Source organism: Sesamum indicum, linkage group LG10 (genome assembly GCF_026168435.1).
Source record: "Sesamum indicum cultivar Baizhima isolate 11 linkage group LG10, ASM2616843v1, whole genome shotgun sequence".
NCBI lineage: Eukaryota > Viridiplantae > Streptophyta > Magnoliopsida > Lamiales > Pedaliaceae > Sesamum > Sesamum indicum.
In genome coordinates this window covers 37,348-108,691 of record NC_142666.1, presented here as the reverse complement: position 1 = coordinate 108,691, position 71,344 = coordinate 37,348, and the positions used below count along the sequence as shown (strand labels likewise).

At 37.4% G+C, this 71,344-nt stretch overlaps 4 protein-coding genes and 2 long non-coding RNA genes across 10 annotated transcripts in view; 4 read left to right on the top strand and 2 right to left on the bottom strand.

Moving 5' to 3' along the window:
- Positions 1-18,846: 18,846 nt before the first annotated feature.
- Positions 18,847-32,406, bottom strand: LOC105172988 (brefeldin A-inhibited guanine nucleotide-exchange protein 1). Its single transcript, XM_088885759.1, has 11 exons — positions 31,024-32,406; positions 30,116-30,433; positions 28,105-28,435; positions 27,471-27,893; positions 26,477-26,766; positions 26,046-26,319; positions 25,299-25,801; positions 24,877-25,198; positions 23,207-23,567; positions 22,214-22,887; positions 18,847-19,606 (listed from the first exon to the last, which is right to left on the bottom strand). Exons 1-11 carry the CDS (start codon positions 32,043-32,045, stop codon positions 18,998-19,000), a joined length of 5,127 nt encoding a protein of 1,708 aa, XP_088741885.1. The 5' UTR covers positions 32,046-32,406; the 3' UTR covers positions 18,847-18,997.
- LOC148785156 (uncharacterized) lies at positions 20,687-21,771 on the top strand. Its single transcript, XR_016067799.1, has 2 exons — positions 20,687-20,956; positions 21,614-21,771. It is a non-coding gene; the product is annotated as an uncharacterized LOC148785156 (long non-coding RNA).
- Positions 32,407-35,986: 3,580 nt separating the features above from the next.
- On the bottom strand, positions 35,987-38,674 carry LOC105173044 (uncharacterized). Its single transcript, XM_088885887.1, has one exon. The coding sequence runs from the start codon at positions 38,672-38,674 to the stop codon at positions 35,987-35,989; it is 2,688 nt and encodes an 895-aa protein (XP_088742013.1).
- An 11,051-nt stretch (positions 38,675-49,725) lies between these two features.
- On the top strand, positions 49,726-54,256 carry AQI (Peptidase M20/M25/M40 family protein). 2 transcript variants are annotated; one of them, XM_088886081.1, is made up of 4 exons: positions 49,726-50,737; positions 52,157-52,294; positions 53,116-53,364; positions 53,796-54,256. In XM_088886081.1, exons 1-4 carry the CDS (start codon positions 49,862-49,864, stop codon positions 53,907-53,909), a joined length of 1,377 nt encoding a protein of 458 aa, XP_088742207.1. In that variant the 5' UTR covers positions 49,726-49,861; the 3' UTR covers positions 53,910-54,256. The 2 variants fall into 2 exon arrangements, with proteins under 2 accessions (XP_088742207.1, XP_011092917.1); XM_011094615.3 differs by having other exon boundaries at positions 49,727-50,737; positions 53,125-53,364.
- A 1,243-nt stretch (positions 54,257-55,499) lies between these two features.
- On the top strand, positions 55,500-67,979 carry LOC110012734 (protein MOR1-like). Of its 3 annotated transcripts, none has more exons than XM_088886071.1 (18): positions 55,500-55,803; positions 57,022-57,092; positions 57,277-57,400; positions 58,746-58,854; positions 58,941-59,088; positions 59,201-59,280; positions 59,366-59,451; positions 59,556-59,658; positions 59,760-59,860; positions 63,095-63,165; positions 63,350-63,474; positions 63,559-63,667; positions 63,754-63,901; positions 64,014-64,093; positions 64,179-64,264; positions 64,369-64,471; positions 64,573-64,673; positions 67,911-67,979. In XM_088886071.1, the coding sequence occupies exons 3-5, from the start codon at positions 57,330-57,332 to the stop codon at positions 58,986-58,988; spliced, it is 228 nt and encodes a 75-aa protein (XP_088742197.1). In that variant the 5' UTR covers positions 55,500-55,803; positions 57,022-57,092; positions 57,277-57,329; the 3' UTR covers positions 58,989-59,088; positions 59,201-59,280; positions 59,366-59,451; positions 59,556-59,658; positions 59,760-59,860; positions 63,095-63,165; positions 63,350-63,474; positions 63,559-63,667; positions 63,754-63,901; positions 64,014-64,093; positions 64,179-64,264; positions 64,369-64,471; positions 64,573-64,673; positions 67,911-67,979. The 3 variants fall into 3 exon arrangements, 2 of the variants coding, with proteins under 2 accessions (XP_088742197.1, XP_088742198.1); XM_088886072.1 differs by having other exon boundaries at positions 59,760-59,890; XR_002287935.2 differs by lacking the exon at positions 57,277-57,400 and having other exon boundaries at positions 55,503-55,803.
- An 837-nt stretch (positions 67,980-68,816) lies between these two features.
- The window catches only part of LOC110012686 (uncharacterized), a 5,369-nt gene continuing 2,841 nt past the window's right edge, over positions 68,817-71,344 (top strand). Inside the window, exons 1-4 of one of the 2 annotated variants that reach the window (XR_016067937.1) lie at positions 68,817-68,897; positions 68,983-69,068; positions 69,173-69,275; positions 69,377-69,507. This is a non-coding gene — a long non-coding RNA (uncharacterized LOC110012686). The remainder of the gene's footprint in view (positions 68,898-68,982; positions 69,069-69,172; positions 69,276-69,376; positions 69,508-71,344) is intronic. The other variant, XR_002287897.2, reaches the window with a different exon arrangement.

Below are 71,344 nucleotides of genomic sequence, written 5' to 3'. Positions count from 1 at the left end.
CAATGAGGATAAATATTGTGGGACTTTTCCCTCTAGCCCCCAGTCAAAGAAAATTTCTTCTAGTAGCTATTGATTACTTCACCAAATGGGTGGAAACTAAACTATTGGCTCGTATTACGGAAACAGAAGTCATGAAATTATTGTGGAAAAACATCATATGTCGTTTTGGACTCCCTCGAGAAATAATCTCTGAAAATGGCCGGCAATTTCAAAGACACTGGATACGAGATTGGTGCAAAGGTTTGCGTATCAAGTAGAGATTAACATCGGTAACGCACCCCTAGTCTTACGGACAAGTAGAAGTTACTAACTGAATCCTAGTCCAAGGAATCAAGAGAATACTTGAACGAGTTGGTGGGGACTGAAGCCATCATCCCGACAGAATTGAATACCCTCCAATAGAGTCCTGCACTTCTCTAAGTAGAATAATACATAATTGCTAAAAGAGAACTTGGATCTTATTGAAGAATTATGAGAAAAGGTTTTCATTCGCATACTGAGATACAAAAATACCATTATAGATGCCCACAATAGAAGGGTGAAAACACAAAGCTTTCAGGGTCAGAGATTTGGTACTAAGAAAGGTGAATACCTTAAAATCGGTTGGAAAACTAGACCCCACTTGGGAAGGATCCTATAAAATCACGGCAGTAATAGGATGAGGTGCGTATGAAATTGAGAACCTTGAAGGGCGTGCCCTTTTGCGACCCTGGAATGTACACAACTTTGAGAAATATTATGTGTAAGAAAACCTCCTTCGGAGGCAGTAAAACCCCTTAATGGGCATCATTCAAATAAGTCTTCTCGAGGGACTTCCTCTAAGTACGTCCTTTCAAAGGATTCTTTCTGAATCAGTCCTCTTAAGGGACTCCTTTTTTATTCTCTTGAAGGACTCCCTCTAAATATGTCCTCATGAAAAAGATCCTCCTACAGAACATCCTCTAAAACCCCCGCTAAAAAGATTAAAATCTTTTAGAATGGCATCTTCATTAACATGTATTGGGAGTCAATTGTCACTCTTACGGAAATTGGGGATATCCCCCTAACTAGAGGTATAATTTTCTATTTTATGCATATGATAAGGTGAGGCACTGAACAATACCTAGGAGTAAGGCCTGACAACGAACAAGCAGGCATCCGACAACAAGAACAAACCATCGTATGCCTCTTACTTTTCATGCATTTTTTTACCTATTTATCCTGTAATCCGAGATTTTAATCTTGGTTTCAAGAAAATGCAGGAAAAACCCTAGAAGAGCATTATAAATTCCTGGCCATTCTCAGGCAAGGACGTATCTCGATAGAATGAAAAAAAAAAAAAACAGCCTCACATATAGGGAATCAAGAGGTCCATTCTATTTAAGCATGTCAAAAATAGCTCGGCCTAAAAGCATGGCCGAGCTCGAGAAAAAATTATCCATGAAATTGTTTCATCCCCTATCTCAGGGGGGGAAAAGGCAGCACAGAAAAACTAAAAAGTGTCTTCTAAAAATTGGGGGGGGGGGGGGGGGGCAATTACATTTTTTCTTTTTCTATCCCACAAGCAGGGGCCTTCTTCTTTCTCATCTTCAGTTAGATGGGCAATAACAGTGGAGGCTTCAAGTGGACTGGTACTAGCATCCTTGGGGGTGTCCTTTCCTTTGGTTTCTGGGTTACATCTCCCAAGAGGTCTCCCACTACAGAGTCAAGTGTTGCTTCGAAGGGGGGACCCCTCACCTCAGCTTCAACCTCGTCCAATATATTCTCCAAGTCTTCCTATACAAAAAAACACCTCCTCAGGTTAAATTGATATAGAGGAATAACACTAGATAATGCGAAGGAAGACTAGGAAGTCAAAACCTGATTCGGGGGAGAGATCTCTACCTATGGGAGTAAGAGTGTCGGAGAAGGGATCTGGAGCATTTTCCATGGCATCTGCTAGGTCCAAGAATGTAGGCTCTTCACCTGCTGGTAGATACCCATGTGCTTTGAATTGCTCCCTACATACCACATGTTCGAAATAATGTCCAGTTATGATAGGCTTCAGATTTCTTAAATTGCTCAAGGCGGCTTACCCAATATCCCTCCAGTTTCTCCCTGGCTTGCTTGAGGGCCTCCTCATGGCCTTGGTCATCTTTTTGTAGCCTTCACAGGTCCTTCTCCAACTGCTGATAACGAGTCACTGCTTCCTTTTTGTCCTTCCTGAGCTTGGTGTTCTGTGCCCATTCCACCTTCTCCTCTAATTTCCTCCTTTGTGCATCATTCTGAGAGGTGGGGGGACGAGAGAAGAGCTCTTCGCAAACAAAAATGGCCTAACAATAAGAAAGGAGCGTCATAGACATATTTTTTGGAAAGAAAGTTAAAAAGATAGAAATATCTTAAGCATGTAGGAGGAGGCTATCCCTTCCAGTTCCTCTTTCAACAGAGGGGATAACAGATGCTTATCCCCTATAGACAGCACCCCTCTTATGAGCTCAGACACCAGCGGTGCATTGCTCCCCCTTTCTTGGTCCAAAGATTGGCGGGTATGCAGACAAGTGGAGTAGGATCGAGAATACGTAAGAGAGACGCCCCTCTCATTACTAAGAGTAGGCGGGGAGGATGCCTTGAAGGCAGCTTTGTGGAACTGGGAGGAGAATCCCCAATGGAATTCAGCTTCGCCCTTTTCGGAAGATCCCCTTGGAGTCGCACCTGGAGTAGGAGAGGTTGTATGCTTTCCCTTGGACTCACGTGAAAAAGGAGTCCCCCTAGGAGACCGAGAAGGAGTCCCTCCAGCTCGAGCCCCCGAAGCATGATCTAGCATCAGCTTGCTAAACATGATGTTATCTGATTCAAGAAAAAATAAACCAATTCATAATCCGAGACATACACAACAAAATCAAGGACAGGAGGAAAAATAAAAATACCCAGGGAATCCCCCAAGGACTACACAACTGTCTTTCATCGATGAGGGACCGACAGTCATAAGGGCTTTCGTTTAGAATATCCAGCCGAGAGGTCAAAGCAATAGTTCTCCCCCCAACCTGAAGCAGAGGGGGAGCCTCTTGAATCCAACCGTCAGGAAAGGACCAAGGACGGGAGGGTAAAACAAAGAAAAAACTTCTCTTCCAATTTTTTGAGGGATTTGGAGAGGGCAAGAAGGATACACTAGGATGAGTAATAAACAAAAAAAAACTTGTCTCTACCCTTTTCAAACGATAGCATTGTGCAAAGATACTAACGGAAACTGGAAATTGATGAAAGCGAAAGATGATAAAAAAACTAGCTAGAATCTTGAAGGAATTGGGAACCAACTGATTCAAAGGGACACCAAAAAGACCAGCAACATCAGAGTAGAAGGAGGGAACGACAAAACGTAAACCTGACTTTAACTGTGTTAAGAAGAAACATCAACAGTTTGGGGGAGGAAGGTGAGGACGACTCCTAGGGTACGGGGTATAGATGATGAAAGCGGGAGGGACATGATACTCCTGTACCAGTTGGTCTATCCCCGAGATTTTGAGAATAGAAGATGCCCACTCCAGAGGCGAATGGGAGATCTCCCTTTCTTCCTCCCAGGGGAAGAACCTTATCCTTTTTTTCCGCCACGCCCTCCTCGTCTATGAGACGATGGGCTAGTGCAGCCGCTTGGTGGAGACACTCATCCTTCGACCACGAGGAAAACTGGGCGGAAGACCGCCTATCTCCATCGAAATGGCCTATAAGGGATCATCGTCTGCAAAAGTCTCACCCACAAAACAAACCGACTCATCTAAGGAATACATGGTTTTGAATGGAAAATACATAGAAAATTTCAAAGAAAGAGGGAGCAAGATACTTACAGAGTCTATGGAGGTGAAACCCTTGATGCTTCAAGAAAAAGAAAAGAAGAAGAAGCAAGGCAACAATACCTGCTTAAAGACGTCGTGGAGAAGTTAAGAACACGCCCTTGTAACCGTCTGTGATTGGGCGATTCCATAACTCCCTTGCGCATGGTAAGGGCAGTTATCAATGCTCGTCAACCAAGGAGGCTAGGCATAAGCCTACTCATCACTCCCTTTTTTGGCATTGGTAGGGCATGGCACTCTAGCGCAAACATCAAAAAAGACTCTCATAGGCGGGAAAGAGAAAATATAAAAAAATGGAGTCATCTCAAGTTATCCCTTCTCAGTTAATAGAAAGATCCCCCCTTCTGATCAAAGAGGACAAGGACCCCTACTCTGAGAAGGAGTTGAAGGTGCCCCTTTTCCTTAGAGTGGGGGCGACTAGATGATGGGTGTGGCCCAAATAATTGCGGCCCAAGAACGAGCGAGGGGGCCTAAAGACCTCCTTCCATAAATACGGTCGCACAGGTGGAGGAAGCTTGCTTAACGTAGCCTAATATTGTGGCCCAAATATTGACAGTTGGCCTAGCCTCCATGCACGCATACCTCTCTGAAGCCCACGTGGCATACAGTTGGACCCTCCACGTATGCCCTTCCCCCATCATGGAGTACACGTGGTGTGGGAGGTTCCCTCAAGAACTTGGACTCTTGAGTCAATTAGACTGCCTGCGGACCAGGAGTCCTCCTTGGATATAGATTCCCTTCCTCACTTAAATAGCGACCCTAACGGCAAAATCACAGAAAGATAAAGCCTGATCATATCTTATCTCAACTAATTTTGCCGTCCACCTCAGGAATAGGAGGCACGATCAGTTCCCTGTCGAAAGAGGACACTCCTCTATAGATTCAGATTCTATCCCCAGGCGGGGATACCTTCAACCGGTGGAGATCTAGTTATTATTCTGCTGCACTTATATTGCACTGTCAAACACGATTTTACTTCTCTTTTTCCGTCATCACGCTTTATTCTCTTAACACGCTTTATTATTTCGAGTTATTATTCTTCAAATCCAGTACTAACTTGGGCGTCAGAATGCTAACATTTTATTTTGAAGGTCATTTTCTCTCAAATTCTTTCTTCGTTAGTCCAGGCCCATCGCTCAAGTTCAAGTTCATTGGACTTGTGTTAAAATTGCACGCATCACTATTGATATAGTTTAAACTTGCTTCTGATTTAGATCTATATATCATGTACATCTTTTAAACGCATTATATACAATCAAGTCAAGTAATTTCATATGCTAAAATTTGATATATATATATATATATGAAATTTCTTTTAACTATTCATAAGTAACATATTTATTAATTTAAGTATTATTTATAGTCAATTAGATAAATAATAAACACTAAATAAAATAAAATTATATTTAAGTAAACTAGAAAATTTTCTTGTTCTAGGCTACTTGCACAACATTAAAATATCATAGTACTGTTACAGAAAAAATGTATGAATAAAAGAACTCTATTAATCACGGGTCGACAAATTTAATCATAATATCAAAATTTACAAGCATACTTTACAATAACTTTTGGCAATAAGTTTGGAATCTTACTTTTGTATATCAGATCAATAATTTTTATAATTGTTATTTTACTTAGGCATATCTAGCAACTAAATTCCATTTTTAATTTCTACTTTGATGTTTTATGAGTTGTGAGATATAATTCAAAACATAGTTATAAAACTATATTAAATTTCTTTAACGAACATGAGAATAAGTAAATAATTATTAATTAATTAATTCAAACGAAATAATCTTTATCTTCTTAATTCTCTAACAATAAAGAAATATGATATAATCAAATTATAAATATACCAGGAGAAGAAAAGTATATTAGAAAGAATCAATAACAATTTATTAATTATTTTGTTTTTCTTTTTCTTTTATCAATTTGGTTAGCCGCGCCTAGACAGAGTATGAAAAAAAAAAAAAAAAAAACAATTACCTCTCTCACTTTTATGTCTTTTTCTAACTCTGAATATTTAGAAACTTAAATTAAAAAGAAATAGTTTCAAAATTATTTACTCTATCAGGGCTCATTAATATCGATATTTACTTTTACAAATTTAAGTTATATTACAATAATTATAGAATTCTTCAAGGGAAATTAATAAATATATCATAAACAATTAATGGGGTGAATAAATCGTAAATGTGTATATCCAAATAATATTATAATTTATATTTATTTATTATTTAATTGTTAATTCTTTTCTTTCTTTTAGTAGCAAAATCCTCTAGATTTAATATTTTTTATTTTTTATTTATTCTTTTCTCTGAATTAATCTTAACTTTTACTTTGGATTTATAATAGGTGTACAATAATTAATTGATGTAAAAAATTAGTATATCATATATCCCAATATATGAAAAACTGTTAATTTTAAAGAGCTATGATTATCTCATCGGAAATACTGTATATCCCTGGCACCTATGCTCAAGAAGTGCCTGAGTTTTATTTAAAAATCTAATGTGATCAAAATGTTGCGGTAGAAGGAAAATCACAGCCAATTTTAATAGAAAAATTTAGAAGATAGAAAAGACACTTGGTATTATATTTTTACCCTCCTTTTCAATTATTTATTACATGATAATTATTATATTATTTGGTGTTAGAAAAAACTGCTTCAATTGTTTGTTTGTTTTTTTTTGGAATATTTCATTAGTCATGTGGTGTGTGTATTATATTAATAAAATTTGATTCATTACTACACCATCTATTACTTTCAACATCAAATACTAATTCAATATACTAATATTTGTAAATCAACAAATATATTCAAAGCAAATAATGAAATAAGACACTACTATGAAGACAGACTATATACTCACATCCATGGAACTAAAACTCACAACTTCTTAATTGTGAAGTCTTATGATACAGATAAAAACATAGTCTTACAGATAGAATAAATATCTTGTAGTTTAATTGTTTATGCTTATAAATAAAAGTGGTAAATGTATATGTGATGAAATGATTAATAAGAGTTTCCTTAAAATTTTAGAAAACGTGAGTTGATGATCATTAAAACTCAAATATTAATTCCATTTAAGAAGTTTCACTTAATTAATATCTCCCTTGAATCTTGTCCTGTGTTTCATTAGAATTATAATCTTCAATTTTGAATAAAAATGTAGGCATTTTTACGTTTTGGATTTTGCCTTCTTAATTATAAGTACTTTTAGATTTATGATTAATCCACTCCACGATTCTTATCTTTTCATTTCTATATTTATGATGAAAAATTCATCATCAGTTGGTGACAACATTGACAATTAACCTTTTTGTTCTTTTACCTTCTATTGAAATTCTAGATCTTATAACTAATTATCTCTATAACATTAATTTTGTATCCTCATATTTGTTTCACTTATAAAATACAATATTCATATTTCCATTTTTAATTTTTAATTCTTATGCAGACTACTTTTAGAATTATATAAAATTAGTTAATGTTTAACTTATTGTGGAAAAATATTTTAAATTGATTAATAGTGCTTTGTGAAATGAATTGAAATTATATTAAATCAATGAGGAATCGTCCCACATATTGCTTTCCTTTCTTTCAAAGAGATGTTTCTTCATTCTAAATCATATTTTCTCTTAATTATATAGCCTATATATATACATATATTTTTTTTTCTTAGGTAATATTAAGATTTTTAACTAAATTTATTTAATTAGTTATAACAAAACTCGTTATTATAATTTATTGTTAATAGAATTCTATCTCAATTCAACTATGTAATTCCTTAACAATTATTATTTATAAACATTAATTATAAAATTATTTATTTGCACACATAAATTTATAAATTATTATTATATGAAAAAGATATAATTGGCATGTATATATATATAGAAAGAAAGAAAGAAACATAAAATATGATAATTGTTTAAACTTTTATAATAAAATATTATAAACGTGGAAAGAAAGGTGTATTTATGAAATTGGAATCCAGCACCAACCCCTTGAAGTATTTATAATAAGCAAGACTTGACTAGTAAATGTAAAACATGTTGGTGAGGAGCGTTCCAGATGAAATTGAGTATAATTAAGAGGACTACTTCGTAATTCCCAAAATTGACCTTTTCCCATTAATCTGTGATGTTCTAACAAACACAGGAATTGATTGGTTTGTCCTTGAAAAAAATTCTAACTACTAGCAGTAGTTGTTAGCGGACCTCTCTTTTAATTTGCTGCTGCCATTTTCAACGTGGAAAAGAGCACGTACCTACGTTGTCTTTATTGGACTACGGAAATACGTTTAGTTATATTATTATGTTTGGTAGGTCTTGGTTGACGCAATACAGTGCATTGTGCACTATGCAGATATATATATATATATATATATATATTTGGTATCATCACTGGCAGGCTAGCATTCCAATAATCCCATTTGCGATGCGAGATGAAATTATTAATCCTCATGTGAACTATTCTTATTCATTTAAGTCAATATCTGCCAACAATGTGCAACTACTTGTTACTTCCTACCCACCTCCATTTATATTAAATTAGTGATGTGAGTGCGTGACTTTTTGTTTTTCAAATTTCTGGTCACAACTGGCTGGCCGCCGTTTTTCTTTTACTTGGACTGCACAAATAAATGCCAACGTGGCTTTTCTTTGTTATACTCCCTCCTGCCTCAGTCTACCATGTCAATGTGTGTGTGCTTGTGCTTCACTTCTCTTTTTTCTTTGTTTTTATTATTTTGACTTAATTCTGGTCATCTCAGGTTTTCTTCATAACAACTTAAAGAAAAATATAACAAAAATTAATACACAAATTACTGTCTGGATGTGAATGAGTGCCAAATTTTTATTTTTGGGAATCAAGACCTGCCATCCACCATCAAAATTCAAGCTTTTCTTCGTCACACCATGCTTGGAGTTCCTTTCTTTATAACACTTCTACATAGATTTTGAATACATGAAAGAGATACACTTTACCCCCTTTATATACTTGAGAAAAAGTGCAAAATGCATCCAGCCCTATTGTGTTATTTGAAAATAGTAACATATTTTGTTGTGAAAAAAACAATCTCAATTTCTTCCTTGTGTTGTTAAAAAAATGAACAAAATACCCCATTAACGTGAGAAGTGTAACACAAACCTCATATATATGATGCCTATAAAATTAGGCTAGCACAAAGAGACCCAAGCGATCTAAAAGAAGAAAGAAATGCAAGGCTCATGGTGCCCCCTTGGGAGGCCCAGTTCGAGAGAGGGTCCAAAATACCCCCTGAAAATCTAGTCCATGTAGAGTCCCCAATGAGTTCGACAAGCGGCCAAAAAAAATAAACTAGTCAAAAGAAGATAAATTGATTCAAATCTCAGAGAGCCATGATCCAAGAAGGCCTTACAGGACCACAAGGGAGCTTAGATACTTAAAAATCTCCCAGTCATAGTCAAAGTCTATCTCACATGACGTCAGAGAGTTGCTTAAGTGACATCAACATAGGATCTCTAGAGGCACACCTTATAGAATCGAATAAGAACCAACAACCCCTCAAAAATACGTAGCACCTCTAAAGAAAAATAATTTATAAATCCTAAGACCATGTCTACTAGCCACGACAAGGAGAGATATCCTTGATAGTCCCACACAGTGGTGTGTTTACTAGCAATTTAGCCAGCCCATTATTGCTTGGGATGGCCCGGTATTTGTCGACCAATTTTGGATTGTCTAATCATGCACAAAAGTTGTTAGTAGAACCCGAAAAGAGAAGCAATTTGGGATTGTTTTATGTGCCCTTTTATATCCTAAACTTTTTTGCATAATTTTCCCATTCTACCCTCACTTTTTAAGAAATTTACATCCTTTTGTATCAAGTGCAATTAGTGCACCTGACACACACAAGTAAATTATTGGACCAACTCTCGGTAGCAACAAGTTCTCTTCTCAGGTATGGTTTACCCTTGTTTGCCTTTTCATCTTCTTCGGGAGGATCTTCCTACCCTCTCAATTTCCCCCAACCATGTTATTTCATATAAGATTTTACCCTTGTAAGTGCAACACCAAAAATGGAAAAGGTGTACACGGGATAAAAAATATAAACACAACACTAATATAATAGAGGATCACCAGCACAACTTAACAAGAAATGCCTCCATTTCCTACGGGAAAAAATTCTATTGGTATTCTTGCCTCGAAAAAAAACAAAAAAACTTTTGCTCCAAGATAAATGTTACTTGCCTTAGAGAAAGGAAATGGTTAAAATATGTTTTTGCAAGGGAAGGGAAATTTCACCAAATAATTCATCCGTGGAAATGAAGGAATGGTACAGAAATCAAAAAATTGAGATGATATATCCTATATTCTGAATTACATCTCCTATTTATACTAATAAGTTTCCTAAAAAGGCTAGATACTAAAATGGTAGATTCCTACTAAAACTCTAAGTTCTACTTAGTTAAAACTTAAATCTTAATACCTATAAAAAAAATCCTAATAAAACTCCTATAAAACAAAAATTCTAAATCTTAAAAGTTATTATAATCCATGTGTGAACCAGTTTTTCTCTATAATATTCATCCAAATCTTCTCATTTGTTGGTTTGCTCTGTTGCACTAAGACGTGGGCACATCTAATGAAAAATTCAAACCTGTCATTTATTTGATCTTCCAAAATTTTGTCTTGTTATTTCTACTTGTTTTGGCTTCATTTCTTCAATTCGTACTCCATAAACTCCTTTTTAGCTGAAAATACACAGTACCACATAGTTTAGGAGCTATTCAGTGCTGAAAGATAACCAAATCTCTAATATTATGCAATTTAGACACCCATCAAACATCCAAACACTTTATCCTTTACTCGTCCTCTAGCAAAAATTAAGATCAAACAACTCACGAGTTTTTTTTCAATTTCATGATATCGAAAATAAAGATGCCCAAGCAAAGATCTATTGAATATTCAAAAAATGACACACCTCATGATAACATCAACTTAACATGCTTCAAAAAAGTTCTCACACAAAAACTCCTATAAAACGAAAATTCTAAATCTTAAAAATTATTATAATCCATGTGTGAACCAGTTTTTCTCTATAATATTCATTCTATAGAGAGAATTCCAATTTCAACATCAATTTTAGTCTTAGAGATTTTAAGGAATAGTCTTTTTAACAAGATGGATGTGGAATTAGGAGAATTATCCCCTTTCATATCAAGCACATAAAAATCAGTAGGAAAAAATAATTCATGAACTTGCACAAGTACATGCTCTAAAACTCCTAGGAGGTACACAATCGAATAATCCGCAAGTTGAATAACAACTCCGGTTTCTTTCAAGGGACCAACATGCATTTTGAATGCTTGCTCGAGTTTGAGACTCCAAATTCTGAATGCTTGCACGAGTCTCTTGTTGAAATTGTTAATGTTAACAACGAGTGTTTTCATCATATCTTTAAGAAGTGTACCTGACTTGGAGTTGGATTAAGGTGGTGACCAAGTTTGAGGTTGGAAACCTTAGCTAAGGTTGGGGTGACCCCTCCATCCCCAATTGTGCATGTTGGAATAGAGATCATATCTCTTTTGTGATGATCCAAAGAATCCTTATACGGCATTGGCATGCACGATAGATTCTTTTTGGAATGTAGGACAAACATCAATGGCGTGACATGAGGAAGTACATATACATCAAGGTTTAACTTGTTGAGAACTTTTTGCAATGAATAGCTCAAAAAGAGAGTTAAGTTTATCTACACATTCATCAATGGAGCTGTATTTTCCTCATTATCCTTATTTAGTGGGTTGTCATTTCTACAACCAAATTTCGCAAGTTGAATAACCACTTCGGTTTCTTCTAGGGGACCAACATTTAAAGATTCATAAATTGTAAGAGACATAACATTGATGGAAGCATCTAAATCACACATAACTTAGCTATTCCAACCTACCAATTTTGCAAGAGATGGAAAACACACTCGAACTTTTGCTTTTAGTAGGTAGTTTTTTTTTAAGAACAGCAGATATGTTTTCTCTCATACTTACCCTTTCATTACCTTTCAATTTTCATTTGTCGGTGCACAATTCCTTGAGAAACTTTGCATAGTGAGGTATTTGTTTAATTATGAAGAACAAGATAATATTTACCTCTACTTTGTGAAACGTTTCAAGGATTTTCTTCTCCTCTTCCCATTTTTTGGACTTGGCAAATCTCTCTGAGAAGGGAGGGTACGTCACAAACACCTTGGGATGCTCTATGTTGGTTAGGCCGGGTTTTCGAATCGCTTTTGGGACATCTCCAATTCCTACTCTATTTTGCCCTATTGTGCATGCTCACGCTTAGTGCTATTTTCGTCCTTGATGGCCTGCAGATATTTTCCACTGCGCAAGACAATAGCACTAATATTTTATTTGGGATTATCAATGGTTTGGGAACATAACTTACCTTAGGACTCCAACCAACTAAAGAATAACGCCAATTTACTCACTTGGGATGCCAGATTTTGAATGTTTGCTCGAGTTTGGGACTCCAAATTTTGCATACTTGCACGGGTCTCTTGTTGAAATTGTTGAGTGTTAACAATGAGAGTTTTTTAAGAGATGTACCTGATTTAGAGTTGGATTAAGGTGGTGACCAAGTTTGAGTTTGGGAACCGTAGCTAAGGATGGGGTGATCCCTCCATCCCCAATTATGCATGTCAGAATAGGGATTACATCTCCTTTGTGATGGTCCAAATAATCCTTCTACATTGGCATGCACGGTAGATTCTTTTTGGAACGTAGGACAAACATTAGTGGCATGAGCTAAGGAAGTACATATGCATCAAGCTTGACTTGTTGAGAATATTTTGCAATAAATCGCTCGAAAAAGGAGTTAAGTTTATCTACACATTCATTAATGGAAGCCGTATTTTCCTCATTGACCTTCTTTAGTAGGTTTTCATTTCTACAACCAAATTGTTGGATATTGGATGCCGTAGTTGCAATTAGGTTCCTTGCTTCGGTAGTGGTTTTGTCGAACAAAGCACCTCCACTTGTTATATCTATCAAATTTCTATCCACACCCGACAATCCTTCATAGGATTATCGGATCAATAGGTGATCCAGAATTTAGTGATGAGGACAACTCTCCACAAGTTGCTTGAACCTTCCCAATACTCAAAAAGATTTTCTCCAAAAACTTGACGTATCCTACGAATTTCGTTTCGTATAGTTGTGGTTCATAAGGCTGGAAAATAGTTTTGAAGGAATGGTTGTTTTAGCTCGTTCTCCAACTAGTTGTGGATCCCAAAGGTAAAATATAGAGCAAATCCTTTGCTTTGTCACCTAGGGAGAATGAAAAAGCTCGTAATGATTTGTTCTTCTATGATCCCTTGGGGTCTCATGCCGGAACATACTAAATAAAGTTCCTTGAGATGTTTGTGTAGATCTTTACCTACAAGACCACAAAAAGTAGAAAGTAAGTGAATAAGGCCACATTTAAGCTCAAAATGAATGTCTAGAGTTGGATATTCAATGCAAAGAGATTGTTGGTTCAAGTCAAGAGAGGTCATCTCTTTGATCGTCCGTTCTGGATTTCAAGCCATGACTTCATCTTTAGATTCGCTAGAAGAATCCACTAATTCCAGCACTAAATCCCTTTAAGTTTCGAAAAAGGTAGAGGTCTCTTTGGTTCGTTGCTTGGCTTCTTTTCGAAATCTTCGTGCAATCTTCTCGATCACGGGGTCAAATACAAGTTCACTTGCTTGAGAAGATCATGGCATTAAAACCAAGTGACGAGAATAAGTAACTAAAAAAAATATTTTAAAGGCACCAATCCCCGGCAATGGCGCCAAAATTTGATTAGTGACGAATCCACCAAATATATTTTCCTACTAAAAACTTGTGAAAGTAGTGAGTATGGTTGAATCCATAGGATTGAGTTTAAATTAATTTCTTCAAACAAAAAGGGGGGGGGGGGGAATTTTGTTTAAGTCTAAGTCTAACTAGAAGATAGATCCTAAGAGTAGATTTAATATGAGAGGGAAATTTTAGTTAAAAATAGGATCATGCTTGATTCCGTGATTGATTATTGATGCAAAGACGAAAATCATTCATAATAGATAAATTGGTTATGGTCATTAGGACCTAATGACCTCACATTTTCTTACCTTTTCGCTAGACAAAAAGCGTCCATTTACTAATTTTCTAATAAGAAAACAACCCTAAGAATATTCTTAAGATTTAATTTACCAACACCATTAAAAATTAGAGAGGCTCAAATCTAACTAATAAATTCCTATGATAATTTATTTAAATTAGATTGTGCGTTCCCTATAATATAATCGACCACTGTGACATGATAAATTATGTTGTGTTACCACTAGTTATTGAACTAAACAAACAATTACGAATTTGCAAGTTTAATTGGTTAGGCAATATTTTTTACAATGAACAGTGGACCCTCTCATTCATAGATCATATTATTTGTGATTAAAGCACATAAAATAACACAAATATCCATATGAATTAAAGTATAATGCATAAATTAGATCTCACAATATATGTATGTCAAGCATTTGTCGTGTATTTAACAAAAATAAAAGAACTAGCCTAACATGCTAATGAGAACAAATAAAAAAGAGAGAGAATTTTATAACGAAAACGCAGAGAATAAAAGATGAGATGATAGATCCCTATGTCTTGAATTACATCCCTATTATACTAATAACTCTTCTAAAATAGCTAGATACTAAAATGGTAGATTCCTACTAAACCTCTAAGTCCGATTTAATTAAAAATTAAAATCCTAATAGAACTCCTTAAGAAAGGAAGATTCTAAATTTCAAAAATCATTATAATCCATGTGTGAACTAGCTCTTCTCTAGAAAGTTCATCCAACTCTTCTCATTTGCTGGTTTGCTCTACTGCACTTAGACGTGGTCATGTTTAGTGAGAAATTCAAATACGTCATAGTATTTGCTTCTTCAAAATTTATCTTCTTATTTCCACTCGTTTTGTTTTTATTTCTTCAATTCATATTACATAAACCCCTTTTTAGCTGAAAAACAAAATATCACATGGTTTAGGAGCTATTCAAAATCGAAAGATAATAAAAAAAAACTCTAATACAATTATAGCAATTTAGACACTCTTAGCTACCAACATCAAGGTTAATACCTCCTCCTACTAGAGAACCTTCACGGGATGATTAATACCTCCGTTCAAGCCTCAACTTCATCGGCTCCACCATTATCCTTACCTAATGATAATGTCTCTACTACCCAGGTTTTAATGTGAAGAGAACCTAGCAACAGGATATCTCCTCTAGGGGAAGGCTGGAGCACCTACCCTTACAGAAAAGTGCCCCTAGGGGCTAGAGGACCCACATTGATAAGCTTAAACATGATCTCTTAGACCAGCAAATTCATGTATTTTAAGGTCCCATGGGGAAGCAGGAGGGTGCCTTCTTAGAGAAGAAATCCTGGCAGACGAACTCCCCCTCTACTGGAAGGAGTCTAATTTATTAAAGTACGATGGAACCACGGATCTCAATAGCACATGTCCTGCTTCAAAGTGTTGTCCTTCTCTTCCATTTTACCATTGGGGTTAAATGCCTTATGTTTGTAACCACCTTCATATGGTGGCTCAATAGTGGTTCAACCATTTGCCCACGGGATCAATTCGACCAAGAATTTCGCTTTGTCTTTCTGCACCAATTTACCAGCAGTAAACGACATTAAAAGAAAACTATGAGCATTTTTCCCTACAGCAAAAGAAAAAAGAAAAAGGAGAATCACTGAGGGAGTATCTTCAATGTTTCAAACCTAGTTGCCCTAGAGGTCCCTTCTGCTACATTTGATATACTAACTGGTACTTTTTTGCGGGAATTGCAAGATAGGGACTTCTTCAAGTCCTTAGCCAAAAAGCTCCCTCACAATTTCTACAATCTTCTAGCTCGAGCTGAAAAATACATTAACTATTTAACTTTGAGGAGACTAAGAAGTACAATCATAAATTTCTTGGTGAAAAGCACAAGGAACAGGAAGAAGAGGCCACAAACCTCTGGGAATAAGCCTTGCCTCAGAGCAGGCACTTAGGTCCTTCCCGGAGTAGGAGCATATGTTCTACTCTAAGCAGGCACAATAAAGCTCTATCTTCTACACAAGCACAAAAAGCCATGTCTTCCACGCAAACACATAGTCCCTGCTCCGAGTGAACACCTTATCCCCTCTCTAGAAAGGCTCTTAAGTCTTGCTCCAGGTACCTTATCAGAATAAGCTTTGCCCCCGAATAGGCACCATCACAAAATAAGTTATGTCCCCAAGCAAACACTTTCTCAGAATAAGCCTTACCTCTAGGCAGACACCCTATCAGAATAAGCCCTGCCCCAAGTAAACACTCTCTTATAATAAACCATGTTCCTAGACACGTCTCTGTTATTAATATTTTTTGCAGAAAAATAAAGCCCTATACCCTAGTAGGCAAAAAAGACACCCGTTAAACCCTCCTCCATGTAGGTACACAAGCCTAGCTCTATGAAGTAAACTCTTCTCTTTCTAAGCATGCTTATGCTACTTACATTTCCTTGCAAGAATTCGAAATTTAAAAAAAAAAAAAAATGACTCCTCTTTGGGCTAATCTCTTACCTCAAAGACGCCTACTCAATAATTGTCAAAATCTCTATTTGTTAGAGCAGGATGGGAGCTGAATGATGTCCATAAAATTAAGTTGGCCCAAAGAGGCTTAAACGGTTTAAAAAAAAAAAAGAAGAGGAAGGTAAAGCCTATGGTCCCCCCCCCCCCCCCCAGGCTCAGTTTAGACCTAAAATGCCCCCAAGAAGACCAGTTCAGGTAGAGCTCCAGGGAGTCCGATAGGAGATCGCCAGAAAATAAATTTATCAAAAGATGCCTAATCAGCCCAAATCATAGAAGACCCTGATCCAAGAAGGTCTTACAGGACCACAAGGAATTTTAAGGACTTGAAATTCCCCAGCAAAGTCAAAGTCTATTTGACATTGGCGTCCGCAGATGGCTTAAGTGCATCCACGTAGGATTTCTGGAGACACAACTTAGAGAATCAGATAAGGATCAACAGCCCCCTCAAAAACACATGACGCCTCCAGACAAAGTAATATATAAAACCTAAAAGCTTGAACTCCTATTGGGAGAAGGGACCTCCTCAACCCCCCTCCCTGAAAATTCCTAGAAGATGTCTTTATCCACAGCGAATTCCAACTGACTCCCCGAATCTGGGAGTATCCTCTAACTATTCCCTTGAATTCGGGGAAAAATCTTTCAACTGTTGGGGATTGTCTACCCAATCTCAGGGGGATTCAACATTATTAACAATCTTGAGATCATGCTCCTCTAAATTCCTGTTTTTCTCCAAAATCAACTTAGGGTTGCCTGTAAATAGAGAGCCCCTTCCCCTAGCAAGAAAGGACTTGTTTTGATGTTTTCTACACTTTGAGCCTACATACTATAATTTTTACCTTTATGCTACCACTTTAGGTGAGGGTAACATTATAATTTCGTATTGAGAGTTTTGTTTCAATATCAACTTCTCATTTATACACGCAAAACGAGCAATAATACTCCCTTCATCACTCATTTACACTATTTTATATCTTAGCATTTCACCTTATTATTTTGCACCATAATTGGATCAAGCACCAACATCTTTTGCTCGCATCAATATATATTATACGGACAATCTTGTACGAATATTTAGTTGTAGGGGGTAAATACGCATGTGACTTTGAGGGTGTTTGGCTAAGCTATTTTAAAGTATATTATAAGATATTTTAGGAGTTTATAAGATGTTGAATTTTATTTTAAAAATAAACTCTCAAAGTATTTGGATAAAATAAGATATTAAAGCTTACAAGAAGTTTTCACATCTTATAAGATGCTAGGAGTGTTTGGTATAATAAGGTCATTTTATTGATAAACTAATCAAAAAAGACATGATACCAATCAAATAAGTTGTTATTTCTTGACATATTTTGTATTTAAATATTTTTAATATAATTTTATAAATAGTACACATTAGTTTAACTCCAATAAAAATTTAGTAGATTATCTTTTTATACTAAGAAAAAATAACGAATTATTACCTAATTTTTGAATAAAAATAATTTATATGTCCACTTATGGTAGTCGAATATTAACATAGATATATAATTGATATTTTCTTTGCAATGCAATGACTATTTCTTATCGTATGTTTATATAAATTTTGAACATATATTTTTCGATAAATAGAATATCAATTGTAATTTTATTTTTGATCAACTATATTAATTTATTATAAATAAATGAATGCAAGAAAAATTAAACAGCAATAGAAAATCTTTAAAATTCCAGAAAGAGAGAGAGTATGTGTGTAAGAGAGGGAGAGAGAATGAAGATATTTTTGTGTTATGAAATATGAATCTTATAAAGCTTATAAGATATTATAAAAATGGTAGGAAAGTTGAAATTTTAAGGGGCTTATATCTAAATCATCTTATTTTGAAATCTTATATGTCAAACAAAATTTTAGAACTTATAAGCGCTAAAACATCTTATAAAATATTTTAAAAAGCTTATAAACTTAGTCAGACACCCTCTAAATTGAAAGGGGCTAATGTATTTTTAACTTATAAACAGAAGTTTCAATATTTTCTCAATTAAATATCACTTAAAAGAAATAATATTTAGAAAATACAAAGAAATTTATCAACATATATACTAATGTTTCTGTGTTACACATGTATATCTGTATAAAAGAATTGAGTTTGTATCCAGGCTGTTCACTTGCGTACCTGTCTCCCAACTCTACATCGCGGTTTTTTGGCATCATCTTTCGGGGGCGAAGGACATGTGACTACTCTCTCACCGTTGTGTCTTTATGTAAGATGGCAAACCGATGACTGGTTCAATTTCGGGAATAAATGTTGAGGTTAGTTCCTCCATGTCCTCATTCCTCACACGCTCGTTAAAATAGTAACAAAGTTCCTATTGCATTTCCCCGAAAAACTAAAATCTAAAAGATCTTCGCCGAAAATGAAAATCTACAAGAAATGGGTGTGCGAAGACAAAATCTCAAATAAAATGAACTTGCGACATTCCTACATAACGCACTAGGTTGTACCAAAAAGAAAATCAGGACGAGAAGGACATGCCGAATGAGAGTCAAAGGTAACTCGATTCTTTTACTGTACATTGAACAAAACATTACTTCATTACTAGTGGACCTATACATGATTGAAATATGTCGCTTAGAACCCGCTGCACTTCTGGTGAACTATGCTCACTTCGAACAAGATCTACAAACAACGGAAATAACTGCAAAACGCGCCTCCTGAAAATATCTCTTCCTAGACTACCCAAAGTCTGCATCACTGTCAGAACTAATGGAGTACGAGCTGCCAATTCCTCCTTCTTTGCTGAGCCCAACGGAAGAAAACAATGTATTCTAGACTTATGTATGGCTTTCTGTGAGGCATATCCGAGTCCACCGCACTCCAGGTATATCCGCAACACTTTCTCACATACAGACACAAGCTCTGCTTCAACATTCTTGTCCTCAGACGTAGATGGACTATTCATGAGTAAATCATGCAGAAAATTTATGTAGTTCCTGTAAGACTCATTCTCAAAATGAACCAGCGGTGGATCTGAGATCTCCAGGATAGAGCATATTTTCTCTAACTTAAGCAGTAATGTAGTTTGAGAGTTCAATTTATTAGAATGAGATGCAGTCAATGAATAAATTTCAAGAAGGACGGCGACGATGTTTACAGGCAAGGACTGCTGGTACATCTTGTAAAGATCAGTCACCACCTGTGAGCAAGGATATAGACGATCAGTACGAGGGTCCTAGCAATATTAAAAATCAACCCTAACCCACATACATGATAATAATTTAAATTAAAAAAAGAAAAAGGAAAAGAAAAGGTAGAACAACTTCTCAATGGAAAGAAAAGAAAAGGTAGAACAACTTCTCAATGGAAAGAAAAGAAAAGGTAGAACAACTTCTCAACGTACAATAAAATCTTGCAAAAGTCTCCATCATGTTTTGGGCTTCCCAGGGCAAAACATTAATTTTCTAGGCGTCTTATCTTGCAGGCATTCATCCTTAACCTTATTTCTCCAATCAAAATACTTGATAGAGGTAGAAGAATTTGTGTTCTGTCATGGTCAATTGTCTCAAGACATTTAGTTCAAGTTAATTGGCTTGCCACTACAGACCTTTCAGATTCTACACTTAGTTGATCAATGTTGAATCAACGCCGATTTTACGTGAAATTAACTCTCCTACAGAGAGTATGTTAGGCCCTTTATAATCAAGCCACTTTTAGCAGTTGACTGTAATGTATTAATGGCAAATATCAGTAGAAGAAATTACAACAATACCTAAAGACACTAGATGGCCAAGTAGAGAGAGGGATAGATATAGATGGAAAGAGACCAGAGGATCCAAATGTGAATGGTTATTGCTGTTACGGAGCTCACAAGTTGTCTAGTTGCCCGGTTTTAACAAATTGAAACTCTGTTGTGACACTCAGTTGCTGAACTTCCTTTCATCTCCAAACTCCATAAAGAGATTGGTGGTTGGCAATAATTCTTGAAGAAAGCCACATTCATCTATACTATTATAAAAGAAAACCCATTGATCGAACCAAATTTCGTTTGCCCCATTTTAACCTTTCATTCATTTTATTTTTTCAAAAAACAATTGTCTATAAGAGTAATTTTAATATTTTCTAATATCCCCACACTTTTTTTCCCTCACCATCCACTACTCCAAATTTCTCTCAATCTGTTGCTCCACGATTCTTTTCTCTCAGAAACTTTCTCCTCATGAACTCTCTTCTACTCCCCTTTGAATCTGCCATTCACTCTTCCTTCCCATGTTTATATTGTGTGATGAAAAAAAGTTATGTGAACTGCTATACGTTTTTTCTCAAAGTACGAACAAACAAGAAAACAGCCTACTATTCCTCCTCCACCTTCTAAATTTCAAGGAATTGCGGGTAAAGAGGTGAAGCTTTCTGAAGTTGTTAGGTTCCTATCTTCTTTTCTTCTTTTTATTATTTTTTTTGTCTGGAGTAACTTTATTTATTATCTGGAAAAATCTTTGCAGGTCCCAACCAATGCTGATATATACTCCTCCCTAAATCACTTTTTAAGGTTCTTTTGCTTAACTTATTCATACTTCTCATGCTTAGATTGATTATCTGAAGTTGCATGGCTTTCGAGCTATTTGCACAAATTTATTTAATTAATTTAAAATGTGCCAATATTATATATTCATGTTCAATTTGAGAATTGTGCTAGATTTACATACTGGAGATGGCATGGCACGTGTTTTGTTTTTATAGTTGCAAAGAAAATTGAGCATTTACTTAGAAATAAAAATAGTTCAGAAAGTAGGAACTTTACGAGGGGAGATTAGGGGACTTATCACTATTTTCTGGGAAGATGAAAAAGAAATAAGATGTGACAAAGCATAGAGTAAAAGAATTATATTAGCAATCTCCATGAGGAAATCAAAGAATAGAAAAAATAATAAAAAAGATGAATGGGTTTATAAGAAGAGCTTCACCATTTATTTGGGTTTATGCAAGATTTGATTTGGTTGTTTTGACGTATAGCTAAAATGGAAATATAGGATTGTTCTAAAGCAAAAAGGTTTACTTTAGATTGATTGGGGACGTCAATCTTTCAATCTCATATATGTATTCACATTTTGCACAGGTTTTAATATAGTCCGTTCTCTTTTTACTCATTTTTTCTGCCATTCATCTATGAGTAGAAGTACTAAAAATTTCTACTTTTGAAATACAGATTATGGATACTTTTATAATTAGGCTGATCAAGCACCAGCGTACCAAAAAGAAGCAAAGCCGAAGCGGATATGTTTTTATCTTCTATTCTTTTTTTCTTTATTTGGAATTTTAGTGTTTTTACATTGAACAGTTTCTATATGTGATTTTCATATTTTATACTGCAAGTTACGAACTAATTTAAATTCCAATGATTGTGCAATATTAGAAGTCATGATATATTAGTTCAAAAAATGAGTTAGAATTAAGAATTTGAATATGTAAATTGTGTGCACATAAATTAAAATTGTATAATTTTATTTTGTTTATAAATAAAAGATTTTTTATGTTTATTTTTATATTTACAGTTTAAAATAATATGGCCACGGGGACCGCATGCAATGGCTTCTAGTTCATCTTAAGCAAAAAGATTGTGGAAGGTTGTGGTCTTGTTATAACAATCTATGAACACATAAACACAAGTCATATTCCCAGCCAGCAAAATAAAACCACTCTTCTCAACCTAGTTCGCACGTATAACAGCCCCAAGCAGCATTCTCCACAAAACACAAAAACCATGCAAAGGAAAACTGTACGGGAGAGAGAGGGAGAGAGGGGGCACCTGTATGATGAGCAACTGTACAGCTATATGGACTTTCATCCTTGAGACAACATATGCCACAGTTTGCAGGTTGTCATCCTCTGAACCATCATCAGTTACTCCACGGCCAGAAGTAGATTCTGTGTAATCATTGGGGCGAGCAACATGAGGCATCTCAATACCGTCCATAGTTTTCAAAAGCTTTGCAAAACCAGACAAATTGGATCCAGCAGCCTCTTTCAGACAAAGAAAGATATCTAGCCATTCCTCTTCCAAAAGTTTGCCTCTCAAATCAGCAGCCAAGCGCATTAAAGCAGCCACCCCTGCGCTTGAGGGACCTTGACCTGGACTAATTACGAATTCCACTAATATGGATACCACTCCATGCAGTTGGGCCCTTATCAAATCAAAGAAATGGATAAATAAATCAATGAGACATTCTGCTGCAACTACAGAAGTTACAGAGTCCCATAGGCTCCCATCCGGATGCATTGGTCCAGAGTTCAGCGAACCGCTATCCTCCTTACAAGCCTCTTTGCTATCAACTGTGAATATTGGAAAGATCGCAGAATTGAAAACATAGGTCCAAAATGGCTGCGAGAAAAGGTGACCATGGTCCTTCAAAATATTAAAGAGAACTTCTAGAGCACTCTTTCTGATGGCTGATCTAGGATCCCATGTCAATTTTGATAACCCTGAAACAAAATCAAAAATAATGTCCAAAAGCTTAACTGCAGAGGTGGTACTACTGAAATAAACTTGTCCACCACGGGAGGGAGGATGTCATGGGGTGAAGGTTTTGGTGTGGTTAGGCCCCGCTGGTTAAGAGGAAGAAAAAGAATAGGAAAAAAGTGCTTCTGAAACCAAACTTAGGTGAAAATTAAAATTAGGATGTAGAAGTTGTGAAGAAGATACTAATATTTATATCAGGGATAATGCAAGAGTGTGAGAGAAAAAGAGATACTAGTATTGCTGGCTCCACCTCACATTTATGATTCTCAATTAAAGTCATACCTGAGAGCAAAGGAACCCAGAAGTACATATGATCATCCTTGTCTATGTACATTTGACCATCCAAAGCATTGTCCTTCATTACTTGACTGCATGAATCATCACCCTTACTTTTCTCATTGCAAACAAGTCCATCATCTGCAAGTTTCAGAGCGCAGAACCGAAGAAAAGCAATAGCATTGAGGCTGACATCACTGTTGAATTTACTATTTGTGAAGGTGATGAGGCACTTAACGCAATCAGTAAAAGTTAATGCTTCTGTCTCAGTTATGTAGGGAAAATATTCCCGCACTATTTTTTCCATTGTTTGAAAGGCTAGCAAGACTATGCTCTTTCTTTCATCAGCTGCAGCTGCTGTAAAAACCTGCAAACACAGAACACTATACTTGAAAGGAAAATTTGCAAGGACCAACTAAGACTTTACAAGAACGCCCTAAAACCTTGATCACAAAGCAAGTTCTGATATTAAAGGAAGAATAGAGTTAGATACTTTGTCAGTGAGATATCACTATAACCCAACCTTCTTATGCAACCATGAGCTATATCACACAAAAGATAATTTCAAGATACAGCCACACTGGCAGCTGACAAGTGCCTGAAACAAAGAACCTCCACAGCAGTTCCAGATCTGAGGTATCTGAAGAATCAAATAGACCAAGAACCTAGTGCAGAAAACACTGATTCCTAAGGCAATTGCCAGTGTGAAAGACCAATGGATTTCCAACATATATGCCTGATGCATCCAAACTTCCATCATACCAATGTCATAGACTCACCATCTGCCACTATATATGAGAAACTCCCATATAGCAACAATCAAAATACATTGTTTCTGAAGAAGAAACATTTCCAGAAATCCCACCCGACAACCAACAGAACCAGAGAGAATACCAGGCACAATGAGAGAAGCAGGCACCATATTCAAAAGTTCTCTTGTTAAACATGGTAGATAAGATGGATGTTTCTTGGTCCCAGGTGGGTTGTGTCCGTGGTGTGAGTTCACACACTTGGGTGTCATGCAACCGGCTTTTAGAGATCCTAATTGGCCTAGCTTCTTTCCTGCATTAATAACCATAGCTTTGTTGAGGGAGGTCCAGGATGTGATGAAGCCAATTATGGAACGTATGGTGATGGTTGTCTTGCGTCTTCATCACCAAGGATTAATATGTTCCTAGGGTTGGATTCTATACCAAATAATTTAACTTCAACTGATGCAGATAGCCCTCTTGCATATACATTTGTGGGAATTAAGGACATTATGGTATTTTGCAGTTTTGGTTGAGCGTGGTAGTTCAAAATACAAGATCGACGACTTCCATACACTAACAGACTTCACTTGGAAAAAAGAATAATGCATACTAAAGTATTCGGGACCATGACCACATGTTCTAACAAGAGACTGTAGCACTTAAAAGGGAGTACCTAGTGAGTAGTCGTTGTACTGAAAAATTGATTATTCAGTTAAGCATTTAACACAAGTAATCCACTGAGTTGAGATATTAATTTCTATTGAAAAGAGAAGTTGAATTTTTCATATGTGGGCCAAATAATGATATCTTTATTTGATATAATACAGCTAGACTCTCTTCATAAGCTAATCACAAGGAGGCAAAAACCTGAGCGGATTGTGTAACAGGCAAGCTACCTAGAACGCATTTAAAAGGAAAAATTACCATGAAAACACTCTTCCATCCAGATTTAACATTATTGACCCGGCTGAGGACCATTTGCGAGATGCATCGAACTATTAACTCTCTGATCTCCGGGGAACAGCTTTTATGCATCACAACCACAAATGGTCTCAAAAATTCATTTTGGAAATTATAGTTTGCCAATTCTTCTCTCTCTAGGAATTTCATAGCAAGCTGCCGCAATGAGTCCATAACAAAGATTGCAACAGATAGATTTTCTGACAAACCAACTGCCACGAAAAATTCTGACAGGACACTCCATATTCTGGACCACACTAGTCTTATGCGATTCATATTGTAGTGCCTGCAAAACAGAAGCATCAAGTGGTTTTGCCCCCATCTCAATCTCTAGCGGACGTTAGTAAGAATTAGAGCATTACTTGAAATTTAGGAAAGAATCTTACGCAACTTCCACGATTTTTGTGAGGCTAAACACACGTGGATCAGTTGGAGACTGCAATTCTGACATTGAGACTTTGCAGAGTGCCTTTACAAAAGCCACTATTGCCTCACTGTTTAACCTTTGGCTATGAGCAAAGATGTGGTTTAATTCAAAATTCCCAATTTGATCTAGTAAATGCAAGTTTGAAATGAAGTTGTTGATCTGCTCTGGAGTAACAAGACCAGGCGAGTTGACTCCAATAGAAGTGCTATCATAAGAGCTCCCCCGAACAACTGCCATTACAGCTGGATTCTGGAGTGTTCCTTTTTTCTTTAAAGCTGGATAACTAGCGTTTCTTAATGTTATCTCTTCGGATTCAGAGATAGGTGCATTAAGAAAAGATGCATCAGAAGGTGCTCCCTCCCCCAAGAGCTGCAGATGTTCGAATCGGGATAAGCATGTCAAAATATGTTCCCATGCTTCCTGAAGGTAATTTCCATCTTCAATAGCAATTGATATGATAGCCTACCAAGACAACAGAGTTTTCCCAGTCATTTCCACAGAACGGGAAAGCTTCATTTATTGTGCCATACAAGCAGAGTATTAACTACTCAAAAGTTCTTTAACATACATGGGAAGACAATTATTACTGACATAGTTATATCTCATGGTGGTGTCATTTCAGCAGTAGGTAAGGACACGTATATGCATGTGCTTGCATGAGCATTTTGCTCATTAAGAAAGACCAGAAAGGTGAACCTGATAGTACCTTGACAGCATCTACATTTTTTTGCTTCATATCTGCAGCACAATGGAGGTAAGTAAACTTAGCCATAGTGGTAACAAAAGCATCTCTCTGGGTCTGCATACCCATCATCGCGGTAACATGCACAGCATGCCGAAATCCCTGCAAGCACTGAGCAGTAGCTTCCTTGTCATCACTCTGGTCCAAAGTTACACTAAATGCAGCAATCATTGGGCCCCAGCAAACTTCCATCATGAACCTTAATATTGTAGGATCTGCTACAGCATAATAAACAACCCTGCAGTGTGAAAAGAAAGAGGTTTGAAAACAACCGCTTTCCACTGAAGACATCCATGTAGGCATTTGTAATCCAGGTAAAAGGCACTAGTAGGAAGAAGCATTAAAATACAGCAACAACATAGAAACCAAGTTAAGCTATGGAAGCTTTATCTTACTCTGATTTTGAAGATTTTGCTTTAAACTCCTCTTGGATATGCCTTATTAGATTGCTGTTTGCACCCAATGGCTTTTCCTCTGTCTGTTTCCATACCAGATTGAGTATGCCATCAAAGCCCAGTAGTTTATTCAGGCTGTTTCCTTGTTTGCTTTGGGGAGCAGACAACTCAGCATTCATTTTAATCTCATTTTTTACAATTTGATCGTAAAGTGCACCCAAATAATCTTCAGGTAGATCCTTGCCATCATCGATCCCTCGGTTATTCCGGATGAAATCAGCCTTGGTCATCTTAGAGTCAAATCCAATCTCAATATCAGTCAGAAAGGAGCCAGTACTCAATGCAACCAAATGAGGTAATATCTATGAATTAAGGAAACACAACAAGCCAAAACAGATGAACAATTTTAAGTTTCATCTTTCCCCAACTTCCTTAGAGATCAATAAAGAAATTTGAAGGTATCATATCCAACCTACGGTACTTGGCTTTGGATTCATAAGAGCTCAAGATTTGGATACATGAACAATTCAAGACATAACCTGCTTTTTATATTAAGGTAGAAGAGTACCAAATATAACTAGAGTTTTCAAATTGCGTACACAGGAAACTTATCATTAGATAACTACAGCAAATGTTAATGAAACACAAAATGGATTGTGGAAGAAAGTGGTGAAGAAACAATAGAAGTTTATATAAAATCTTCAAAAGTTATCAAATTTAGGCCCATGAAACTGATTATGAAGCTATTTTCTATCAAGAAAGCTACCTGTGTTAGGATCATGACTTTCTACACTAACCAATATTAGAAATATTTCATCAACAAATTATTTCTGAAACCAGTAGCATGGTTGTAATTATTGCAATATACTTTTTCCCTTCCAAATACGGGGGAAAAGAGAGATAGAGAAAGTAGATGTTTAAGGAAAAACTGACTGAATAAAGGAGAAGAAACGAAAGTTTCAGTTAGAGAAAGGTAAAGTATCCGGAAATGCACCTTATCCTTCACCATACTATTATGAGCATCCGTGTTGAGCATGATCACTGAGTAAGCGAGGACATAAGCTGTATCTGCGCTGGTGAATGAGTTTGGGTTGCATTTACAAAAGCGTTCCGCAAACTTTTCCATGATGCGGTCAATCTTTTGTGCTTCTCCAGGTAACCTAAATCCTCTTAAAAAGAATCTGATTGCTTCACCAAAGCCCATTTTCTCAAAGTTGAAGGAATCTACATATGCATGCATAACTTTCATAGGGAATTCCTCTCTTTCACCGAAATAATCGCCAATCATACTTTCATTCAGGCCCCGAGTACTTTTGAGAAAAGAAGCCACTTCTTCGGGAGAGCTTCCAACTTTTTTGGTGCTTATTAAGAAGTCAATTCCCTTGGAAGGTTTTCTATTGAACAGCGCAACACCTTTCTGCATTTGTTCCGGTCGAGATAATCACTATAGCATACTAGATTTTTCTAAATTTTTTACCAAAATAACAGACTAAAATTACAGCATTAGGCACTTTTAGACATAATTAAGTTCTCATCACACTCATTTGCCAAGCAGCAAAAGTTCATACCAGCAAAAAGATTCTTTAGGATATAGATAAATTCAGTTGAAGTACAATTTAAAAGCGAACCTGAATTTCTAATTTATAAGCTCTACGCTGTTCCAATGACGCAGCATTAGAGAATTCTGAGTTTGCTTCTGAATGCAGCTCGTAATCAGCAATATTTGCATCATCAATTGGGTAAGTAGGAGTCTCAGTCAACTTTTCATTATCAGAGAACCTAGGTGGATTAAGTTCCCCAACTTTCAGCTGCAGGTCCATCCATGATCCCATTGATTTGATAATTCTAACCAGACACTTCACCGATTCATAACGAAATGTCATATCTTGGGCAGGAGACAAAGAGGCAATGGAACCAGGTGGTGGACCTAGGGCAGTTCTCAGAAGGCCATTGACAGTCCTGCAAGTATCTGAAGGGGTTAAAGAGGTTTTAATACAATAAATAGAACAATGCAAGAAGGCAGTTGACAGTCCTGTAAATATCTGAAGGAAATAAAGGAGATCTAATACAATTTATAAACAAAACAATTAGGGGGAAAACCAGCTCAATGAGAAAGGTAATTGGTTAAGTTGCATGTGAGAAAGTGCAAGAGCAGTGAGATCAAAAGAGTATGTGGCCAAGAGTCATATGTGTTGATACATCTTGCAAACACAAAGAAAAATTAAGGGCAATTTGGATACTGAAATTCCTCTTGGCATAAAATGAGGATTTCACGGTTATTACTGAGAGCACCTATTGATTACGCAAGGCTGCACCAGCAGCTTTTTTATACTATTTACATCCATATTAGACATCAAAATACCAATTTCATGATATGGAAACAGGGAAAGGACTCAGCACCAATAATGAACTCAACCAAACACTTTTCTATAAATAACTTCAAAGAATGCTGAAGTATGTTTTCTCCTTATAATTCCAACAGCAGCATGAGAAGGCAGGACCACCAGATGAAAACTAAAATCACAACTTACAGAAATCATACTTTGGACTTAGTAATTTAGTCACAAGAAGGCTCTAACTTCAACAAATGAAAGAGACAGAGTGGCTATTAAATGGAGAACCGAAAATTATTTGTGCTTGGAGAATAAAAGTTAAGGTCTCAGTCCTTCCAATACTCGAGAAAAAAAGATTAAAATAATGATGCACTTGAGCTCTAATTTGTCTCCATGTTGACCCTCCTTATATACAATGGTTATAGCTTTATCCTCCTAAATTAAGAACAGGCAAAAAAATTGGGGCAAGTATGAAGTGTAGGTGATGCAAGTTGTATATTTTTGGTGGCATTTCTTCATGGAGAAGGTTTCTTTCTTGATGTTCGAGGCATTTCATTTAAGACGGTACAAGTCCTCGATCCTATATTATGTCACATAGTGTCACTGGGCGTTTTCAAACAAAGTTCTAAATTTTCTGAACTTGTAGCAAAACCATTTCCGTATATGAAGTCTGATACCTTATTCTGGTATTCCAGACTACGAAAGGTCAACTAGTTTCAAAACTTTCAATACTCGGGTGATGGATTGCTATGAGAATTAAGAAACATGAAGTAAAAGAATGGGATTCTCCGTTGCAGGTTTTCTTCTCTGATTCTAGATAACACAAATCTACAAACTTGGGTAAAATTTCCTTTTTTCCCCGTAAACTTCCTAATGCAAACTCTCAGGTCCTAAGTGAATTCATTTCACCACTACATTTTATGTAAATATACAGAACCGCAAGAAAGATTGTACAGCCTCTTAATTAAATTGAATGCTTCATGGTTACAATGAATATACATCAGTTGTAAGAAATGAGTAACAAAGTAGAGGTCATCATATAAAATAATATGAAATACCGGCTAGAACTACACGTATAATTCTTTAATGGTTAAAGATTTTTTTGGGTGATATTCATATTTACTAGTTACTACCAAAGGTAGCCGCCAGCATAACAGAACAAGCAGCTGGAATAACAGTGCGGCTTCAGCAGAAGAACTATACTGATAGTGAAGATATCTAAGTATTGGCAGTTGATCGTAGCAAATACATTCAGACGAAAAACAACAAAAGAAAGAACAAATGCTAAAAACTTAGTCCTCTGTACCTTTCAAATATATTTGGAGCCTCCACATCACAGTCATAGTTGACAAAAGTATCAATTATAATCTGTGAGTCCTGAGAGATCTTCTCCAGTAAACTCAAAACAGTCATCTTCTGCAAGAAACTAGGTTGAAGCACATTCTCTAGTACACGAAGAATCAGCATGGGGAAAAAAACTCCAATCTCTGATTTCAAACTGGACCTATATTTTGAGAGTAAGTTCCATAGTATTGCACAAAGAAGCTGAAAAACAGTCATAACAGATAGCCCACTGTTCTTCAACAATGACAAGCATAGGTATTGCTTGACTGCACTAAGAAACCTGGTAAGAGAATAACACATTAGATATTCAGAGGAAACATCATACTCCTCATTAAAAAGCGTATGAAAATAATCAAGCCAAGACATTATCTAAGCATGGATGCCTTTTCTTCAGTTCGTTCTTCCATACCAAACTATATGAAGAGTTTATCAGTTCAGAAAAGTTCAAGATAATGCAGGCAACTTATGGCCATCAGGATATCTGAATCATCATAGTCATCACTTGAACATAAAAGCCCAAAAATGACATATTGGTTGGCTGGCTGTAGCTCCTGCTTTACCCTAATAATTATAACATAACTTTGCATCTATATTACAATACATTATAATCTAGATACATGTTGTTTTACATCATGATCCCTTAAACTATTCAGTGGAGATTTTATACTCTTTATAGGTGCATTGATCTTATAATAATCTAAGTTTTTTTGTAGCAGTTCCAGTTCTCCCTATTTGGTTGAGTCTGGTTTCCCTTACCTAAATGTTCAAATCTTTTACTTCATTAAATCCTCAACAAATATGTCTTCTACTCGCTGATTCAACAGGGAATAATAGCAAGTGCACTAGAACTGTTGCTAAGTCAGTACTTGCCTCTCATTGGTACGCCAGATTGGACCTGCATTGCCCATGATGACGTTCAAAAGCTCCAAGGACAGAATTTTTCCCCTCAAAAGGATCTGATCATCAGGATCCTCCTGTGACGAAAATTTCATAGATAATTTGCACAAATTCTTGTAGAGCATAAAACCATCCTCCCTAATCTGACTGTACCCGCTCAAATCAGCAGCCTCATCAACAGACTTGCCATGTCCTTCATCAGCTTTTTCTTCCGGAAAATTGCGACCATTTTGCAGATCCAAGGACAAATTGACATCAGGAGGGCTATCCTTGGACTCCACAATTTCATTTATGAAGTTCTGAGCGAAATGGATGGAACTTCCTTCATTAAGATTCCTATCAGCGAACTCCAGTAATTCAGATACAGACACATTCTTGAAGTTAACAAGCATGGAATTTTCCTCGACCCTGGTGAACACAATAATCATCATCTGGGCAAGAACAGACTTAGCACAGATTTGAACGGTACCACTGTGGCCACCCAGGTATATATTGTAGCAGGACTTCACGATATAGACAAGGCAATCACCACTGATGTAGATGCAAGGGGATCGCACAGCAGAGAGTAGGACCTTGAGCACGGCAAGCTCAATTGCGTCGTCTCCAAAGGCAGCACATTTGCAGACCGAGTCAATAAGGCGGAAAATGATCGAGGAGTTGTCTTTGATTTCGCAGCCGCGGATGAGACTCAACGAAAAGAGTCGGAATGCACAATCGAGGGCAGGCTCGAGAACCTTGGGGGAGCCCGACTCAACCGCCATGATTAGGGGCTGAAGGAGGAGCTCACCGTCGGAAGAAGACAAGCCGTAGAGTGGGAAGCAGGAAGTGGGATCCGAAGCATCAACTAAAGATTCGAACTTGTCGAGCGCAGATTTACAGGCGGAAACGAGGTGGGAGTGTTTCCTCCAGGCTACATTCTTGATGATCTTGTCCAATGAAGGACCCAGAACCCACCCGCAGCGGGACGCCCCACCTAGGGTTTGCGACACAGACATAATCTATCTGCTGCCCACCTCCCCAAACACCTAGATTCAGCGCTGGGTGGCTCAGCGGCCTGGATTAATTAGCCATTACTACGTGCAGGGATGAAGAAGCCAAAAGATAGCAAAGTTTCAAATGGAAAACGGATAGATAAAGCATCGGCGTCCGAATGTAGGTACGTGAAAGGACAGTGCCGACCGACACAGGCGATAATCAGGGAGCCCGCCCCCTTTGTTCTAACTTGTAAGTAATTCCATTGCTCCCTCACTTAAAATCGGATCGGGCGTTTCCCTTGAGCCTTTGGGGTGATTTGTTTTTAAATTTCTGTAACAACTTTTATTTTGGTCCAGCCAAATCTGTTTTTCGTAATCTTCACTTCTAGAATATTATTATCTCCTTATTAGTCTTTCACCCAAATATGTGACCACTTGCGTGCCGCTCCCCCTTAACCTAAGCCTTTAGCCTTCATGCTTCGAGCTCATTGCTAGGCTACCAACACCGACAAGGGTTGGAGCTATCGCTACTGCCAGCAGCCAGTTCTTCCACTTCACATTGGTTGGTTTTCACCATAGTCACCATCCATTTTAGCCTTCATGCTTTGAGCTCATTGCTATGCTACCAACATCGACAAGGGTTGGAGCTATTGCTACTACCAGCAGCCAGTTCTTCCACTTCAGATTGGTTGCTTTTTCACCATAGTCACCGTCCATTTTTCACGATACAAACTACCCGCCAACATCACATTCACAATTGCCAAGTTTCTATACTTGGTATTGTAAAACTATATCAAATGACGAAAATTTTAATCTTATCATTGTATGATTGTTAAGGATAAGAATTATATATAAAATTGTCATTATATATGTTGAATATCACATCAAGAATGATATACATTAGTAAAAAAATATATAAAATTATAAGGGCAAAAGAGTAATTGGATATATAGGAGGCACACCATAAGTACATAAAACCTATCACACCATATAATTTTCAACACCCCTATAAATACTAATTTTTTAATCCAAGGTCACTATTCATTGACAAGACCCCTCATTCTTGAGAAGAACATATTTTGCGGAAATTATATTTCACTTGGTGTAAAATTCCGTCATGGTAAAATCCCGACTTATTCCCTAGCAAAAAAACCTCGACCACATCATTGGCGCCGTCTGTGGGAAAAAATTTCACCTCGACGTTGAGCATGCACACCAGGTCCCGAGCCCGTGACGTACACGATCTAGACGCAATACGAGAAGCCCAAGCGAGCGGAATGGAACAGAACCCCCCTGGCGAACAGTCAGTTCCTCAGGAGGTAACCCCCCTAACACACCAGCAAACACCCCTCAATGGGGGACTCCCCTCGTCTCACGAGGCGCCTATCACACAGCGCGTCGTGTGGCTAGTAGTCCGCTGACTACGTCCGCCAATACCTCCGCTCGGCACAAATGCAGCGTGCCGAATATATCAGAGTCGGGAGGAACAAATCACAAAACAGTAAATTGCGCACGCGGATTCAGAAAACCAAATTGCATTGAACTGAAAATGCGTATACAATGATCAACGATGCTAGAGCAAGGGGTTCGCCTTGAGGGGGACTCCAACACGTCACTAAACCAAGCTTCTTGAACTCATTCCCCCCTATAATAGGCTTAAAAAAATAAATCCTATCGCCTACACTAGACACTAGGAAAGCTGAAATTTGCAACTCAAGAGGCGTAACGTCCCCTTGAGGAATCTAAACAACATAAAGCAAATAACAAAGCAGTAACAAAGCAATAAAAGGCCTACACCTAAGACTCTAACACAGTTGGGTGTCCGTCGTCTGTCGATGAAGGCTGAGTGGTCGGCCATGTAGAACGGTTGAGTGGCCGAAGTGCGCGTCACGGGGGCCTAGTGTGCGGGCAGCCCGTGACATTCTCCCCCACCTGAGATAGCGACGTCCCCGGCGCTACGGAAGCATTATACGCTTCGACAAGGGGTAGAAACGCCTTTAGGTTCGTCACTCGCTCCCAAGTGTTCTCCTCGCTGCTGCATCCCCTCCATTTCACCAAGTACTCTGTGTGGTCTTTCTTCGCGGTACTCGTCACTCGGTGATCTAGGATCGCTTCAGCCACCTTCTTCTTCGTCTTCTTCAATTCGAGTTGTGGGCGGCTGGGTTGATTGCGGGTATCGTCTTCCCTGTCTGCTGAATACTTCTTCAATTGGCTGACATGGAAGACGTTGTGGATCTTCCACCACGGCGGCAGCTCCACCTTGTATGCTACCGTCCCAATACGCCTAAGGACCGGTAAAGGACCAACATATTTCTGCATCAACCGAGGATCTCTCCCCCTTGATGACTTTGACAATCTCGGATCCGGGACCTTCACCAGCACCAGGTCTCCCGCATTGAACTCAACGAAGCGGCGATTCTGATCTGCATACTTCTTCATCCGCTTCTGAGCTGTCTCCAGGCAACTTTTAGCGATATCAACATTCTGCTTCCACTCTTGGGAGAAACTTCGAGCAAGAGGGGATCTCACACTTTGTGGGATGTCCAGAGTGTGAGGAAGGAGCGGCTGCTGCCCAGTGACGATTTCAAAAGCGCTCTTGTTAGTCGAAGAGCTCTTTTGAGCATTGAAACACAGCTGAGCGACATCCAGGAGCTTCACCCAATCCTTCTGCGTACCTCGCACAAAGTGCCGAAGGTAGTCCTCCAACATAGAATTAAAGCGTTCTGTCTGACCATCGGACTGTGGATGATAGCTCGAGCTCATGGAAAGTGTGGACCCGAGGAGTTTGAACAACTCGGTCCAGAAGACGCCAGTGAAACGGGAGTCACGATCACTGACAATATCTTTTGGCAGTCCCCAATGTTTGACGATGTGTTTGAAGAAGAGATGAGCCGTCCCTTCTGCTGTAACGTGTTTGGGTGCTGCGATGAATGTAGCATATTTTGACAAACGATCTACCACGACGATAATAGAGCCTAAGTCCCCGACTTTAGGCAATCCAGAGATATAGTCCATGGAGACGCTCTCCCATGGACGCTTTGGGATGGGAAGTGGTTGCAGCAAACCAGCCTTCTTCTGATGGTCTGCCTTGTCTTGCTGACAAATCAAGCAAGTGCGGACATACGTCTCGACATCATCCCGCAGTTGTGGCCAATAGTAGGCCCTCCGCACCAAGGCAAACGTGCGCTCCTGTCCTTGGTGTCCCGCCCAAAGTGTGTCGTGGCATTCGGAAAGAAGTGATTTCCGTAGGTCCCCGCCTCTCGGAATATATACGCGGTTTCCCTTGGTCATCAACAATCCATCCTCGATCCAAAAGTGTCGAGCCTTGCCCTGCTCGACAAGCCGAATCAGGCCTTGCGCTGCGGGATCCCTCGGTAGTAACTCTCGCACCTGATCCTTCACAGAGATAGCAGCCGCGCTAGAGGAGAGCGCTGCTATCGACTCCAAGTTCGCCAAGTCCGCCCTGCGGCTCAAGGCGTCAGCTGCGTGGTTGCTGGAGCCGGCCCGGTACTCCAACACGAAGTGAAACTCTGACAACAACTCCTGCCAACGTGCCTGCCTACTGGTCAGCTTCGGCTGCGACATGAAATGACTCACTGCAGTGTTATCCGTCCTGACCACGAAGGGAGAGCCTAACAAATAGTGTCGCCATAGTCGAACGCAATGAACTACGGCCAACAACTCCTTCTCGTGCACTGAATAACGTCGTTTAGCATCCTTCAACTTTCTGCTCTCAAAGGCAACTGGATGGCCATCTTGCATCAGAACTCCTCCTAAAGCAAAGTCTGAAGCGTCTGTCTCCACCAAGAATGGCTTTGACATATCTGGTAAGGCCAACACAGGATCTGTCACCATCGCTCTCTTCAAATCATCGAAGGCTACTTGGCATTGGGGTGTCCAATTCCAAGTCTCTGTCTTCTTTAGTAAGTCTGTCAAAGGCCGTGCGATCGTGGAGTAGTCCTTCACGAAACGCCGATAATCGCCAAGCCAAGAAATGAGCGCAAGTCATGAACATCGCTCGGCGGTCTCCACTCCTCGATAGCCTGTACTTTCTTGGGATCCATCCGAATGCGTCCTCTCTCCACGATATGTCCCAAGAAACTGATAGTCTCCCGAGCAAACGAGCACTTCGACACCTTCACGTACAGCTCGTGCTCGCGGAGTCTCGTCAGAACCTGCCGCAAATGGTCCTTGTGCTCGGCTAAGGTTCTGCTGTATATCACAATGTCGTCCAGGTACACCACCACAAACTCATCAAGAAAACCGTGAAGTACCTGGTTCATCAAGGTGCTGAAGGTTGCGGGAGCGTTAGTCAGGCCGAAAGGCATGACAAGAAACTCGAAAGCTCCGTACCTCGTGACAACTGTCGTCTTCGCCTCATCACCCTCCTTGACTCGGACCTGCCAATAGCCTGACCTCAAGTCTATCTTCGTGAAGTAGTTCGCTCCACTCAAACGGTCGAAGCAGTCTGCCACCAACGGTATCGGGTACTTGTTCTTCACAGTGATCTTGTTCAGTGCCCGATAGTCACAACACAGGCGTAGGGAGCCGTCGGCCTTCTTCTGAAATAGGACCGGCGCTCCATACGGCGACTTCGCGGGTTTGATGATTCCGCTCTCCAACATATCCTTCAACTGCTTCCTAAGCTCCACAAGCTCAGGTTGTGACATTCTGTACGGTGCCCTGGCGGGCGGCCTCGTGCCAGGCACCAACTCAATCTCGTGATCCACTGCCCTCTTCGGCGGTAGCTTCCGAGGCAGCTCGTCTGGCATCACGTCTTCAAACTCCATCAACAGTTTCTTAATGCCGCCCGGGATGGGCCCTGACACCTCTTCCATTTCATCAAGGCAAAGAGTGCACAAGTAGGATGGTTCGTTCCGCTTGCGCCCCTTCTCAAACTGCATGGCCGACAAATTCCTCTCTCCAGTACGTCCGGCCAAGGTAGGGATGACACACGGTTTCGCTCCCATCATCATCAGCGAGTCGACATGGGGTAGAACAGCTGTGCGTGTATCCCGTAGAAATTCAAGCCCAAGGATAAGCTTGAAATCGTCCATTACCACAACCGAAAGATTGGTCTTTCCTTCATAAGCACCAACCTTAATCTGCACAGACTTGGCTACACCGGCAATGGGTTGTGCAGCCGAGTTGATCGCCTTCACACGCCCAACTCCCTTCTCCAGCACGAGCCCGAGTCTCGCCACTTCGGCGCTCGCAAGGTAGTTGTGAGAGGCTCCAGTGTCGATCATGGCTCGAATCGGCTTGCCATGAATCTTCACATCAACGAACATCAACCCTTTCTTTCGAGGAATCCGGGGCTGGACTTCTTCTTCTTTCTGTTCCGGCTGTTCCACAGTAAGAGCCGGGACAGTCTTTTTCGCAAGGGGTGGCACAACTTTCTTCGCCGCCACCATAGAGACTGTGTTGCACCATTGGGATACTGCCCCCAAATTGTCCTCATCCTCCTCCGTGCCATTCTCACCACCTGCCTCTGCTTGTGGCTCCACACTCCTTGAGGATGACGCATTGTCGGCAAAGGTCGTTGCCAATGCATTCAACACCCGTCTCTTCGGGCAGTCGCGATACCCATGCGGACCATCGCAGAAGAAACACCCTCTCCTCCTCTCGAGTGCTCCCTGTCTGTTCTCCTGGGGCCTGTTCCTGTCTGAACCGCCCTGTGAGCCATTCTGAGCGTGGGGTTTCTGGTCTCCCCCACCTCTGTTGAAGATATTCCTGAACGATTTCATCCCATTCGACTTATTCTGTGCAGGACCAGACGTCGCCTGCCTATCCTTCCGAGTCTTTTGGTTGAAATCTGCCAGGCGCTCGGCCGCTATAATAGCCGAACTCAAATCAGTCACTCGTTGCCTCTGCAACTCGTTTCTCGCCCACTGTTTCAAGCCTTCCATGAAAGTGAACAGCTTGTCTGCCTCCGACATGTCTCGGATGTTCAGCATCAACGCTGAGAAAGCTTTGACATATTCCCGCACGGAACCTGTATGTTCAAGCTTTCGCAATGCCCTCCTGGCATTGTACTCCACATTCTCGGGGAAGAACTGCTCTCTGATCGCCTCCCGTAGAAGAGCCCACGTGTCGAGCTGTATTTGATGAGCCTGGATTTTCGCAAACTTGGTCCGCCACCACAGCTTTGCGTCACCAGTCAGGTACATGGTCGCAGTCGCAACCTTCCTTGCCTCGTCCCGCACGTCTGCCGCAAGGAAGTACTGCTCCATGTCGAAGAGGAAGTTCTCGACCTCCTTCGCATCACGCTCACCGCTATAGGCCTTCGGTTCTGGTATTCGAAGCCTAGCACCGGGGTCGTGAGCAACCATAGGCGTGCTACCCACTGCACGCTGGAGCAACCCAATCTGAATGGCCATTTGCTCCATGTCACGCCGCATATCGGCAATGCTGTCGTTTCCGAATACGCCAGCCATCTCCTGAATCACCTGCCGACATTCGTCCAACTCCGAATTCAGCACCGTGATCTCAGATTCCAGGGAAGAGACCTTCGTCTCCAATTCCACCAACCGGGAGTGTCCGTCCTCCGGGTTCTCAGCTCTCTCGCTGGATGAAGCTGCGGCATGTCGCGGGCTTTCCGGATCTTGCCCCGATGCCTTCGCAGCAGTAGCGGTGCGCCTCGGCCCCATCGTGGCACGAGGCTCTGATACCACCTCTCACGAGGCGCCTATCACACAGCGCGTCGTGTGGCTAGTAGTCCGCTGACTACGTCCGCCAATACCTCCGCTCGGCACAAATGCAGCGCGCCGAATATATCAGAGTCGGGAGGAACAAATCACAAAACAGTAAATTGCGCACGCGGATTCAGAAAACCAAATTGCATTGAACTGAAAATGCGTATACAATGATCAACGATGCTAGAGCAAGGGGTTCGCCTTGAGGGGGACTCCAACACGTCACTAAACCAAGCTTCTTGAACTCATTCCCCCCTATAATAGACTTAAAAAAATAAATCCTATCGCCTACACTAGACACTAGGAAAGCTGAAATTTGCAACTCAAGAGGCGTAACGTTCCCTTGAGGAATCTAAACAACATAAAGCAAATAACAAAGCAGTAACAAAGCAATAAAAGGCCTACACCTAAGACTCTAACACAGTTGGGTGTCCGTCGTCTGTCGATGAAGGCTGAGTGGTCGGCCATGTAGAACGGTTGAGTGGCCGAAGTGCGCGTCACGGGGGCCTAGTGTGCGGGCAGCCCGTGACACCTCGTCACATCAAAAATCTTCGGCCGTGCCCCCAACCGGAGTGCTCCCCTCGGAGGCTCCATCCCAAGAACCGATGATCCAGCTGACACAGGAAGCCTTGCTAGCCTTGATACGAGACGCGTCTACACGAGCTGCGGCTCAAGCCGTGGCCCAATTTGTGGCGCAACAACCAGTGAACCCGCCCCCTCCTTCCCCTCGTAGAAGTCGAGAACTATCCTCGGCTCCCGAGGAGTAGGAGCAGAGGCGAGAGGAAGTAAATAGTCGGATTTCCAGACCCAAAGTTGCACAAACTCAAGATCGAAATCTCCATAATCGAGAATCTTTCGCCCCCCCCCCACCAACTTGGGGAGCCGAGGATTCCCACTTGCCGTTGGGTGTGGCACCTCCAAGATGGAGCCCATTTGCCTCCAACATTCGGGCAGAGGCGCTCCCAGCTGGTCTCAAGGTGTCGAATCTGTCGGAGTATGATGGAACGGGAGACCCACAAGAACACTTAGACAAATTTTACGCCAAGATTGATTGGTACGATCTAAGTGACGCCGCTTACTGCAAGGTCTTCCGCACTACGCTGTCAAAACGCGCATTAGCCTGGTTCAACCAACTGCCCGCTGGAACTATTTCTAGCCTTGAGCAATTGGTTCAACGTTTCTTGCACCACTTCTCCATGAACAAAAAGGTCCCAAAGACGGCGGCATATCTATTTACTATCCGTCAGAGGGAAGGCGAGACTCTGAGAGATTTCATGCAAAGGTTCGTAGATGCAGTACATGAGGTTCCTCATGTTAACCAAGAGTTGTTAGCTAGTATTGTCCAACAGAATCTACAACCGGGAAGATTCAAAGAGTCTATAGCAGGCAAGCCCCCTAGCGCTATGGAAGATTTACTCGTGCGCTCCCAGAAATACATCCGGATTGAGGAGTCTAATGCTTTGGATCCTTCCCTTAGCGGCAAAAGGAAGGGTCGAGAAGAGGAAAAAGAGCCGAAAAAGAAAGAGGACGCAAGCATGTGCCTCCGGCGGGGTTTGCTCACTATACCCCCTTGAATGCTCCCAGGGGGGAGATATTAATGGTGGCGGAACAGCAAAGGCTAATCAGTCAATGGCCGACAAAGATGATAGATAACCCTAAGAGACTCAAATCCGACAAATATTGTCGTTTTCACCGAGACAGGGGACACACGACGGAGGAATGCCATCACCTGAAGAATGAGATAGAAAAATTGATCCAGCGGGGACACTTAAAGGAGTATGTCAACCACTATGCACAAGGACGCAATTTTGACTGTGGGCCGAATGTGCAAACTCCTCGTGACGATAACTATCCCACCGCAGGAGTCATCCTGTGACCTCAAAACGATCAACAAGCCATGAAGGAGGAGCTCAAAGTTCACGTAGCGGAAAAAAAATATTTTTGGCTAGTCACTTGTAATAGGAGAAAACTCGAGTAGTAGCTCGACATATCCTTCTCCCCTTTTGATTTTCCCTAACACTTTGTATTTCGGAGTTTAAGTAATGAAGTTGGTTTTCTTGTAGTAGTCCCAACAAACGAGACGAATTTAGGCGTAGAGATCCTTGAAGTTTCACGAGGACCCTAGAGGCAAAAATCGTCATTGTCATATAGACAAAAGTCGCTATTGCCCCGGGACCCCCTAAACGGAACTTTCATTGAGATCCTCGCCAATAATGTCGCCCCGGAAACTTCACATCCCTTTGAAGTTGGTAAAAGACCGACTCCGGGACATGAAGTATCCTTTGAGGCAACATCCCCTTATCAAATCCTTGAGGCAATGTCCCCACATAAATATGTTGGACTCGCAAAGTTTTGCCCCCCCTTCCGAAATTGGTAAAAATCTAACTCCAGGGCATGAGCAAAAACATCCCTTGAGGCAACATTCGACGAATATAAGTCGTATGAGAACAAAACAACAACTGAGTAAGTGTAGCGACTACATTTACGAATATAGAATACTATCAAGTCACCTCCTAAGATTTTCAACCTAATGGATGATGAAAAAATCACCCCAAGAGGCAACGTCTTCAGAAAAGAAAAAAATACGTCGCTTCACTTCCTCCAAAGTCTTGGGGGGCTCCATCACCACTTGTAAGAATTATTTATGGGGAGTCTCTCTTGAAAATGATGTCGAAATTCTCAAGACAAATGAAAAAATTTAGCGGATGAGATGAATAAATTCTGAATGATTCCTACTAATAGAAAATGAGAGCAAGTATTGTTAAAAAATATTTGATGGTGTAGTGGTAGGAGTTCCTACTCACCACCCTTTTAACCTGGGTTTAAAACCCAGGTGACGCAAAAATTAGCACCTCCTCACAACACTTGAAAACTCAAGCTAAGCTTGAGGAGGGCTCGAATTACATCGCCTGGTGCGCCGCACTCCACCTGGTGCACCAGCTCGGGGCACGAGCGGGGCTCGGGGTGCACCACCTGGTGCACACCGCCGGCCTCCAGCTCGAGCTGGAGGTGCGCGCGCCTACTGCCTCGCCATCCCCAGCTCGAGGCACTGCCTCGAGCTGGGCTCGAGGTGACCTCCTGGTGCACCCCGGCCGCGCCAGCCCCAGCCTCGAGCTGGGTTCGAGGTGCACCCCCTGGTGCACCCTACGACCGAGGTGCATCCACTCCCATGTGTTAACTCAATTCAGAAAAATATTTACTCTCGCACAAAATATTCTACCAGAAAGTTCATATTCCGTCCGAGAGTGGGGGGCTGTATGATATACATTAGTAAAAAAATATATAAAATTATAAGGGTAAAAGAGTAATTGGATATATAGAAGGCACATCATAAGTACATAAAACCTATCACACCATATAATTTCCAACACCCCTATAAATACTAATTTTTTAATCCAAGGTCACTATTCATTGACAAGACCCCTCATTCTTGAGAAGAACACATTTTGCGGAAATTATATTTCACCTGGTGTAAAATTCCGTCGTGGTAAAATCCCGACTTATTCCCTAGCAAAAAAACCTCGACCACATCAAAGAAGAAAGAAACTTCATTTGAAAGAAGCTGAAGAAAATCAGTTTTGTAGACACAGCTTACAGCAACAATGAGAGCTGGTAAAATTTAAATACACAACCGGAAAAATACCTAACTCACCTAACTAACTAATCACGACTGAAACTAAAAAGTAAAAAAAAAAAGTGTTACGATTTCAAGCAAAGAAGAAAAAGGAAGAAACACAAGTGTTGTTGCTGCTACTGTTCTTCTTCTTCTCTGTTTTAGCTCTGCAACTGTTCTTCTTGAGCTGAAACTTTGACAACTTTATCACCCCCCCCACCTCCGCAAGTTGGGCTTGGACTCAATACAACCAAGTCTAATTTGGAAAGCAAATGAACAAAGGAAGCAGCTGACAACAACTTTGTAAAGACATCTGCAACTTGCTTTTTATAAACAACAAATGTTGGCTGAATTAGACCTTCTTTGTACTTATTTCTAACAATGTGAAGGCAAATTATATTTTTGGTTGTATAAGTAGACCTCTTTCTAACTTTGGTCCCATACTCAGGCCAATTCACACATTGAGTCTCATATGTGGCTTTTTTTTCTAATTTGAGGACCAACGAGGGATTTCCGGCAATTTCATAACGCCAGCTGCTATTTCCGTCAGTAGCTGTTAAGTATGTGGAGGGAAAATGTAGCAACTTGGTGGGAAAAGCTATTACACCTTCTTCCTACTATTTAAGGTGGATTTCTTCATTTCTCTCTTGCATTTAGTAGAAAAAATATATTGCCAAAAGTTTATATTTACTCTTTTCAGATGTCCTCATATATATAGCCTTGAAGGAAAACAGCGCAACAACTAACAGTACAAAATTGTAAACACAAATCCGACAAAAGACTAGTATATTTAACAACCACACAGCCGAAAGTCCCGTCTTCAGATGTCACAACTGACCCACCTAATGAACATAACGGCATAGCTCAAAGTCCGATGTGCCTAGTCAATGTGACCTATCTCCTGAAAAGTACGTGGTATTGAATAAGCTGCCTACTCAGGAAGTATAGCTAATCAGTTTATATATATACACACAGGCAGTAAGTCAGTACAATGCAATCACATCCACTAACAAATATTCGTCATATAACAATAGCAGATGTTAGGAATAATACATGCCCACAATGTAAATCAGTCCGCGATATGATATTTGACGTTATCATTTATTTTCAAATGGCCCTACTTACTCTTATTAGAGTACATAAGTCAATAGTTTTGTCGGTCATCATCATCTCAGTCAATGTCATATCATATACAGCACATGATACCCGTTGTATGTGATATCCCCACACCATCTGTCCCAGTGTGTAGCAATATCAATATAGAACATCACAACAAATATGGTATCCCCACACCACCTTAGTGTGTAGCTAACAACACAGAATATTCCCTGCTACCAGAAATATCCCGGGACCCTAAAATGTAAGGTTCATCAATGCCATGAACGTCGCTGGTGCATTTGTTAACCCAAATGGCATCACCAAAAACTCATAGTGACCATAACGAGTATGAAAAGTTGTTTTTGGTATGTTTTTCTCTATTATCCTCAACTAGTCTAATAAGTCATCAATCCTCGGCAACTGATATTTATTCTTCACTATTACCTTATTCAATTGGCGGTAATCGATGCACAACCTCATACTACCTTCTTTCTTCTTCACAAATAGCACCGGTGTTCCCCATAAGTACTTGGCATGATAATCCCTTTCCCTAATAATTTTTCTATTTGCTTTTTAAGCTCTTGTAATTCCACTGAGGCCATTTTGTACGGTGCAATAGAAATAACTCGTAGGAGAGTTTATATGACAAAATCTACTTCTCTATGCGGTGGCAAACCTAATAGTCATCAGGGAATACTTCAGGGAAGTCTCTCACTACCGGGATTTCCTCGGATATGGGATAACCCTCTCGGTATCTCACATGACTAGATACGCCTCACAACTTTCTAGCATCAATCGTCTTGCCTCTAGGGCTGATATTACACAAACTGGCATTACTTGACGATTCCCCACAAATACTACTTTCGATTCGCCGGAATATTCGATCATCACTTCCTTTTTATAACAGTCAACTATTGCTATATATTGTGCTAGCCAATCCATCTCCAAAATCACATCAAACTCCTTCAAATCCATCACTAAAAGATCCACGAGTAAATTTACATCTCTAATTCTCACTAAGCTCTCCTTCCTAACACTATTCATTACCACACCCTCTCTCATGGGCAAATAAATGATCAAATTATTCCCAAAGGATTATTCTTACCAAGTATTTTAGATGCAAGTTCTGATGAAATGTATGAATGCGTAGAGCTAGGATCAATGAAAACATAAGCCTTAACGTCAAATAATAAAATTGTACCTGATATCACATCATTCGATGATGGAGTTTACTCTTTGATCATATTATATATTCTTGAGTGGCTTGTGCTCTTGAACCCCTCATACTCCCACCAATAGTATGGTTACCATATCTATTATTAGTGCCTCTACCCCTGCATCTGCCTCTACCTCTCTCAACTCTTCTGCCACTACTTTCAATACTGCTTTAGCTCTGGGTCCATTAGTTACACTTCCACCAACACCTATAGTCTAACTAGGACAATTCTTGGCTATATGTTCCCTACCTCCACATTGATAATAGGTTCTGGTTATATCATCTCGTCTCCAACGTAGTCCCAAATGTTGTCTTCCACAAGTAGAATAACTCGGAGTGAAAATTGGTCCCCAACTATTAACTCTATCAGCTCCCGTACCCGGTTCAATATAAAGCGTAGTAAATGAGCTGTGTTAGAACGAACATCTACTAGTCTGCCCAATACTTCATCGATAAACAAGACCACCACACGAAAAGTTCGCACTCCCACATAAAATGAATGGCAGGTTCCCCTCTTGGTCAACCTACTTAATTCCCCTATTGTGTACGCTGATTTTCTCTTCTCTTCCCCCTTCTTCTTGTATTCAACTATTGCTTCTTCCATACGGACTGCTGATTAAACAAGAATTTTAAAATTTATAATTTTGACTGCGAAGCCTTTTTTAATCTCTGGTCGTAGCCCCTACTCAAAACGGTAACAACGATCCTCCTGTCGCTACTGCTTTTTGTGCATACTTGACTATTGCAGCAAAACGAAGTTCATATTCTACCACTGTCTGATCATCTCCTTGCACTATATTTAGAAACTTCATCCTCTTCTTATCTCGGTACATCTTGGGTCTTTATTTATCATCAAACTCTTTTTAAAATTAAACCCAAGTTATCTCTCTTAGTTCATATTCTCTCTTCACTGACCTTCGCGAAATCAATGCATTCCCCATGAACAAAGAAACAACATACTTAAGTTGATTCTCTGGAGTATAATTTACTAAGTTCATCACATTTTTTACTTTTATCCACCACCTCTCAACAATCCTTGGGACTAGAATACCCTCAAATTCTGTAGCTCCCATCTTTCTAATTCTTTTATAATTGCGATGAATTGTAGGAACTACTGGTGCTGGCGCTGGAGTGGGTGTTCGTGCTTGTGAAAGTAATTGTGTTTCGGCCTGAAAGGTCATCTGAAGTATCTGTGCATACTCTGGTGGTAGTCCAGCCACTGGAGCACCACCAGGAGGAATCGGGGAATCAGCACCAAGACCCTCTCAACCTACCTCCACCCCACCTACACTTGCAGGTGCCACTAAGCCCTCTACGGATTCCGCTAACTCTTCCCTACTAGCTATTGGGTCAGCACGTGCACCTTGGCAACCATTCTACATCAAAGAATTCAATCATTAAACTCACCTCACAATCAACCTATCACCCTAGAAATGTAGACCTGCTCTGGTACCACCCAATATAGCACCCCTTATTTCACTATATTTAATTATCACCATTCACCTTCTTCTTAATTACAACTCACAATATAAGCAATTTCTTTTCGACCCGTAAAATAAATTCTATTTTATCAATATAATATATAAATATCACAAGAGATAATAGATATCGCCAAAAGTTTATATTTACTCTCTCCAGATGTCCTCATATATATAACCTCAAAGGAAAACAACGAAACAACCAATAATACAAAATTCTAAATGCAAACCTAGCAAAAGACTAGTATATTTAATAACCACATAACCAAAAGTTCCGGATTCAGATGTCACGACTAACTCACCTAATAAGAACAACGAAGTCATGCGATGTGGCTAATCAGTGTGACATATCTCCTGAAAAGTACATGGTAAGAAATGGGTTGTCTACTCAATAAGTATAGCTAACCAGTCTCTCTATATATATATACATAGACAACAAGTCACGTATAATGCAATCACATCAACTAACAAATATTCTTCATGTAGCAACATCAGATGTAAGAAATAATATATGACTACAACTGAATCAGTTCACGACATAGTATTTGATGTTATCATTTATTTTTTAAGGGGCCTATTTACTCTAATTAGAGTACATCACTCAATTATTTTTCCGGCCATCATCATATCAGTCAATATCATATCATATACAACATATGATACCTGTTGTATGCAATATCCCAACACTATCTATCCCATTGTGTAGCAATATCAACACAAGACATCACAGTAAATATGACATCCCCACGCCACCTTAGTGTGTCGCTAATAGCACAAAATATTCCCTACTACACGAAATACTCCGGTACTCTACGTGTCATGGTACCTAGCTTAACTCATTTATTTTTTATATCACATCACCATCAATCATGTGACGCCCCAAAAATAATAATATATAATTGGGGGATTAATTGATAATTTTTTATAAAATTTAGTTAATTAGTAAATAAATTATGGATCATAATTGAAATATAATAACACTTGAATGAATTAAATTGGAGTTCGTTATAATATTTTGGGACAATTATATTAATTAAGAAATAAAGAAGGACGTAATGGGTATTTTGAGAAAATTTTAATTAAATTAATAAAATAATAATAATATTATATATATATAAATAATATGTATATATATATAAGTAGAGAGAGAAAATTGAGAGTGGAGGTGGGGCCCAACTCCCACCGCCTCACTCCCTCTTTTCCTTTTTTTTTTATTTATTCTAGTTTGTTTGTTCTCAATATACACACACAAACATATGCACATACAACACACAGCAAATTGCAATTTTGTGGCGGGAGAAGAAAAACAAACAGAGGTAAGAAAATTGCTATTTTAATTTTTATTAATTTATATAATTATATTATTTAATTAGTTCATTTATTAAAAGTTGATTATATTAAGCGATGTACTATTTAATCGGAATATTTTACGGGTTTGGCTATTTAAAATAGTGTCTAATTAAATATAGAATCGGATATAAAAATGATATCATTGGTCAATTAGATTATTAAATTTATTAGATTCGAATGTTGCTGTAGCAAATTTATATAATTCCATCGGAATTATTAACCAAATACGCAATTCTATGTATTTATATTTAATTAAATTGTATAATAGCGGGAAATTGATAGAAAATTCATAGAAATATTTTGAAAATTATATTTAATAAATGGTATGTTAATAAAGAGGAAAAACGAAGATTTGTACTTCGATAGAAGTGGAATATTAAAGAATTAGTAGAAATTGTACGACTAATATTTAATATTGTATTTAAAAGAAATTACAATATTCTCGATATATTAATGGTGTGTGGTATAACTCATTATACGATACGGGGGTGAGGTGAAAGGGCTGACAATTAGCGATTGAGTAGAAAGAAACGTTGTAAGGTTGAGGTAAGTAAATAATTAGTATTATCTATATATGTTCCATTTATTTGTGATATTACTGTTATATAAATTTGTGGTTCATGCTGATGTTGGTTTATCTGAAAATATATGAGTGGTGAATGATTTAATTTGATTGACGATATTGTGTACGTGGAATGCGAAGACACGTTGAAATATCATGTTTGTCGTATGTTATGTTGTGGGTATCTGAAAATGAGAATATAATGATATTTTATTTTACGTTACTAGTTGCTTACAAGAATGGTGATATGTGGAAATGAGGGAGTGGTGGAAATTGAATATAATTGTGGCGTGAATACCCCTTGATGTGTTGAAAAGCCTATAAGGCGAAATGAAATGAAAAGAGCTTTGATGCGATATGAGAAAGAAATGAAATGAAAAGAGTTTTGATGCGATATGAAAAAGATGTGATGTGAAAAGAGCTATGATGCGAAATAAAAGAGCTATGATGCGAATTGAAAGAGCTATGATGCGAATTGAAAGAGTTATGATGCGAATTGAAAGAGCTATGATGCGAAATGTGATTGATGAGCCGGCTGTCAAGGGGATTCACTTAAATTTATATGACGGTGAGATTGAGTTGACGGGAAAAACACGATATCACCTTCTGGTAAGCAAACTAGGAAAAAAGAAAGTTTAATTGATTATTTTATTGTGAGATAGCTATGTGGTGTACTACAATTGATTATGTTGGAGTTAAATTGACTGTAATCCATGCATGCTGCCTACTTGTCACGTTTGGGCTGTGTTTGATGTACATATATAGATAGGGCTGATTATTTACTTACTGAGTGGCAGACTCATCCATCTGTTGACATTTTCTTTCAGGAGTAGAGTTTGAGGTATCTGACTGTTGAATAATAGGTCTACGCACTATACTCAGTCAGGTCGGGCCAGTATGCTGTTTTTCCTTTTTGTCAGCTAGAGTACAAATCTTATTTTGTTTGTATAAAGAGAACGTAGGAGTGGAGATTAACTGTGGTGGGCTACTCGTGGTGTTTGATTTGTATATATGATGTTGTGGGTTGATTATGTTGTTATGACGTTGGGGTTACGTATTCATTGATCGTTGAAATGATAATTGATACAACAGATTTGTTATTTTTTTATAAATCAAAATATTTATATTAATTTATTATCTTAATATATATATTTTTAGGTACTTTTTTAAACTATAAAAACTAAAAATAAATTTATATAAATATTTTATTTTGATTCATTTTTAAAAATTATGCACGTACATAGAATGTGCCGCACTTACTAATTTTAAATAATTCATTATCAATCTATACTATTAATTAAAAAAATTGGTGAATTGGTGTCTCAATTATTTTAGTATGTTTATTTTAATTTTATTAATTTATTTATTTACTTCTCACCCACTCATTCTCCCCCATTATCTTTCAATACTTATTTTTTAAATTTTTATTCATTTTTTTGTCATTATCAACTTATTATTTTATATATACTTTTATTAAATAATAAATATTTTATTTTAAATGATATATAGAAATTGCACACACATAGAGTATGCCATGAATTACTAATTTGAATAGGGAGTGTAGTTGTAATTTCAACTATAATTTTAGGGGTGTAGATATAATTTTATTAAAAAAATAGGAGATAATTAAGTTAAATTTTAATTTTAAAAAGAAAATTAGATATACGATATATGTATGGACGTGACATATTGTTTGACGGGGGGTCTTACCACTTCCAAGTTCCAACGCTAGTCGCTACAAAAGTAGCATTTAGCAAACAACATTTTCGAATGAAAAGAGCTACTACAAGGAGTGGAGATTTTCAGTAGCGTGGCGGCCGACAAAATGATTAGATCAGATTACCGCCGCCGCGGCCACCATCTACTGGCGCTTCTCGCAATAGCAGTGATACTACTTTTACCGACGGCGACAGTCACCGTGGAAGATACAGATTCTTCGTCGATCATATCTAGATTCCAGGAATACCTCAGAATCAATACCGCCCACCCCGGCCCCAACTACAACGAAGCGGCCGATTTCATCGCCTCCCAAGCCAAGTCCCTCTCGTTGGATTTTCAGATCTTGGAGTTCGTAAAGGGCAAGCCCCTGGTGCTCCTCAAGTGGGCTGGCAAGAACCCTGCCCTCCCTTCCGTCCTCCTTAATTCCCACACCGACGTCGTACCCGCTGAGCCCCACAAATGGGACCATCCCCCTTTTCAAGCTCACATCGACCCCTCATCCGGCCACATCTATGCCCGCGGCTCTCAGGACATGAAGTGCGTCGGCCTTCAGTATCTGGAGGCTATTCGCAAGCTCCAGGCTTCAGGCTTCCGTCCCCTGCGCACCGTCTACCTCTCCTTCGTTCCTGATGAGGAAATCGGTGGCAATGACGGAGTCGGGAAGTTCGCCAATTCCGAAATTTTCAAGAATATGAACGTAGCTATTATACTGGACGAGGGGTTGGCCTCACCCGCTGACAATTACCGGGTGTTCTACGCTGAGAGGTGCCCTTGGTGGCTGGTCATTAAAGCTACAGGTGCGCCCGGTCATGGGGCTAAGCTTTACGACAACACTGCAATGGAGAATTTACTCAAGAGCATCGAGAGTGTTAGGAGATTCAGGGCCGTTCAATTTGATATGGTTAAGGCTGGACTAAAAGCTGAAGGAGAGGTCATTTCTGTTAATATGGTATTCTTGAAAGCAGGCACCCCATCTCCGACTGTGAGTCCCCTCTCCATTTCTACTAGACATTTCATTAGCTATTACAGAGTGCTGCAGATGCCCAAACTGTATTCGATTTACTAAACTGGGGTTGAACCGTAGTGTTTTAATTCCTTCAAAACCAGTTAATTGTTTGTTTCTCTTCTTCTTCTTTTTTAAGTTCATCTTTTTCTTGTTATTTTTTTCCTTGTGTATGATGATTTCTGTTACCAAAACTACTCTGCTCTTGGATTATTGGTGATTTCAGCTGGGGATATTGGCCAGCCTGGTAACACATTAAAATCTGTATTTGTCATTTTTCTTCGTTGAGTTAGTATAGCTGTCAATACAATAATGAGGCAAAATTTCATTTTGGTCCCGTAGGATAGGGTGTGTTGCACTTTGGTCCATAATTTGCGAACTTAGTATATTTAGTCCCATAGGATAAATATCATAGCATTTTTAGTCTCTAGGACAAAGTTGTAGCCCCCATAAGATATAGAGTTGTAGCCTATTTGGTCCCATAGGATATAAAGTCGTAGCCTATGGGACCAAATATGCCGAATCTTTATCCTATGGGATTAAATGTGCCAAATTTTGATTCAATAGGACCAAAAATGCTACAATATTTATTCTATGTGACCAAATGTGCTGAGCCGTAAACTATGAGACCAAAAGTGCAACACACCATATCATATAAGACTAAGTGCAATTTTTCCTTAATAGTCTGTCCTAACTACAAGGTTCTAAGGAATGTAATAAAAGGGAAAAAAAACTGTATTTGGGTGTTTCTCTGTGAATTAACCACTGTAAGCGTGGCGATGGCAACGTTTCTTCTGGAATCTGAATCTTCTGGATTCTCAGTTTATAAATCAATATTTGTTTTGGTATGCATATGATCAATGGTTCCTGCATGGATTGTCAGGTTATAGGCCACAAATTCTTGCTTGGGGTTTTCATGTGTTTGTTTCTTTTACCTGGATAATGCTTCGAGTACCTTGGTTGAACAAAGCCTGGCACATAAACTTGATTTGCATTCCTCTGCAAGTGGCTAGTCATGTAGATACCAGATCACATAACATATATGGCTGAGAAATAAATTATGTTGCATTTGTAGTAGTATTTCCGATATATGCCAAGTGAGAACTAGGATGTTACCATGGGAACTGCAATATCCTAAGTATTTAGTTTTTGGATTTCCCATTTACTTCATTTGCCCTTATCTCCCATTCTTTTATGGAAAATGGGATATACTTGTTAATACATTAGAACTAGAGTCAAAAGTATGTAACTCCATGTCTTACTGTTTTTATGACATGGTTTTGTCATGAATTTGCAACCATCCCATTCTTTTATGGAATAATGGGATATACTTATTAATACATTAGAACTAGAGCCAAAAGTATGTAACTTCTTCACCTTTTACTGTTTTAATGACAGGGTTTTGTCATGAATTTGCAACCATCTGAAGCTCAAGCAGGTTTTGATATTCGAGTCCCACCAACTGCGGATGTAGCATCCTTAGAGAGACGAATTGGAGAGGAATGGGCACCTGCCACACGTAATATGACCTTTGAGGTGAGAAAATGGGTCATCTCTTTGCTTTTCAATCAGTCAAAGCACTTGCTTCAGGGGCGTAACAGGCGTAGCTCCTTTAGAATGTGAAAATTTTTAGTATTCTTTGCTACATCTCTTCATTGCTTTTCTAGTAATCAGTTCTACAGTGGTCAAGTACGATTATAAACTATTTGTATCAAGTATCAAGCAGTTCATGCCTAGGCTGGGTTAATCATAGAAAATAGTTCCTTAATTCCTAAAATTTTATCTGTGAAGCTCATTTCAATCTTTTACTGGCTACTGTTCTAATTCTCAACGTGTCATTTCTTTTTCTTAAATCCAATTTTGCAATAGACAGAAATGACTTGTCAATGTGCCGAGAGAATTTAAATTTCTTCATCATATTTACGTTTGTTCTTCCCAGAAATACACACGTTGACTGTGTTGGAATATCTATTAGGGTTTGTACATATCTTTTCTTATTGTATTTGGATACGCATCTTTGCTAGTTATCATTATTTCTAGTTATCATTTAATTTCATCTCTATATATTAGAAGTAGAAGAATCAATAATACACAACAAGATCATTCCCCTCTATAGACCGCTTGTACATGAGGGAAAAGGATGAAGTAGTGATATGTCAAAACATCAAGGTTAATGCGTAGAATTTGGAGTTTAAGTGGCTGAAATATCTACTATTAAAACTTTTGGGACTATTGGCAAGGTACTTGCTTTGACTTATTGGTTGCTCATCTATGTAATATGTATATATTTTTGTATGAGCAATTCTAAGAAATTTTTTTATCTTGATGAATGATCACTATACTAACAAAAATTGAAGCTGGTCCAGTTTAAGCAGAGGGCATCTACATATGACAAGTTTGGTAAGCCAATTCTTACAGCTTTTGACGGTTCAAATCCTTGGTGGGCACTGTTGGAAGATGCAATAAAAAATGCCAGCGGGAAACTTGGGAAACCGGAGATATTTCCTGCTTCCACAGATGCTCGCTACTTCAGGGAACTTGGCTTGCCAGCAATTGGCTTTTCTCCTATGGCGAACACTCCCATTCTACTTCATGACCACAATGAGGTGAACATTTTTGTGTTATTTGCTTTATGGCTTCTGAAACTGGTTCTTGGAACACATAATCACTGTTTTATTGAATAAAACGTATGGCTAATGCATTTGATGGAAAATAGTTAGTCATGTTAAACCTATTCTTCATGAATGCAAAGAAGACAATAGTGCTGATCTCCTTTACCTTATATTTAAAACTTTTTCATTCTTACTAACTATTTGACTCATTCCAAATTCCTATCCTGGATTCGTCCCTGCTTACTCCACTCATGGCTAACAGAGACAAACCTGATCATTTGCTTTTTCATTCATTTATGTGATAATTTATATGCTCGATATTTCCTTCACTTTGCAATTGAAAGAAGAGATAAAGTTTTTTTTTTTTAACACACGTTATTCCTACGTGTAAGAAGAGATAAAGTTAATTCATCCTCTTTGTGCAGTTCCTGAGCAAGAACGAGTATTTGCGGGGAATTGACATTTATGAGTCAATAATCAAAGCATATGCATCTTATGCTGAACCAGTGAAGGATGAAGCATCCAGAGCGGAGTTGTAAGAATGCAACCTGCTTTCTCCCTCACTTTGCGAAGAATAAAAGTGTTTTGTCAGCTTGATCAATCGAATCTCCAACTTGTCGGTTTTGAGCAGCCTCTTTCCACACTGCTTTCTGAAAAATAGAAGTTTAAAATTCTTAGCATAGCAATTATATAAGTGCATGATTAAAATATATTTCCAAATTGTTGGGTCCCGAAAAAGGTACAATAGAAAGAAGTAGCGATTTACGTGTAAGGCAGATATTATGAAAATGAACTGAATCGAAATATACACTGGTGGTTTGACGGGCACCAGGACGATGATATAGAACTGGACTACGAAAATAATATTTATATTTTATTTTTAAAATCGAGCTAAATGCAATTTATTCTCAGCGATAAAGAAAATAAACAGTTTACCCCTTATAAAAGTAAAGCGGTAATTTATTCCTTTGTGTTAATCGGTGGATTTTGATCAATCTAAAGTTTAAATTTAATTAATAAATTAATACTGTAGATTTTATCTAATTCAATTCGACGGTCTAAATTAACAAATAAAAATAATATATTATATATCATTAAATAGAAAGTCCACTCAAAATTCTAATAATATTATATGTACGATACAATATGATTAATGATTGAAGAAATATATTGAATCAAAATCTGAGCTTTCCCCTTCTATACAATTATAAATCAAATCTCTACAATAATTCAAAGAATTATGAGTTCAAACAATTACGTGTATATCGTCGTCTTTGATTGCATAAATTACTTAGATGTTGAGGGTGGAAGCAACAACAGCGGTCAGAGCACGAGCTGCATTGGCAGTAGTGCACAGGTGCGGCAAGTGGAGAAGCCACTGCACGGGGGTGATGCCACCATTGCTACTCAAGAGGGCCAACATGGCACGATGATTCTTTTTTTTTTTTTTTTCACATACAGTTGGTAATAATGGTTATAATATAAGTTAATTAATGATCTATAGATTATAAATTCTAAATAAACAAAAATGATATTCCGTAATATATTAAGATAAAATTAAGTTTTAATCAAAATAAAAACTAATATCTTATAAGCTTAAAATATTTTTCGGATAAGCTATCCAAAAACCCTCTTAATAGTAATTAGAAGGTAAAGTTAAATTTATAAAATAATACTATTAGGATTGATGCAAAAAATGATGATATCCTCCACAATTAATTTATAGAATATTATAAAAAAAAATCATTCCCAAAGTATAGTTATTTGATTAAAAAATAGCCATTGAGGAATGAAAAAATTTAGCCATGTTGTGAACAATTTATATAAAATACTGAATGATAGATAAAATTAGAAGTTTATATATTTTTATTTGCTGACAATTATAAATAAAGAATTATCAAAAGGTATGCAAATGTAATTTTTCAATTGTTGGAAAAAATATAATTTTATATTTATAGAAGGTGTTAAGTTAATTAACTCAAATAAAAATTGTAAGTATCATAAGGAATTAAACATTTGTTTTTTCTTGACAGCAAAGACTTCTGTTTCCCCAACCAAAGACTTTCTGACTCTAATTTGCCTTTGCTTCAAGCCCTTCTGAACCCATTTCTTTTGAACTCCAAATCGAGAGTACTTTCAGAAGAAAGGGTTTTCCTGCCTATTGATTCTTGTGATTCTTCGATACTTCCTACGCTTTTTCCATATAAAGAAGAAGTTGCTCGCCTCTGCTTTTTACTATAATATAAGAGTAGGAAGGCTAGCCTTTCAGTAAAAGCCCTAAAGAACCTGCTTCCTTTTAGTATGCCAGCCAGTTCCCGGTCACCAAGCCAACAATTTCAATCCTTGAGAACCCTGCGCGTCTCCTAATAGATCAGCCCAACAATACCTCTGTGTTTTAACGGCTAATTTCCGCGCTTTACCGCTTCTTCAAAGGTAAATCGCCTAAGATTTTCTTGATTCAAGATTCAACGGCTACTTTTTTTAATTTAGCGGCTAATTTTTCATTATAAATAGACAACCCATAGAATTAAAGAAGGAACACCCGAGTTTCTCGCTTCACTCGTTTTTGGTACTTCTCTTATTCCAGTGTTTCTTTAGTGCGATCCTTTTGTTTGTAGTGCAATTTGACCAGCGATTGTGGTTTGTCTTTCTGATTGACTGTGATTGTGTGGTTTTTCTTACGACTGTTGTGTGATTTCTAAATTTTTATTGTTTATGCGACTACTTGTGTTGTGATTATTTGATTGTTTTTGTTTGTGGGTTTGTTAAGTTTCTTGATTTGTTGTGGGTTTTGGTGCAATTTGACTTAATTGTTCGAACTTGTTTCTTGGATTAGATCTTTTATCTTCTAATTAGTTTGTGTGATTATCGGTTGTTTGTGATTCTATTTGTGATTGTGGTGTGTTTGTGGTTTGTCTTCTAATTCTTTTTGTCATCTTGAGTTTGTCTTATGATTGTTCGTGATTGTGAGAATTTTTCTGATTGATTGTTCTGTAATTTTTTGGGAATTTATTCTCATTGTTTATGTGATTGGGCTATTTGTGTTCTCATTGTATTTGTGACTATGGGTTTGTGTAGGTATCTTTTGTTTTTGTGGGTGTTGTGCAATTTGACTTAATTATTGGAACTTGGTTTTTGGATTTGATCTTTTGTTTCTAGTTAGATTGTAATTATTGGTGGTTGTTTGTGATTCTTGATCGTTTCTTGTTGGTAACAATTTTTGAGTTTTCCGTTTCTTGATTCTATTGTTAAATCCACCTCTCAGTCCCTGATGCGTCCTGTGTTCATCACTATCAGGTTTTGTCTATGCCCATGTAATTTCAGCACTTCTAGATACTTGGATTTAAGCTCTCTTGAAAATGCGCTTTTCTTGTTCTTCACTTTGTGTACATTTTATAATCGAACCTAGCATCATGGTCATGCTCTTTGATGGAATTTGGAGCTCTGTCTCCTAATGTGCCAAAAGGAGAAATTTCAAAACAATTCACCTTTTCTGCTAATGGTGCAAATCTTTTTAACTCTGTGCCACAACTCCTTGCATTTATATTTATTTTATCTGAAAAAAAGAGCCTATTTTAGCAAAACTCCTTTCACTTTGGAGATAGCAAGGTTATTAATTTTGTAGTATTATGTGGCTGTTTTTTTCTTCAGATACTTGCACATTGTATTATCCCAAATGAGTGCGGAACCAATTCATGGGAAAGCTAAATATTGGATTAAAGGTAAATTTAGTGCTAATTTCAGATACAACAATATGAATTTCTCTTTTCCTTAATTGAATTCTCATAAAATTTATTGCATTTTCCTCAAACTGTATGGACTTCTGTGAAGCTAGAAACAACATTGTTTGGAACATGGACCTTAATGGGTAGAAAAACTCGTTTTAACTTGTTTGCATGCTTCCAGGATAGTTATTTGGAGCTCTTAAAAGTCATTTACACGACACCAACAAAAATTGGATGATAGCAACATTGTTTACAATTGGTGCTCTTACATCTGCAATGAGACACCGGTTGAGGAGTCAAGCAAGGTTCATTTTTTCTCAGAAATAGTCTATTTTCATTTTGTCTCTGTTTAAGTTTGGTTAGTTGATGAGTGTCGAAGTCACCAAAAATAATTCCTACAACACTTGTGAAAGTGGGAGTAGGGTCGAATCCACAGGGATTGGCTTTAAGTTGATTTCTTTAAGAGAAATAGAAAATAATGGGGGGAGATTTGATGGTAAAAAGAAATAATCAAAAACTAAATAAATAAAAATACCTGATAGAGATATGAGAGAGAGAGATTTCCCGGTTAAGGCTAGGATTATGCTTGATTCTCGTGAGTTGATCATTGATGCAAGAATAACACATGTATGGACAAATAAACCAGTTATGGTCGTTGGTACGACCTAACAACCTCACCTTTCCTTACCTTTTCGTTAGCCAAGGTACGACCGTTGGCTAGATCTCTAATTAACAGACAACCTTGGGAACGTCCACAAAATTTAATCTATTAACAGCATTAAGAATTAGAAAGGCCTGATTCTAATCAACAAACTCCTACGAGGACAATTCGTTTAAACTAGATCATGCATTCCCCATAACATAATTAAATACTGTGACATAACTAATCATGCTACGTTGCCACTAAGTATTGAACTAAATAAACAATTACACGGATTTATAAAGTTCAATTAGCTAAGCAAACCTTCTTGATAATGAACAACCGGCCGAATCATTCATAAATCAGACGTTTGTAATTAAAGCACAGAGAATAACATGAATATTTGTTTGACAAGTGTAGAACGCAGATTAGATCTCACAACATAACGGGAATCAAGCAATCACCATACCTTAACCAGAAAATAGGGAATTTAGCCGGACATATTAATGGAAGAACACACTATAAAGTGGAATTCCATTAATTCCGGTAGTAAAATAAAATAAAAGAGAAGAGATGAATAGAGAATTCTATAGAGTTCTAACATAAAAACTGAACTACTTCTAATAAAGAGATCCTCCCTATTTATAATAAAAGTCCCTTACGAATCTAGACGTAATGGGGGGATAGATACGTGATAAACTCTAAAAAGGTAAATAGATTACAAAAGATAAGCTTAAAAGAATCCTTTCTAAATCTAAACACTTGATTCCTTTATCTCTTGGGGAAATCATTCGTGCTTATCCTTATCCCGAGTTGACTACTCCATTAAGCGTGGGCGCACTTTGTCAATTTTGCAGAAACGTCCTTGTAATCTTCCTTTTTGCTGAATATGCAATAAAATCACATAATTAGGAATATTTTGGCTTAAAAAGGAAGATTAAATTGCTATAAAATCATTATAATTGCAGAGTTATCATTAGTTGATTTACATTGATGTGGTTCATGCACAGAATTATTTCAGATGTTATGAAATGCCTTGGCGACAATGAAAAGCAAATGCGAGAGTGCACTTTGTTTACTTTAGACTCTTGGCTTGCTGCTGGCCATCTTGACAAAAAGGTGAACAGTAGTTCACTTCAGAATTTCTTTTTCCTCGCATCCTTGTTTCATGTATTGTTAACCTTGTTGCTTTTTCTTCCCTATAGGTCCCTTATGTAACTGCTGCTCTCAAGGACACTAAGTTTGGTGGGTAAGGGCGCAACGATCCTTTTGACTGGTTGTCAAGACAACTTGCTGGACTGTCCGATTTTGATTTTCCTGATGCTATACATCTGCTAAAACCCTATACATCTGGTATGACGGTATTTTCTCCAGCAAAGTTAAACTTGCCCTCTAGAGTTTTCACTGGTTTGCATGCACCTCTGTTTCAATTTTCTCATGATATTTTATGGTTAACTTTCCCCAGATAAATCAGCACATGTTCGTAAAGCTGCTGAAGCATGCTTTAATGAGAAATATTCAGGGTATGTGGACTCGAAATGGCATGTAAGCAGCAAAGTTCTGAAGCTTTGTTAGAGATTTCTTGAATTCCCTAGGGATCATAATTTGATCTAATTTGTTCCTCTTGTAGGTGACAAAAAATTTGAAAAATGTACAAGGTTCTGCTTTAGCTATTGTTATTGTTGTGGAACAATTGAAACTCTATAGGGTTTTCAGGTAATTCTATTTTGTGCCCTAACTCGAGTAAACTCCTATTGAAAAGATGAAAGGGTTTTTCTGTCTTGCAAATCTGAATTTCATGGCTGCATGTTGGTTCGCAGAAAACTTCGAATCTGATAGATTGATTTCAGCAGCCATAACATCCAAAACCATCTCAAAGGTTGGAAAATCAAATGCTTATGGTGATCGTGCATTTTCATCAAGGCAAGGGAAAACAGTTGCATGTTGTTCACTACGTTTTCATGTGGATTGCTTAATTTTTGAATCATGGCATATATTTTGATCAATATATCTTGTTCCTGTAGAGAGGTGGTCCTACCAAAGGAGCAAGACAAGATTGATCGTGTCTGTTCACGACATCAACAGTCAGTCAAATGCTTTTCTGAATGTGAAGGACTCAAACAAGGTATGATAAATTCGGCACTTGACATACAAGGTATGACTTTTTTTTGGTTGTTATGCTTGATGTTTTTTTTTTTGTTTAATTTTGTGGCATTGATGTCTTCTGGTTCTCTTTTCCTTTTGATTGATCGTTATTGTGGGTTTTTCTGATTGGGTTGTTATCTGTTGGGTTTATTCAGAATATTTACGTGTTTGTGCGTTTGGTGTTCTAATTGTTTTATTTTTTGTATTGTATGGTTGTGTGGGTTTGTTTTGTTTATGTGATTTATCGTGGGTTTTGGTGTAGTTTGTCTTAATTTTTCAAACTTGTTTCTTGGATTTGATCGTTTATTTCTAATTAGTTTGTGATTGTGGAATGTTGTTTGTGTTATGATTCTTGAATTTTTAGTTTCTTGAAAATTTGTTTTAATTTTGTCTTGTAATTAATTTTGTGATTGTGGGTTTTTTCCTCACCTGTTCTGTGATTAGTGAGATTTTATCCTAATTATTTATGTGATTGTGCTGTTTGTGTTCTCATTGTATTTGTGGTGCTTGTAGTATAATTTGACCTGTGATTGTGGTTTGTCTTTGTGATTAAGTGTGATTGTGGATTTTTTTTATGACTGTTGTGTGATTTCTGGATTTTTATTGTTTATGTGATTGTTTGTATTGTGATTATTTGATTGTTTTTGTGAGATTGATTTTGGTGTAGTTTGTCTTAATTTTTCGAACTTGTTTGTTGGATTTGATCGTTTGTTTCTAATTAGTTTGTGATTGTGGATTGTTTTTGTGAGATTGATTTTGGTGTATTTTGTCTTAATTTTTCGAACTTGTTTGTTGCATTTGATAGTTTGTTTCTAATTAGTTTGTGATTGTGGACTGTTGTTTGTGATGCTCCATGTTTTTTATCGGTTATGATTGTTGGATTTTTATGTTCTTGAGTAATTAGTTTTGTAACTGTGGACTTGTGGTGCAAATGATGTGATGTTCCAATATTTGGCTAGTTTTCTGCGTGTTTGATTCATTTGATGTTCTAATGGAATTTCAGTAATAAGTTTGTGATTGTGGGTTTTTTTTCTCATTGATTGTCGTGTGATTAGTGGGATTTTATTCTAATTGTTTATGTGATTTTGCTGTTTGTGTTCTCATTGTATTTGTGCTACTTGTTATGTAATTTGACGTGTGATTGTGGTTTGTCTTTTTGATTGAGTGTGATTGTGGGTTTTTTTTGATGACTCTTGTGTGATTTCTGGATTTTTATTGTTCATGTGACTGTTTGTATTATGATTATTTGGTTGTTTTTGTTTGTGGGTTTGTTAAGTTTCTTGATTTGTTGTGGGCTTTGGTGCAATTTGACTTAATTGTTTGAACTTATTTCTCATATTAGATCTTTTATCTTCTAATTAGTTTATGTGATTATCGGTCGTTTGTGATTGTTTTTGTGATTGTGGTTTGTCTTCTAACTCTTTTTGTCATCGTTAGTTTGTCTTATTCATTTTTTAGGGTTGATATAGTCTGATTGATGTTCCAATATTTGGTTAGTTTTCCGGGCGTTTGATTCTTTTGATGTTCTAATGGAATTTTAGTAATTAGTTTTCTGATTGTGGGTTTCTTTCTCATTGATTGCTCTGTAATTAGTGAGATTTTATTCTAATCGTTTATGTGATTTTGCTGCTTGTGTTCACATTGTATTTTGTGGTGCTTGTAGTGTAATTTGACTTGTGATTGTGGTTTGTCTTTGTGATTGACTGTGATTGTGGGTTTTATTTATGACTGTTGTGTAATTTCTGGATTTTTATTGTTTATGTGATTGTTTGTATTGTGATGATTTGATTGTTTTAGGTGTAGTTTGTCTTAATTTTTCGAACTTGTTTCTTGGATTTTATCGTTTGTTTCTAATTAGTTTGTGACTGTAGAATGTTGTTTGTGATTCTCCATGTATTTTATCGGTTATGATTCTTGAATTTTTTAGTTTCTTGAAAATTTGTTCTAATTTTGTTTTGTAATTAATTTTGTAATTGTGGCTTGTGGTGCAACTCGTATGATATTTGAATTAGTTTCTTGGTCATTTCTTTGTGATTGTCATTATTAAATTTTTTGGGTTAATATAGTGTGATTGATTTTCCAATATTTGGTTAGTTTTCTGGGTGTGATTCTTTTGTATTCTAATGGTATTTCAGTAATTAGTTTTGTGATTGTGGGTTTTTTTTTCTCATTGATTGTTCTGTGATTAGTGAGATTTTATTCTAAATGTTAATGTGATTGTGTTCTCATTGTATTTGTGCTGCTTGTAGTGTAATTTGACTTGTGATTGTGGTTCGTCTTTCTGATTGACTGTGATTGTGGGTTATTTTATGACTCTTGTGTGATTTCTGGATTTTTATTGTTTATGTGACTGATTGTATTGTGAATATTTGATTGTTTTTGTTTGTGGGTTTGTTAAGTTTCTTGATTTGTTGTGGGCTTTGGTGCAATTTGACTTAATTGTTCGAACTTGTTTCTTGGATTAGATCTTTTATCTTCTAATTAGTTTATGTGGTTATCGGTTGTTTGTGATTGTTTTTGTGATTGTGGTTTGTCTTCTAATTCTTTTTGTCATCATGAGTTTGTCTTATGAATGTTCGTGACTGTTGGTTTTTTGTAATTGACTGTTCTGTAACATTTTGGAATTTTATTCTGATTGAGGTTTCTTTTGTTTTTGTGGGTGTTGTGCAATTTGACGTAATTATTGGAACTTGGTTTTTGGATTTGATCTTTTGTTTCTAGTTAGATTGTAATTGTTGGTGGTGGTTTGTGATTCTTGATCGTTTCTTGTTGGTAACGATTTTTGAGTTTTCCGTTTCTTGATTCTATTGTTAAATCCACCTCTCAGTCCCTGATGCGTCCTGTGTTCATCACTATCAGGTTTTGTCTATGCCCATGTAATTTCAGCACTTCTAGGTACTTGGATTTAAGCTCTTTTGAAAATGCGCTTTTCTTGTTCTTCACTTTGTGTACATTTTATAATCGAACCTAGCATCATGGTCATGCTCTTTGATGGAATTTGGAGCTCTGTCTCCTAATGTGCCAAAAGGAGAAATTTCAAAACAATTCACCTTTTCTGCTAATGGTGCAAATCTTTCTAACTCTGTGCCACAACTCCTTGCATTTATATTTATTTTATCTGAAAAAAAAGAGCCTATTTTAGCACAACTCCTTTCACTTTGGAGATAGCAAGGTTATTAATTTTGTAGTATTATGTGGCTGTTTTTTTCTTCAGATACTTGCACATTGTATTATCCCAAATGAGTGCGGAACCAATTCATGGGAAAGCTAAATATTGGATTAAAGGTAAATTTAGTGCTAATTTCAGATACAACAATATGAATTTCTCTTTTCCTTAATTGAATTCTCATAAAATTTATTGCATTTTCCTCAAACTGTATGGACTTCTGTGAAGCTAGAAACAACATTGTTTGGAACATGAACCTTAATGGGTAGAAAAACTCGTTTTAACTTGTTTGCATGCTTCCAGGATAGTTATTTGGAGCTCTTAAAAGTCATTTACACGACACCAACAAAAATTGGATGATAGCAACATTGTTTACAATTGGTGCTCTTACATCTGCAATGAGACAACCGGTTGAGGAGTCAAGCAAGGTTCATTTTTTCTAAGAAATAGTTTTCATTTTGTCTCTGTTTAAGTTTGGTTAGTTGATTTACATTGATGTGGTTCATGCACAGAATTCTTTCAGATGTTATGAAATGCCTTGGCGACAATGAAAAGCAAATGCGAGAGTGCACTTTGTTTACTTTAGACTCTTGGCTTGCTGCTGGCCATCTTGACAAAAAGGTGAACAGTAGTTCACTTCAGAATTTCTTTTTCCTCGCATCCTTGTTTCATGTATTGTTAACCTTGTTGCTTTTTCTTCCCTATAGGTCCCTTATGTAACTGCTGCTCTCAAGGACACTAAGTTTGGTGGGTAAGGGCGCAACGATCCTTTTGACTGGTTGTCAAGACAACTTTCTGGACTGTCCGATTTTGATTTTCCTGATGCTATACATCTGCTAAAACCCTATACATCTGGTATGACGGTATTTTCTCCAGCAAAGTTAAACTTGTCCTCTAGAGTTTTCACTGGTTGGCATGCACCTCTGTTTAAATTTTCTCATGATATTTTATGATTAACTTTCCACAGATGAATCAGCACATGTTCGTAAAGCTGCTGAAGCATGCTTTAATGAGAAATATTCAGGGTTTGTGGACTCGAAATGGCATGTAAGCAGCAAAGTTCTGAAGCTTTGTTAGAGATTTCTTGAATTCCCTAGGGATCATAATTTGATCTAATTTGTTCCTCTTGTAGGTGACAAAAAATTTGAAAAATGTACAAGGTTCTGCTTTTGCTATTGTTATTGTTGTGGAACAATTGAAACTCTATAGGGTTTTCAGGTAATTCTATTTTGTGCCCTAACTCGAGAAAACTCGTATTGAAAAGATGAAAGGGTTTTTTTGTCTTGCAAATCTGAATTTCATGGCTGCATGTTGGTTCGCAGAAAACTTCGAATCTGGTAGATTGATTTCAGCAGCCATAACATCCAAAACCATCTCAAAGGTTGGAAAATCAAATGCTTATGGTGATCGTGCATTTTCATCAAGGCAAGGGAAAACAGTTGCATGTTGTTCACTACGTTTTCATGTGGATTGCTTAATTTTTGAATCATGGCATATATTTTGATCAATATATCTTGTTCCTGTAGAGAGGTGGTCCTACCAAAGGAGCAAGACAAGATTGATCGTGTCTGTTCACGACATCAACAGTCAGTCAAATGCTTTTCTGAATGTGAAGGACTCAAACAAGGTACGATAAATTCGGCACTTGACATACAAGGTATGACTTTTTTTTGGTTGTTATGCTTGATGTTTTTTTTTTTGTTTAATTTTGTGGCATTGATGTCTTCTGGTTCTCTTTTCCTTTTGATTGTTCGTGATCGTGGGTTTTTCTGATTGGGTTGTTATTTGTTGGGTTTATTCAGAATATTTACGTGTTTGTGCGTTTGGTGTTCTAATTGTTTTTTTTTTTTGTATTGTATGGTTGTGTGGGTTTGTTTTGTTTCCATGATTTATTGTGGGTTTTGGTGTAGTTTATCTTAATTTTTCAAACTTGTTTCTTGGATTTGATCGTTTATGTCTAATTAGTTTGTGATTGTGGAATGTTGTTTGTGTTATGATTCTTGAATTTTTAGTTTCTTGAAAATTTGTTTTAATTTTGTCTTGTAATTAATTTTGTGATTGTGGGTTTTTTCCTCATTGACTGTTGTGTGATTAGTGAGATTTTATCCTAATTATTTATGTGATTGTGCTGTTTGTGTTCTCATTGTAATTGTGGTGCTTGTAGTATAATTTGACCTGTGATTGTGGTTTGTCTTTGTGATTAAGTGTGATTGTGGATTTTTTTTATGACTGTTGTGTGCTTTCTGGATTTTTATTGTTTCTGTGATTGTTTGTATTGTGATTATTTGATTGTTTTTGTGAGATTGATTTTGGTGTAGTTTGTCTTAATTTTTCGAACTTGTTTGTTGGATTTGATCATTTGTTTCTCATTAGTTTGTGATTGTGGATTGTTTTTGTGAGATTGATTTTGGTGTAGTTTGTCTTAATTTTTCGAACTTGTTTGTTGGATTTGATAGTTTGTTTCTAATTAGTTTGTGATTGTGGAATGCTGTTTGTGATTCTCCATGTTTTTTATCGGTTATGATTGTTGGATTTTTAGTTTATTGAGTAATTAGTTTTGTAACTGTGGACTTGTGGTGCAACTGATGTGATGTTCCAATATTTGGCTAGTTTTCTGGGTGTTTGATTTATTTGATGTTCTAATGGAATTTCAGTAATTAGTTTGTGATTGTGGGTTTTTTTCTCATTGATTGTTGTGTGATTAGTGGGATTTTATTCTAATTGTTTATGTGATTTTGCTGTTTGTGTTCTCATTGTATTTGTGCTGCTTGTTGTGTAATTTGACGTGTGATTGTGGTTTGCCTTTCTCATTGAGTGTGATTGTGGGTTTTTTTTATGACTTTTGTGTGATTTCTGGATTTTTATTGTTCATGTGACTGTTTGTATTATGATTATTTGGTTGTTTTTGTTTGTGGGTTTGTTAAGTTTCTTGATTTGTTGTGGGCTTTGGTGCAATTTGACTTAATTGTTCGAACTTATTTCTCGTATTAGATCTTTTATCTTCTAATTAGTTTATGTGATTATCGGTCGTTTGTGATTGTTTTTGTGATTGTGGTTTGTCTTCTAATTCTTTTTGTCATCGTTAGTTTGTCTTATTCATTTTTTAGGGTTGATATAGTCTGATTGATGTTCCAATATTTGGTTAGTTTTCCGGGCGTTTGATTCTTTTGATGTTCTAATGGAATTTTAGTAATTAGTTTTCTGATTGTGGGTTTCTTTCTCATTGATTGCTCTGTAATTAGTGAGATTTTATTCTAATCGTTTATGTGATTTTGCTGGTTGTGTTCACATTGTATTTTGTGGTGCTTGTAGTGTAATTTGACTTGTGATTGTGGTTTGTCTTTGTGATTGACTGTGATTGTGGGTTTTATTTATGACTGTTGTGTAATTTCTGGATTTTTATTGTTTATGTGATTGTTTGTATTGTGATGATTTGATTGTTTTTTAGGTGTAGTTTGTCTTAATTTTTCGAACTTGTTTCTTGGATTTTATCGTTTGTTTCTAATTAGTTTGTGACTGTAGAATGTTGTTTGTGATTCTCCATGTATTTTATAGTTTATGATTCTTGAATTTTTTAGTTTCTTGAAAATTTGTTCTAATTTTGTTTTGTAATTAATTTTGTAATTGTGGCTTGTGGTGCAACTCGTATGATATTTGAATTAGTTTCTTGGTCATTTCTTTGTGATTGTCATTGTTAATTTTTTTGGGTTAATATAGTGTGATTGATTTTCCAATATTTGGTTAGTTTTCTGGGTGTGATTCTTTTGATATTCTAATGGTATTTCAGTAATTAGTTTTGTGATTGTGGGTTTTTTTTTCTCATTGATTGTTCTGTGATTAGTGAGATTTTATTCTAATTGTTAATGTGATTGTGTTCTCATTGTATTTGTGCTGCTTGTAGTGTAATTTGACTTGTGATTGTGGTTCGTCTTTCTGATTGACTGTGATTGTGGGTTTATTTATGACTCTTATGTGATTTCTGGATTTTTATTGTTTATGTGACTCATTGTATTGTGAATATTTGATTGTTTTTGTTTGTGGGTTTGTTAAGTTTCTTGATTTGTTGGGGTTTTGGTGCAATTTGACTTAATTGTTCGAACTTGTTTCTTGGATTAGATCTTTCATCTTCTAATTAGTTTATGTGGTTATCGGTTGTTTGTGATTGTTTTTGTGATTGTGGTTTGTCTTCTAATTCTTTTTGTCATCATGAGTTTGTCTTATGATTGTTCGTGACTATTGGTTTTTTGTAATTGACTGTTCTGTAACATTTTGGAATTTTATTCTGATTGAGGTTTCTTTTGTTTTTGTGGGTGTTGTGCAATTTGACATAATTATTGGAACTTGGTTTTTGGATTTGATCTTTTGTTTCTAGTTAGATTGTAATTGTTGGTGGTGGTTTGTGATTCTTGATCGTTTCTTGTTGGTAACGATTTTTGAGTTTTCCGTTTCTTGATTCTATTGTTAAATCCACCTCTCAGTCCCTGATGCGTCCTGTGTTCATCACTATCAGGTTTTGTCTATGCCCATGTAATTTCAGCACTTCTAGATACTTGGATTTAAGCTCTCTTGAAAATGCGCTTTTCTTGTTCTTCACTTTGTGTACATTTTATAATCGAACCTAGCATCATGGTCATGCTCTTTGATGGAATTTGGAGCTCTGTCTCCTAATGTGCCAAAAGGAGAAATTTCAAAACAATTCACCTTTTCTGCTAATGGTGCAAATCTTTTTAACTCTATGCCACAACTCCTTGCATTTATATTTATTTTATCTGAAAAAAAGAGCCTATTTTAGCACAACTCCTTTCACTTTGGAGATAGCAAGGTTATTAATTTTGCAGTATTATGTGGCTGTTTTTTTCTTCAGATACTTGCACATTGTATTATCCCAAATGATTGCGGAACCAATTTATGGGAAAGCTAAATATTGGATTAAAGGTAAATTTAGTGCTAATTTCAGGTACAACAATATGAATTTCTCTTTTCCTTAATTGAATTCTCATAAAATTTATTGCATATTCCTCAAACTGTATGGACTTCTGTGAAGCTAGAAACAACATTGTTTGGAACATGAACCTTAATGGGTAGGAAAACTCGTTTTAACTTGTTTGCATGCTTCCAGGATAGTTATTTGGAGCTCTTAAAAGTCATTTACACGACACCAACAAAAAATGGATGATAGCAACATTGTTTACAATTGGTGCTCTCACATCTGCAATGAGACAACCGGTTGAGGAGTCAAGCAAGGTTCATTTTTCTCAGAAATAGTCTATTTTCATTTTGTCTCTGTTTAAGTTTGGTTAGTTGATTTACATTGATGTGGTTCATGCACAGAATTCTTTCAGATGTTATGAAATGCCTTGGCGACAATGAAAAGCAAATGCGAGAGTGCACTTTGTTTACTTTAGACTCTTGGCTTGTTGCTGGCCATCTTGACAAAAAGGTGAACAGTAGTTCACTTCAGAATTTCTTTTTCCTCGCATCCTTGTTTCATGTATTGTTAACCTTGTTGCTTTTTCTTCCCTATAGGTCCCTTATGTAACTGCTGTTCTCAAGGACAGTAAGTTTGGTGGGTAAGGGCGCAACGATCCTTTTGACTGGTTGTCAAGACAACTTGCTGGACTGTCCGATTTTGATTTTCCTCTAAAACCCTATACATCTGGTATGACGGTATTTTCTCCAGCAAAGTTAAACTTGTCCTCTAGAGTTTTCACTGGTTGGCATGCACCTCTGTTTCAATTTTCTCATGATATTTTATGGTTAACTTTCCACAGATGAATCAGCACATGTTCGTAAAGCTGCTGAAGCATGCTTTAATGAGAAATATTCAGGGTTTGTGGACTCGAAATGGCATGTAAGCAGCAAAGTTCTGAAGCTTTGTTAGAGATTTCTAGAATTCCCTAGGGATCATAATTTGATCTAATTTGTTCCTCTTGTAGGTGACAAAAAATTTGAAAAATGTACAAGGTTCTGCTTTAGCTATTGTTATTGTTGTGGAACAATTGAAACTCTATAGGGTTTTCAGGTAATTCTATTTTGTGCCCTAACTCGAGAAAACTCGTATTGAAAAGATGAAAGGGTTTTTTTGTCTTGCAAATCTGAATTTCATGGCTGCATGTTGGTTCGCAGAAAACTTCGAATCTGGTAGATTGATTTCAGCAGCCATAACATCCAAAACCATCTCAAAGGTTGGAAAATCAAATGCTTATGGTGATCGTGCATTTTCATCAAGGCAAGGGAAAACAGTTGCATGTTGTTCACTACGTTTTCATGTGGATTGCTTAATTTTTGAATCATGGCATATATTTTGATCAATATATCTTGTTCCTGTAGAGAGGTGGTCCTACCAAAGGAGCAAGACAAGATTGATCGTGTCTGTTCACGACATCAACAGTCAGTCAAATGCTTTTCTGAATGTGAAGGACTCAAACAAGGTACGATAAATTCGGCACTTGACATACAAGGTATGACTTTTTTTTGGTTGTTATGCTTGATGTTTTTTTTTTTGTTTAATTTTGTGGCATTGATGTCTTCTGGTTCTCTTTTCCTTTTGATTGTTCGTGATCGTGGGTTTTTCTGATTGGGTTGTTGTTTGTTGGGTTTATTCAGATTATTTACGTGTTTGTGCCTTTGGTGTGACATTTTTTTGGTTGTTATGCTTGATGTTTTTTTTTTGTTTAATTTTGTGGCATTAATGTCTTCTGATTCTTTTTTCCTTTTGATTGTTCGTGATTGTGGGTTTTTCTGATTGGTTTGTTATTTGTTGGGTTTATTCAGAATATTTACGTGTTTGTGCGTTTGGTGTTCTAATTGTTTTTTTTTTGTATTGTATGGTTGTGTGGGTTTGTTTTGTTTCTGTGATTTATTGTGGGTTTTGGTGTAGTTTGTCTTAATTTTTAAAACTTGTTTCTTGGATTTGATCGTTTTTTTCTAATTAGTTTGTGATTGTGGAATGTTGTTTGTGTTATGATTCTTGAATTTTTAGTTTCTTGAAAATTTGTTTTAATTTTGTCTTGTAATTAATTTTGTGATTGTGGGTTTTTTCCTCATTGACTGTTCTGTGATTAGTGAGATTTTATCCTAATTATTTATGTTATTGTGCTGTTTGTGTTCTCATTGTATTTGTGGTGCTTGTAGTATAATTTGACGTGTGATTTGTCTTTGTGATTAACTGTGATTGTGGATTTTTTTTATGACTGTTGTGTGATTTCTGGATTTTTATTGTTTATGTGATTGTTTGTATTGTGATTATTTGATTGTTTTTGTGAGATTGATTTTGGTGTAGTTTGTGTTAATTTTTCGAACTTGTTTGTTGAATTTGATCGTTTGTTTCTAATTAGTTTGTGATTGTGGATTGTTTTTGTGAGATTGATTTTGTTGTATTTTGTCTTAATTTTTCGAACTTGTTTGTTGCATTTGATAGTTTGTTTCTAATTAGTTTGTGATTGTGGATTGTTGTTTGTGATGCTCCATGTTTTTTATCGGTTATGATTGTTGGATTTTTAGTTTCTTGAGTAATTAGTTTTGTAACTGTGGACTTGTGGTGCAAATGATGTGATGTTCCAATATTTGGCTAGTTTTCTGCGTGTTTGATTCATTTGATGTTCTAATGGAATTTCAGTAATAAGTTTGTGATTGTGGGTTTTTTTTCTCATTGATTGTTGTGTGATTAGTGGGATTTTATTCTAATTGTTTATGTGATTTTGCTGTTTGTGTTCTCATTGTATTTGTGCTACTTGTTATGTAATTTGACGTGTGATTGTGGTTTGTCTTTCTGATTGAGTGTGATTGTGGGTTTTTTTTTATGACTCTTGTGTGATTTCTGGATTTTTATTGTTCATGTGACTGTTTGTATTATGATTATTTGGTTGATTTTGTTTGTGGGTTTGTTAAGTTTCTTGATTTGTTGTGGGCTTTGGTGCAATTTGACTTAATTGTTCGAACTTATTTCTCGTATTAGATCTTTTATCTTCTAATTAGTTTATGTGATTATCGGTTGTTTGTGATTGTTTTTGTGATTGTGGTTTGTCTTCTAATTCTTTTTGTCATCGTTAGTTTGTCTTATTCATTTTTTAGGGTTGATATAGTCTGATTGATGTTCCAATATTTGGTTAGTTTTCCGGGCGTTTGATTCTTTTGATGTTCTAATGGAATTTTAGTAATTAGTTTTGTGATTGTGAGTTTCTTTCTCATTGATTGCTCTGTAATTAGTGAGATTTTATTCTAATCGTTTATGTGATTTTGCTGCTTGTGTTCACATTGTATTTTGTGGTGCTTGTAGTGTAATTTGACTTGTGATTA

Coding starts and splice junctions, on each gene's coding strand:
- AQI (XM_088886081.1), top strand. CDS start 49,862: ATGATTAGATCAGATTACCGCCGCCGCGGCCACCATCTACTGGCGCTT. Junction 50,738..52,156: donor CAGGCACCCCATCTCCGACT/GTGAGTCCCCTC, acceptor TTTTAATGACAG/GGTTTTGTCATGAATTTGCA. Junction 53,365..53,795: donor TACTTCATGACCACAATGAG/GTGAACATTTTT, acceptor CTCTTTGTGCAG/TTCCTGAGCAAGAACGAGTA.
- LOC105172988 (XM_088885759.1), bottom strand. CDS start 32,045: ATGTCTGTGTCGCAAACCCTAGGTGGGGCGTCCCGCTGCGGGTGGGTT. Junction 26,320..26,476: donor GCAAAATCTTCAAAATCAGA/GTAAGATAAAGC, acceptor TTCACACTGCAG/GGTTGTTTATTATGCTGTAG. Junction 25,802..26,045: donor AAAATGTAGATGCTGTCAAG/GTACTATCAGGT, acceptor TTGTCTTGGTAG/GCTATCATATCAATTGCTAT.
- LOC105173044 (XM_088885887.1), bottom strand. CDS start 38,674: ATGGGGCCGAGGCGCACCGCTACTGCTGCGAAGGCATCGGGGCAAGAT.
- LOC110012734 (XM_088886071.1), top strand. CDS start 57,330: ATGATAGCAACATTGTTTACAATTGGTGCTCTTACATCTGCAATGAGA. Junction 57,401..58,745: donor CGGTTGAGGAGTCAAGCAAG/GTTCATTTTTTC, acceptor GTTCATGCACAG/AATTATTTCAGATGTTATGA. Junction 58,855..58,940: donor CTGGCCATCTTGACAAAAAG/GTGAACAGTAGT, acceptor TCTTCCCTATAG/GTCCCTTATGTAACTGCTGC.